Here is a 72,089-nt window from a genome sequence, read left to right on the forward strand (position 1 = left end):
TCCAGATGTGTACTTTCTAGACCTTGTATTTAAATCCCTTCACCGACCTCATCCCCACCCTACCTCTGTGACTTCCTGCACTCCTTCGACCCATCTGCTCATCCTGATTCATAGCCATGCTTCACCATTAGTGGGTGAGGTTTCAGCTATTCTGCCACTGCTCTCTGGAACTCTGTCTCAGAGTCCCTCCTCGGTGTCCCACACCCCTCAGCTTGTGCCACCAACAGGCTCTGTGAAACATGTCAGGGAAGTATTGATGCATTGTATCAAATGCGAGAATTATTATAATTTGAATTATTAGTCCTCTAGCATAGAGCTCTCGCCTCACAAGGGATTCCAGGAAAGTGGACAAACTTTAAGGCGAGTTTCCTTACTCGACACGCCTTTTACCTAGCAGTAAGTAGGAACCCGGTTGATAGTCGATTGATGGACCGCTTCAAAAAAATAATAATAATTTGGTGACTCAATTCACGACTGTTTGTGAGATACTGCTGTGGGCAACTGGCTGCCATGTTTTGCCCACAAAAATCTACAGTCAATTAACTTCACAGTATATTTGGGGAGCGCTTTGAGATGTCTCGATAACGTTATCACAATTATCAAATGCAAGGATTACTTTTATTATTATAAATCCTCAGAAGTCATGCTAAAGCACAACAGCAACATCAACTTGCATTTACATAGCCTCTGTAGGATAAGCCTCTCATACGGTAGCCTCTCATACCATTTATTAGCTCTTTGGACTAATTTGTGTTGATGGGCTGGTAAGATTACCGCTGAATACAGTGCATACAGACACCCTGTGACGGCCGGTGTTTTGACAGTTGGGAGTTGGCTGCTGTTAAAGGTCAGGGTGAATAGTCTGGAGCTGTGTCAGACACACTGGCTGGGACTGCTCTTCCTCCCAAGATGGAACAGTACATCTTGTGAAGAGGCCTGAGCAAGACAATATGTGCTTGTGTTACGCTGGTGACAAAAGGGCTCTCTGTTGTTGTAAAGATGAATTATGTCTGGCAGCGCTTTGCACAATGGGATCATTCTTCTCCCACTGTAATGAGGAGGGAAGGAGGGAGGGCACGTGTGCTGCACAGGGCTGAGTCGTGACAAACACCTTTTAAAATTATAGCCCTCACCTCGGGAGGATATGCTTCGCAGGATTTACTGTAAGGTGTGATGACTGAATTTTGTGGGTGAACACGGCAGCCCAATTTGCACACAGCGCTCCCCCATAAACAGCCATGAAGTGAATGACCGATTTCTTCTGGGTGATTGGGGGTCAGGCACCAGGGAGAAACTTTTTCGAATGGCGCCGTAGGATCTTCACCGTCCGCCTCAAAAGGGACAGATGGGACCTTGGATTAATGCCTTGCTTGTGTAAATTGGCTGCTGCGTTTGCCTACAAAAATATACACAGTCACTACACTTTATGGTAAATCCTGTGAAAACATCTCTATGTGTGATATCAAATGAAAACATCTCCATGTGCGATATCAAATGAAAACATCTCCATGTGTGATATCAAATGAAAACATCTCCATGTGTGATATCAAAAGCAAGGATTAGTATTTATACGAAGCATAGCATTTGCACTTTATTGGAGTGTCAGTCTAGTCTGTGAGCTCAAAGTCCCAACATGGGGTGGGTTTGAACCCACAACCATCTGACTGGGAGACGAGAGTACTACCAACTGAGCTAGGCTGACACCTAAGATAGGTGCAAGGACAGATGTCAGGGAAGCAGTTACCTGGACGTAGATATGATCACTAGCTCAGTAACCTCTGGTGTCACTGTGTAAAATGACTTACAATGTGTCTCAGGACTGACCCGCTACTGTTTGTTCCAAGAAAGCAGATAAAATGACGCTGTGATCCGGGTTTTATTTATATGAAAGAGTATAAATACGCTGAACTAAAAAAATTACATCTAACTTAACGATAAACCACGATTAAATAGCTTTTGTAATGCGGCCCCCAAAACTAGCGTGACGTGTTAAAACTGCAGACCCCTGGAGTTTTCTGTGTAACGGGTTAAATCCCAGGAATATGTTTTTAATTGTAAATATCTACAAAACAGGCAATTTGTTGCATGCATGATTGACCTCAGCGATAGGATCAGAGAGGAGGCTCAGTGGTCTGTCTGCCTGCTTGGCCCTCCTGAGGTTTCCCTTCACGAGACACTGTGTGACGTAACCTCTTGTGATTGACTAAGTCTTTACAGATGATTCCAGTTCATTGCCCTGATATTGGTCATCTTCCTGTTAAGGTGTAGCTTACACTCACTTTAGTGTCTATAACAATTTCCTTCCCTCTCCCCCCCACCCCAAGGCCATTTATTTTTCCTTCCCTGGTTCTCACTTTCCATTTCACCCACAAAATGCAGTCAATCCACTCTACAATATATTCTGTGAAGCGCTTTGAAGCATCTCAAGGACATGATGAGGCGCTATATCGAATGCAAGGATGATTATTTCTCATACATCCCTCTCTCTTTCTTACCCATCCTCATGCTCTCTCGCCACCTTCCCGAATTCCTCATCTCTGCTCACAAATCTTTCCACCTCTTTTGCCTCCTCCGCAAGGAATTTAGATATTTTCTCTTCTTTCCCTCTCTTATAAAGAAGCCCACTATCTTCTCTTCCCTCCTCCCAGACTGTGAGTGGCCAATGTATAATTTTTATGCAGAATGGCCTTCCTCCTAAATTGTTTTTTTGGAGGTCAGCTGGGTGTCTCACACACGTGGAAACCCATCACAGTGTTTAAAAGTATCCACTCCAGACTGAGACTTCCACATACATATGCCACCTACACATGGAAATTTCCCTGTGTCTTGAATGGAATGTGCATTCTTACCCCTGGAGGGATGTATCCTGCCAACCTAATTGCAGGTTGACAAGATCCCAGGCTTGGGGACTCCACAATGTAAGTTGGGTAACTATTGGAGTTAAGCAACTAAAACCACCTTGCATCGAGAGCACTGTCTGCTATTGCTCGTGCAGCTAGGACCACCCTACTGATTAAGGCCTTGGCTTGCTGGGTTAACAGAAGCCAAGTGGGAAGAATCCCTGTCCCCAGTCTGGGCTAATCTGTTATCAGCAGTGCCCTGCAGTACTGCGGACATGCCTGGCTAGGACCTGGACTGCTGAGATCACAGAGGGGTGACTTGATTCTGAAATTCTGTAGCCAAACACATCACCTTAGAGCCGATCAGCCCTGAGGAGATCCTGCTCAACCTCTCCCCGAGGAGAATAGTTACTGTTAACAAACTCAATCTGTTCCCAGTTGGAATTCTCAACCTCTCCATTCCTTTGTTGAATGCAAATACAGTACTACACTAGTTGGTGATTTCTCTTGTATATAATCAACCTTCACAGCGACTCTTGAAACTATTTCACCTCAGACTTTGACAGATTCCCTCCACTGAGCCCCTTTCGCCACCGATGCTCTCCCACTGAGCCCAGCAGAGGTGACGTTGATGTTAGATGTAAAGCCAATGTGGTGAGGAAGGTCTGAAGTTTGGCGTCCGTTACATGCGTGAAGAAGTCATTCAATAATATTAGACAAATCATTCAGCTGTTGTCACATTTAGCTCCAGGCTTTGACACTAAGGTCAGAGACCCGGAATTGGTCGAAACCAAACACTGATGGAAAATATCTCAATTCTGTACAAAATACTCAGTAAGACTATGTACAGTATTTTACAAACCGCAATCGGCTAAAGGCAAGCTTTAAAACAACTTCTGACTGAATTTTAATAATAATAATTCTTGCATTTGATACATACAAGGTCTCACAGCACTTCGCAAAGTTGTGGTAAAGTGCATTGACTGTGTATTTTGCAGGTGAACCTGGCAGCCAATTTGTACACAGCAATGTCCCACAAAAAGCCATGAAGTGGATGATCAAATCTATCTGGGGGATTGTCGGCCAGCCTGATGGGAGAAACGCCCTTCTATTTTTGAATAGTGCCACGAGATCTTTAAGAACCACCTGAACAGGTATCTCAGCGTGAAGTTGTACGATATACATAATCACTACACTTTACAGTAAATTCAGTGAAGCGCTTTGAGACGTTCTCCCGATGTGAAAGGAACTTTATCAAATGCAAGGATTCTTATTGTTTTACATTTCAGATATAGTGGTCGCGATAAACTCAGAAATAATTTTGAAGAAAAGCATCTTACTGCACAACCTCATCGTTTGAGTTCTCTGAATATAGGTTAGATAGTTTCAAATCAGAATAGTAGATAATTAACATGAATGCGTGTGTCTGATAGTTTTTATATACCGAGATGGAACAGGCTTACTAACCAAAGCTTGAACTATCAAAATAACAATCAAAACTTGCTATACAAAGCTTTGAACTATGCAAAGCTTCTTCTGATTTTGCCTTAGTTGAAACCATTTCTCAACTGCTCAGTAATTCAATGAACTGTTAAATAGATGTACAAATTGGCCTAGTTTGATGTTTTATTTGGACAAGGAATCTCAGTGATATGGTCTGTGTTGTATTCGGGATGGGCCGGTGGTGGGGATGCATCTGTAGACGTGAGGCGTGGTGTGGGAGGAATGTAACTTGTAAAGAATTCTTGGTAATTTGCAGGTACTTCACATTCTGGATTAATCCTCCCAAATACCCAGACCAAAACGTTTCTTGTGAAATGTCAGTGTTGAGTGTTCCTCTTCCTGACTCTGTTTGCAATGTTTGACCTGTACAAGGCTCAGGAGCTCAGTCCTTCAGTCCGGTGCAGTGTTGGGAGAGGAGAGGTTGAGCCAGCTCTATGTGTCAGTGACGTGTCTGGGTCGCCGGTGCCGGGGTTTGCTCTTGCCTTTCTTCACGCCGGACGACATGAACTTCCACTTGTTCAGCATCATTTTGCGGCGTTTGCGCTGCTTCTCGTTGCACCAAACCCTCTCGCAGTATTCCTCTACCCGGTGCAGGTTGGCGTAGCCGATCAGTTGCATAATGTCCTTGAACCACGGTTTCTGGCTGTGGAGCCTCTGGCTCTGGGCGGCGCATGGCCGGCTGCTATAGTCCTCGCCATCCCGGTTGAAGAGCTCCTCCAGCTGCTCGCTCTCGATGACCTCCAGCGAGATTCTGGTCACCGTCTGGGTGAAGCCATGCTCCAGGGTCTTGCAGTAATACGTGCCTTCATCCATTCGGTAAATCTTCCTGAACAAGAGGCCGTGCTCAGTCTTGACTATCCTCTCGTCCAATTTCACCTGCGGAGAGAAAAGACGTCACAAGATCTTCAGAGAGGTTTGGATGAAGAAGGATGTTTGGCCCCAATTGGGCGAGAAGACTTGGGTTCGATCCCCCGGCAGGACCAAACCTAAGGCAAGTTTCCTTACTCCACATGCCAGTATTATCCAGTATTAAGTATAAACCCGGTTCTCAGTCATTTGGCAGGTCACTCTTATGGGGGTAATAATCTCATCAAAAAATATATCATTTAAAAAAATGTAGTCAAACCACGACTGTTTGTGGGACACTGCTGTGCGCAATTGACTGCCGAGTTTCACCCACAAAATACTCAATCAATTCACTTTACCACATAGTCTGTGAAGCGCTTTGAGAAGTATCAAAAACGTGATAAGGCAAGGATTATTATTATTAATTTGTTCATGTAAATGCAAGGATTATTATTATTAATTTGATCATGGTTCCAGGTTGGGTGATGAAGATCTAACAGACCTCTGTTTAAAAAGTTCTCTGCTAATCGCTCCCTTTGCTCTTTTGGTGATCACCCTAAATCCGTTCCCTCCAGTTACTCACTCAGTGACCAGAAATCTTACATACGTCAACAACTGCCATTTACACAGTGAAAATGAAACATCTCAACGTGCTTTACCGAAGGAGATCTACAGGAAGTTAAGTAAATGCCGGTGAACGTGGCAGTCGGTCTGTGCCAGCAAACAGCAACAAGATTTTAATAAAATTTAACAACATTTAATAAACCTGAATTTCAAGTTCTGCGCAGACTGAAAAGGGCAAAGATCTGAGACTGGCTGACCTGAAGTGAAGCTGTTCTGTTTTATTAAGGCGAAACACGTAACACTAACCAGATGAGTTTCCATGTTAAATTCAGTGTGTCCAATTTATTTCCTAATTTTCTTCCCCACTGGCGTCCGTCTGTCCCAATCGGGCCTCCTCTTGTTGGGGTGCGGGTTCCTCTGGCCCGCAGTCATCTCCCCTCCCCCCGGCTCGGCGTCTGGTGCTCCGCCACTGTCAAGCACTCTGGGAAGCCATCCTGCCTGAGGGGTGCTATATAAATGTAAGTTGTCCTTGTTGTGGTTGACTGTAATAGTCACCTGGACTGAAACATCTGCCAGATCACAAGATCGGCTCAGATGAAGAAAACCCCCTCGTCCCATCTGATTTCATCCTTTCAGAACACCCAACCCATCCCAGCATTGACCTGCTTTGTAAATGAATCCCAGTGTCCTGGCCTCAACCACCCTTCCCGGCAATCCCATTCCAGTTGTTACTTACCCTCTGAATAAAGAAATACTTCCTGGTGTCTGTCCTGAAATTGCCCTTTGCAACTCTAAACCTGTGTCCTCTTGTTCTACTGTGGTGCATATAATGATAATAACCCTTGCATTTGGTATAGTGTCTTAACACGTCGTTGACATGTCTCAAAGCGCTTCACAGAATACACTGTAAAATGAATTGACTGTATATTTTGTGGGCGAAACGCGGCAACCAATTGCGTACAGCAGTGTCCCACACAGTCCTGCATTGAGTGACTAAATTGTTTGTCAGTTAGTTTGTTTATTTTTGAAGGGATTATTATCCTAACATGTTGTTCCGGGTTTACAATCCCATGTAAAATATTATACAGCTCTCTCAGACTGATGAACCACAGCCCGTCTAATTGCTTCTCACCTCATCTTTCATGCCGTCCACAGCTCTCTGTATGAACCACCTCACGGTGGCCTGTGGGGATTTCGGGACACATTCCAGGAAGGTGCTGTTGTCCTCAGTTCCATACACCACTCGCTCCTCCACGCTGTCAAAACTGTCTGCTGCACAGAAGTCAGACTGAGTTAGACGTCAACACATTCGAGGGATAGCAGACCATGAAACTCTGGCCAATCTCAGATACAGTCGCGGCTATGGGACTGCGGAATCAGCGTGCCAAAAACAAAATGGACGCCAGCCTTGCTCCCAGGTCATCGTTGACGTCATTGCCGGGGGCTGGCTTTCTGGAAGCCAGACAGGCATTGCACTCTGGTCACTGCGAGCCGGCAGGGCAACTGTGTTTTAATGGACCTTGTGCTAACTGGTGGTGTGGGGGGAGGGAGGAATGTATGTGAGCAGGAAGGTCCCAACTCATGCGCAAACATGTGGGGTTTAAACCAGGTTGCCCCATATTTAGCCCCATTCCTCACTGCTTACTGATACTCCATCCCAGAGACCCTCCGACTTACCCCCTCCCTCTTGTAACTGATAGTGCCAGCGCTCAGGGCTATCATTGCAGTTACCGGAGAAACCAGTGACAGGAGGTAATTGGGCTCAAGTGTGGATGAGTCCCAAAGGAAATGGTGCACTGGGAAAGTGTTTATTGGGGAGAGAGGCAGCAATCCCCAAAACTCTTCATGTTGATTATGATACTGAGATATTATCAATAGTGTGTGAGTCAGTATGTGTGCGCGAGTATGTGTGTTGCGATGTCCTCCCGACGTGAAAGGCGCTCTACAAAATGTAATCTTGTTGTTGTTGTTTGTGCCTGTTTGTGTGTGTGTGTGTGTGTCAGAGTGAGTGTGTACGTGAGCATGTATATTCACTTACCATTCAGACTCTGATCCAGACATTGATGGGCGGGGTTACCATTCCAAATGTCTTGTCTGCGGAAACGTCTAGAGAGAAAGAAACTGACGTCAGGAGCGTCCTAAATGTCTCACAGGGTTGGTTTTTAGTGTGTTACGGTGGGACCCCATTGTAACACAGCTGTTGGAATCCAGGCCATTTTAATTCAAGTTATAAGGAAGGATGCAAAACAGCCAAGTGATGTCAGGGACATTTCCTGTGCCCAGGTCACAGGAAGCGTCATCAGTGGCTTCTCCTCCATGCAACACACAGCAAGTGATATTAGTGGTGCCACCTGTATGCGGCACGCAGGAAGTGACATTTAGAGGCAGTTGGCCAATTTTTTAGACGGGAAGCCAGCTCAGTTAGTGCTCCATCTGGTTAGGATGAGTCCACGGGACTCCAGCGCTATAGACCAACCCCCATACTTATGAGCCAGAAGAAGAGATAAAGGCGCGACTTGAAATCCAAAGAACTGCTACCTTTTTCCTGTGGGTTGGTATCTGGTGCAGGAGGTTCCATCCCAGGCGCAGTATGGGTCTCTGGCCAGACAGCACTCTGCACATGCATTCCCATACGTCTCACACTGATGTAGCTTTACCTGGGCAACGCCCACCCTGGAGCCAACATACAGTTGTTGCTGCAACATAACACGTGACAGTGTTAAAGTGAGACACGTGAGGCCATGTGAAATCAATGTGTTATTGTTCATTGAGTACAACAGGGTCACTTACTCTCTTCACTGAAATCTCCAGAGATGTGATGGGGTTTGGTGCCTACCAGTAAGAAAACAGAAACCATTGGGTTATGTCTTATTATGATAATGATAATCATTACATTTGATGTCTCAAAGAGGCGTCTGTATAGTGTCTGTACTTTATAGATGAACAAGTGCGTAAGCCAATATTGCACACGGCAATGTCTCACAAACACCCATGAAGTGAAGTGCCACTAACACACACAACACACGCACATACACACAAATTGACGCAAACACAGAAACATGTACACACCAAACACACACATGCAATGAACAACCAATTTTATCTGGGGATTGAGAGAAAGAAACTCCCTTCACTTTTTAAATAATGCCATGGGATTTTTAATGTCCACCTGAACAGGCAGATGGGACCTTGGTCAAACGTCTCATCTGAAGAGGGTAGGTTGGGTGGTAATTGGTTTGGGTGGAGTTGGGTTGGGTAAGTGGTTATCGGGTGGGATGGGTGGCCTGGGCGGGAAAGAAGGAATTAGGCTCAACCAAGCTCCCACTATTGTAATTGTGGATGTTATTTAAGATGTCCTCCAGCCATCACATCACCTGATCCATTTCATACTGAGATGAGGAACATGAAGAGGCTCGTTCACATCCCACACATCAGAGTAATACAAGGAGAATAGTCAGAAAGAAACCCGTGAGGTTAGGTCCGAGGAAAGCATCGTGACTTTTGCACGATAAACTGGAAGGAACGTGAATGGGGATCTCAAATGGCCAAGGTTTGGTGTTACAGATAGGGTGCTTGTTGGACAACATTGTACCTTGAAGACCTGCAGCTCTTCCAGGATCACTTCCTCGCTCTTAATCGCGTTCCCTTTCCGCAGAGCAATCACCTTCAGCACAACTCCAGTATCTGGGCAAGAAGACACCAATTCTTTACACTCCCCCTCATGTGACAGTGTTTTGTGGTGGCAGCCAATTAGCGCACAGTGATGTCCTGTCCCTCAACCAGTTGTGGAATAGATTTTATCTGGGGGTTTGTTGGCCCAGAACTGGGAGAGATAAACACCGTTCTCTTTTCGAATAGCGCCACGGGATCTTTAACGTCCACCTGAACAAGCAGACGGGATCTCAGTTGAAGGATGGTGCTTCCAACTATGTAGCGCTCGCCAGCATTGCATTGGAATGTCAGTCTGGACTGGGAGGTCAAGGTCCTGACGGGGACTTGATTCCCCCAACCTTCTGACTTGGGAGGCCAAAGTGCCGCCCGCTGGGCCAGGCTGACATATCTCATCGGTGCTCTCCCACTAACGCTGACACTAAACTCGATCATGACACAGGAAGCAATGTCCTTCCCAGGCACGTGTGATCGGCTGCTATCTCCAAGGCGAAAGATCAATGAGGAAGTGCCCTGAGCTATTGTGCAATTGCCGCAGTCAATGCTGGTTATCTCGGCCTGACCAGGTGACAAGCTTGTACCTGTTCCAATGAACATGACGTCGTACTGTCCATCCTCGGCGTCCACGCGGTCCACCACGATGTGTGTCATCTTGTACTGGAGGTTGGTTTTGATGAGGACGGGGTGCTGATTTGCCGGGTACACTGACTGGAACATCAGGGGGTGGCTACGAGCAAAGTGTAGGACGTCGTCCGGGTAGTCCTTGGTACTGTTATATGGTCGGCTGGGCTGAGTGGTGATCTTACTCGGACACTGTGCACAAAAAGGAAGTCAAGCTTTATGGGAAGATTGGGAAATAGCTGATTTTTTTCACCAAATAGACGTTTCTAACCTAACTTGAGTTGAAAACGAGATTCACTTTCTTCTCTTGTAACCTTTGTGTTCAAGCCAAAGCCTTGATGTGTCGGGTGGTCTTTGCTGGACAAGTAATAATAATAATTATTGTTATTATTATTATTTGTGTTCAAGCCAAAGACTTGATGTGTTGGGTGGTCTTCGCTGGACAAGTAGCAGGAAAGCTTGCCAGACAACAACAACAATTTGCATTTATATGGCGTCCTCATGCAGGCTAGGGTCTCAGAAGGCTTGACAGTATTGGCGCACACAATGAAAACGGGGGCGGGATAAGGTAACCCTAGGCTTAGTCGAAGAGGAAAGTCTTTACGCGTGATCTGAAGATGGGGAAGGATATTCTTAAGCGTAGAGTGATGGATTTCCGCGTGTGTCAAACACCCGGCTGACCAAAACAAAAACGTGTTCATGTGCCAAACTGCCCCAATCCAGCCCTTCCCAATCTGACCACCTAATAGAGCTTCCCATTCCCACTCCAGTCCCACTTCCCAGTCAAGCCTCCCAATCCCGCTTCCCAATCCCACCCCTGAAACGTTTCAATGAGTTTTCACAAGTGGTTTTCAGCACTTACAAATCCAGGTCTCGGGTAAGGCACTTTGCCCTCGTATGTTGTCCACTGGTAATCTGGCCCCTCCTTGTGTGCATAAGCTCCATTAAAGGCTTCCCGTATGTCAGCCATACGATACATGCACACAGCGTAGCCTTGGAAAACATTGCTGAATAAAGTGTAAAGAAAACACACACAAACTGTCAAACATTTGTGCACTGACAAACTCTTGTTTCACAAAATGTTTCAATTTTTAAATGTTCGAAATTCCTTAAAGCTAAGGCGCTATAGGAAATGCAAGGATTATTAGAAATAATCAAATTAGCAGGACATCTTAAAGCGCTTCACAGGATTCACTGTAAAGTGTAGTGACAGTGTATTTGGTAGGTGAACACAGCAGTCAATCTGCACACAGCAATGTCCCACAAACAGGCATAGGGAATTGTTGGCCAGGACATCAGGAGAAATTCCCTTCTCTTTGGAAATACTTGTGGAATTTTTAGTGCCACCTGAATAGGCACGGACAGGACTTTGTTTATTGACGGCACCTCTGGCATTGCAATCGCACCCACCCCACACTGCCCCACCTGCTCTGCACTCTATCGGAACATCAGCCTAAACTGTGAGCTCAAAGTGTTGACCTGGGGCTTGAACCCATAACCTTCTGACTCCAAGGCGAGAGTGCTACTATTGGGCCAGGCTGACACTTGTTGAGTGGGGCCCACGGATACGTTCACCCATTTGTGGTTCCAATCCAGTCCTCTTTCGACACAAATCTCCCATCAGGAAATTATATGAATGTTCCTTTAGGCTTAGAGGGCAGAAATCTCACCCGGAATTAGACGACGTAACAATTTCAGAATTTGGCAGATTCGTAAATTTGAACCCGTTTTTCTGATTGTTTCTATTAATAACTATAGGAAATTGGCTTCAGAGTTAAGACCGAATTCTACAGTTAGTCAGATTCTGTCCATACTGAAATGCTAAAAAATTAGTCAATCTAGACACGCCCTCCGCTCATCTCTCAAGATGTACCTCTTTAACCATGTTTTTGGTTATCTTTCTCTGTCCCCAACCTCCTCAGCTCCCACCCCAGCTTGGTTGCCCATCCAGCACTGTGAATTGCTTTGAGACGTCCTCTTGATGTGAAAGACTCTGTATGAATGTCAAATGTACAGAATCGGAAAACATTGAAAAAATAGAATCAAATGGAATCCTAACCTTATCGTACTGAAAATGCCATAGATTTCTGGATTTTTCTCATCCTTGGTTCTCAGGAGAAAGACGTCCACTGCGATGAACAGTAAAAGAGAGAACAGTTATTCAACAAGCTTCTTTCTATCTTACCATTATCGTCTAACTGATTCAAAGTGAAATCGGAACATGCAAAAAAAACTGTGGAACACACTAACCCAGAAAGGAACACAGCAGGCCAGTAATGTCTCTCTTTGAGACATCAAATGTTCCACCAGCTAATTAGACATTGTCAGATCTTTTAATCCCAATACTCAGCACCTCTACAACCCATGTATTTCACTTTTAAACATCTTGATTGATTCCGCTTTTACAGCTTTCTGGGGCAGATTGTTCTACGTCCTCACAACCCTCTGTGAGAAAAAAAACCCTGACCTCAGTTCTAACTGTCTTGGCTGTGATTTTAAGCCCGTGTCCCACTTGTAAGGGATTTCTCTACCAGAGGGAAGAGTCAAGCACTGTCTAACCTGTCAAACAAGCGAGGATGGGGGTGATGGGCTCGCGGAGCCTAGTGCGGGAGAGAGCTGCAGAGATCTTGGTGGGCAGCTGGATGGAAGTGAAGCCTGGTGTGTGCTTGCTGTAAGATTCCTCAGTAGCGTAAAATCGGGAAGTATGTATGAAGCATACCACAAAAGTGCTCAGGATTCTCAGTTGATGAAATTGACAAGTGTGGTAAAGCAGCTGTTGAAATAATGTGACTGGGCAGTGCTGTCCCGCTGCCCGCATCTGTTGGGTTATTTATTTATTTTTGGTCAGCCGGGTGGCTGACACATACCGAGACCCATCACTGTGCTCACAAGGGTCCAAACCAAACTGAGAATTCCATGCAACTCACCTACGCATAGAAATTCCAGAGATAGATTGATTGTTGGAATGTAATGCGTACTCTCTCCCTGAAGGGATGCCTCTTGTTTACCTACTTCCGGAAAATATTAGGCGCAGGTTGGCAGGAGGAAAGGCTTCAGGAGCCCAGAGTGTGCTGGAGTGTGCTGGAGTCTAACCATCTAAAGCTGCTTAGCTTGTCTGGCAAGCTTTCCTGCTGCTTCTCCACCTTATCTATTAGGGCTTTGGCTTGCAGGGTTACAGGAGATGACTGGAAGGATTTCTTATAATAATAATCCTGCATTTGATATAACGCCTTATCGCATCTTCGAGACATCTCAAAGCGCTTCACAGAAGATACTGTAAAGTGAATTGACTGTATATTTTGTTGGCGAAACTCGGCAGCTAATTGCGCACATGAGTCCCTGCCACCAGTGTCTTATCTGCCCTTCCAAGTCCTGCCGATGAGCCAGGCTGGCTGGGCTGTCATCCGAAGTGCCCTGGAGTACTGCAGACCCGTCTGGTTCAGAAACCAGGCTATTGAGACCGCCACAGAGAGTTGGCTTGACTCTGATATTCCGTTGCCAAGTATGTCCCACCTTGGAGCCAGTTGAGTTCCGGGGGGAGACTCTGCTTACCTCCGCTACTTGGAGGATAACCACATGGGTTTAAAGTGCTTTAGGGGTTCCATTTCTCTGAGGACCTTTCAATCTGTGTTTCCAAAGTAGTTTTCTGTTCTAAACAACACTCGAGAGATTTGCAACACTTGCACAATGAAGGCATTGTTGGAACAGGGCTCGTTCCACATCTGGCTTGTGCTACAGCTGATGTGGGAGTGCTCCCTCTGCTCTGACACTGGCTGATAGAAGGGGAAGCATTCCTCCATTTCCCAACACTCGCATTCCTCATCTTTAAGGCCACAGAAAAGTGCAAAGAACCTGTTGCTTACCGAGGTCATCAAAGTCAGTGTCTATCCCCTCCGGGCCGGGCACAGAGCAGATCAGCCTGGTTTTGATGAAAGTGCTCCATTTATTTACCAGCACCCTTTGGCCACCAGCGTCATTCTGAAAACAGCAGCAATGTAAACAAGTTACCAATTATTAATCACAATAATAATCCTTGTATTTGATACATGTGGAGCCCTGTAGGATAGTGGTTAGAACACTCGCCTCACAAGCAAGAGGACCTGCATTGGATTCCCCTTGGCAGGACGAAACCTTAGGCAAATTTCCTTATTCCACACACCTCTGTTTACCCAGCAATAAGTAGGAACTCAGTTGTTCGTTGATTGACAGATTGCTTTACAGGGGTAATAATCCCTCCCAAAAAAATTTGGTCAATCAATCCACGACTCTTTGTGGGACACTGCTGTGCACAATTAGTCTGCCCCGTTTCGCCCACAAATTACACGGTCACTCCACTTTATTCAATATATTCTGTGAAGCACTTTGAGACATCTCAACAAAGTGACAAGGTGCTATATCAAATGCAAGTATTATTACTATCATTATCGGAAGAGCGAACTTCACAGGATTTACTGTAGAGTGTAGTGACCGCATTTTGTAGAAAAATTCGACAGCCAATTTCCATTCAGTAATGTCGCACGAACAACCCTGAAATGATTGACTGATTTTATCTGGAAGATTGTTGGCGAGGACACCAGGCGAGAGAAACTTCCTTCTCTTTTCAAATAGCACCGTGGGATCTTTAAGGTCCACCAGAACAGGCACAGATGGGACATCGCTCTATTCTCAGGCAGAGCGCTTAACACCATATCCTGTGTGATAGGAAAAGAATGCTTAATGATGGGAATTCATTTCCTGGGAATTTGTGGACAATGGAGAAAAAACACCGATCTTTCCTGATTCCACCAGTTTACAAGAGATTGAACACGGTCAATCTCTTCTAAACTGGCCAGCAGGTTAGGCAGAGGGTTACCAGGCCTGTGTTATCTGATCAATGTTGAGAGAACGGTTAATTGCACTCTGACTGACAGCCTTATTTGATAAGCTTTACAGGCTGTTGATGGCTCTTATCGGTCTCCGATAAACACACACAGACACACATCAGTGTGCGAGAATGAGAGAGCTGCAAGGCAAAGCCTCTACCTCATACCCCAGCTGTCTAACATCTGGAAGTGGAGCACATGTATCTAAGCAGGCGCATTGTTTGTCTGCATCGTAATTGCTCTCTAGCTCTCACAAGCTGCTCAACTCCTTGCAACAATTTGACTGCCTCCTCAGAATGGAAATGCAGAGAACGCCCTACGCTAATAAAAAAATGGGAGAAGGGGGTGGGGGCTCCCTCGTAAACAACTCCAGGTGTTAGCCTGGCTCTGTCAATAACACTCTCGTCCCTAAGTCAGGGTGAATGGGTTCAATCCCCAAGTCAGGACTATGAACTCACAGTCTAGGTTGACGTTCCAGTGCAGTGCTGGGGGAGCTCTGCGTTGTCGGAGGTGCCATCTTCAGACGAGATGTCAAACCGAGGTCCTGTCTGTTCCTGTTCAGGTGGACGTTAAAAATTCCATGGTGCAATTCAAAAAAGAGAAGAGAATTTCTCTCTCCTGGTGTCCTGGCCAACAATCCCCAGATAAAATTAGTCACTCAATTCATGAATATTTGTGGGACATTTTGCTGTGTGCAATCTGCCTGCCACATTTGCCATCAAACTACACAGTCAATCCACTTTAAATATATCCCGTGAAGCACTTTGAAACCTTCTCCTGACGTGAAAGGAGCTATATCCAATGTAATGATTATTAATAACAATTATTATTAAATTAGATATTCAGGGACTGTTTATTTTTTGACTTCCAATACAGTCCTGTCTCTTAGGGCTGGACTCTTGACAGAGTGAACTGAATATTTCTACCTAAGTTGGCTTAAAAAGAATGAAGCCTTTATTTCCCTGAATTCTCTTTCATTGAGGATTTTCTCTCGCCCTCACATCTCCACCCCCCCCACCCCTCTCTCTCGCAACTTCTCCTCCTCCGCTCCTCTGCTTGGCTAACTCAGGCCTGCTGCACACCCAGTACCCCCCGGTGACCATAGTCTCCCAATTCCGGGGACAATCCCCAGATGAGTCCTGGGGGGGAAGATGCCTTGCCTTGTCAGAGGCGCCATCCTTCAGATCAGATATTAAACCAAGACCTTGTTTACCTCTTGAGGGAGATGTTAAAGATCCTGTGACACAATTGGGAAAGAGAAGGGAGTTTGTCCTGCCTTAACAGGGACTGGGAGAGGCGGGGGGGGGGGGGGGGGGGAGAGGATGTGGGGGGGAGGGGTAGCGTATCATAATACAGTAGAGTAATATAATGTTGGTTAATCATCCGTGCAAAATATTAGCCAATCAACAAAAACCTCAACAGCTGCACTCACAGAGCCATAAAATGCTGTGTGATGCTGTGTAATGGTCTGGTTTATGTTTAACAGCAGTTGTGGCTGATATAAAATAAGCCAAATGTGTTTGTACATCTCCCAGCACAGGCATCTTTTTGGCCTGAGCGATGCAGATTGCTGGCTGGTTGCCAGGTTTTGCTCGGTCGATGGGGATTTTTGAACTGTGGCCTTCGCATTCACTGGGAATAATGTGGAGCTGCTCAGATTTTGTTCAGAATTGGAGGAAGGAGGCTTTCCTCCCATCTGCTTTGGCTGCATTGGAGCTCATGTCTCAAAGGAGAAAGGGCTCTGCTATGGCTATTTTATGGTCAGCCTGGCTCAGTGGGTAGCGCTCGTACTTGGGAACTTTTGAGCTCTCACTGCGGTTCTAGGAGGAGCGCTGCATTGTTGGAAGCGCCATCCTTCAGGTGACACTTGAAACCAAGATCCCATTTATCTCTTCAGATAGATGTTAAAGATCCTGTGACATTATCGGAAAAGAGAAGGGAGTTTCTCCCGATGTCCTGGTCAACAATCCCCAATGTAAAACTTGGTCATCGACTTCATGGCTGTTTGTGGGATGTTGCTGAGGCAAAATGACTGCTGCGTTCACCTAATACTTTCAGGTAAGCAGAATCCATCCCTCCAGGGAGAGAGTACACATTCCATTCCAACAATCTATCTCTGGTGGTTTGCATGGAATTCTCATTTTGGTTTGGAGACTCTTAAGCGTGGCGATGGGTTTCTAAATGTGTCAGATAACTGGCTGCCACACACCCCCCCACCCGAAAAACACACAAAACGACATTCACCTACAACATAACCTCAATATCCACAGGCACTGCACTTCACAGCAATTCCCTGAGAAGCGCTTTGAGGTGTGGTGACGCAGGTTTGGATGTTATAGAAACATTTTTGACACACAGACCCGGCAGCGAGACGATTGCTGTCAGTCTGCAGGAATCTAATAAATCTTAGTCCAAATGGAGCACATACACAGAAAAAGAAGTTATGACTGGGCCCCGGGGGGGGCAAGTCAGAATTGTGTGGAACTTTTCTTAATGTCATTGAGAGAATATCAACAGCTTCCTGCAAAAGCCTTGTCAAAAGCATAAAATAATTCCTCCACAAAAAGGCACGAAAATTAATTTATCCAAAATGTAAAGGATTTCCTGATGTCTAGTGTTTTCTGGCATTGGAAAGTCTTAACACGTGTGTTCATTGTTACTGAATGTCAAATATAATAATAATACTTGCATTTTTCGTTCACTTCGAGAGGATGTCTTAAAGTGCTTCACTTGATTTACTGTAAAGTATAGCCACTGATGTATTTTGTGAGCAAACGCAGCTGCCAATTTGCACGCAGCAATGTCCCACTAAATAACCATGAAGTACACAACCAATTTTATCCAGGCATTGTTAGCCAGGACACTGGAAGAAACTTCTTTCTCTTTTCAAAGGTGTCATGGTATCTTTACCGTCCACCTCAACAAGCAGCGGGACCTCGGTTCACAACAACAACAAATTACACTTGCAATATGTCCTTCACGTCGGAAAGCTGTCCCAGAGCGCTGGACAGTCAGGGGTTTTTAATGTGTCATCTGAAGGTTAGGGTCTCTGACAATGCAGGTTTCCCCAGCACTGCACTGGAGGGTCAGCCTAGATGGTGAGCTAAAGGGTTCTAGATATGGGGCTTGAACTCACAACCTTCTGACTCAGTCCCTGGCAGACATCCCTTTGTAGCTAAAGGAGAGAGGATTTTAACTGAACAAAGGCAGGGTTTACCATGTTCTGATGTACTCTATTCCTGATTTTTACTAAAAGAACAACATCCTGCATTTACATAGCGGCCTTCAACGTGCGGCAGTGTCGAGAAGTGCTGTAAAATGGCGCAGTGTCCATAGGCACACTCGAAGAGGAGAGTCTTTAGCTGTGATCTGAAGACGGGCAAAGGGGGGGGGAGGGGGTCAAGGCAGAGTGATCGAGGCAGGGATTTGCAGTGGGTCGGGGTGTGGTGGCTGAATGCACGGCTGCTGATAGTGGAGAGGAGGGGCCGAGGGCTGTGCAGAAAAATACCCGCATGGCTGCAGAGAACCTTGGACAATGACTTTAAGCCCTTAAGATTAAAGCCGATACACAAGGAGAGAAGTGGACATTTGGGGAAGCCAGGACTCGGGCTGTAAGGACAGGCTGGCAGAGACACGTTAGAGAATTGGGTGACTTATGAGCTGAGACTGTAACAACGATGAGTGGCACACACAAATGGAGATAAAGCAGACGATTTGAATTAAACGGTGACCAAGAATTAAAGACCTGTAGAGCGAGCAACGCTTTCTTCGCACAGCCAAGTGTGCGGAGGATATCGAAGTGCGAATGTTTGGCTAGTGTTTGCACACATCGTCAAAGCTGCTACACTTAACAGCACAAGGAATTTATCACCTATTTGCTTGAAATTGATGAGCTCCGGGCAGGACTGGAGATTACAGGCATGTTTTTCCCAGCAAGTCATACTTTATGTGAAACAGATTCCAGCCAGCACAGCTTTTTGCTCGTGATTAACTCCTAAACCAACACAACGTCTAAATACAACTCTCTGGTCCGGATAACAATGTTATTAATAATCTATATATGACTGGTAGCAATCATGTTTATAGTATTTGCGACATTCATATGAATAGTAATATCAGTAATAATGCTCGCATTCGATACAATGCCTTATCATGTCGTCGAGATGTTTCAAAGTGCCTCACAGGATAATAATAAGATGAATCCTTGCATTTGATATAGCATCTTATCACATCTTCTAGATGTCACAAAGTGCTTCACAGTAATATACTGTAAAGTGCAGTGACTGTGTATTTTGGAGGCAAACTCATCAGCCAATTTGTGCACAGCAATGTCACACCAACAGCCATGAAGTGGATGAGCAATTTTGCTTTGGGGGATTGTTACGCAGGACACTAGTAGAAACTGCTTTCTCTTTTCATATAGCACCGTGCTTTTTTTAACGTCCATCTGAAGAGGCACTGACGGGATCTCGGTTTAACGTCTCACCGAAGGAAGGGGCTAATACATTTCTGGGCTTTATGTATGATCTTAAAACAGTTTCGATTGAGACATTCACCTTCATCCCGCTCACTCTCTAACGTATCATTGGCAAGTCACAGCCTTCAGCATATATTAAAACACCTTTAGTGCTATGTCTGTGCTCTGCATCTGTCATCGTTTGGCCTTGCTAAAGAGAGCTATCAAATACCTACTGTGTGAACATTGAAATCAGTTTGTTCAGTTAGACGCAGTCCAAATAATTGGCAAATTCTTTGATTCATTTATTTTGGTCAGCCCGTTTTGGGTGTCTGAAACCCATCACCGCATTTAAGAGTCTCTGAACCAGACTGAGAACGCCACATATGTAATGCCACCTACAGGTGGAAATTTCCCCGTGTCTGGAATGGAATACGCACTCTCCGCTCCCTTTAATTTCCCCACCACCCATCTGCAAAGCGAATCTTGAATATAAAATTAGGCTTTTATTAATAAGAAACATGTGCTCTCTCCCTACTGGGCAATGGGATGTTGCCTTGGTTCAATGGTTAAAATGAATGCTTCAAGGGAAATGTAGTCATATGAGGGGAGATGTCAACTTACAGCACAGACCCTACCGATCCTGCTGTACACCGCGCGACTCTTGCCCTCGGACTCCAGGGCTTTCTCCGTGAAGAAGAAGTAGACTTTGTTGTTATCTTTGTCGTCCGTGTCCGGGATCAGGTGGGCAGCCACGAACTTAGGGTCTGTGAAGATACCAAGATAACAGTAAAGAGAGAGGTCTGATAGTACTCTCCACCTTTGACACAGCGGGAGGACGTTTCAAAGTGCCTCACAGGGTTTACGATAAAGTGTAGTGATAGAGTATCCTATAGGCGAGCACAATAGGCAATTTCTGCACCCATAAACTGCGATGGAGTGAATGACCGATTTTATTTGGGGAATTGTTGACCAGGACACTCCCTTTTTATTTCCCCGATAGGGCCATGGGATCTTTAACATCCACCTGAACAAGCAGATGGGACCTCAGTTTAACGTCTCATCCGAAGGACGGCACCTCCGACAATGCAACACACCCCCAGAACTGCATTGGAGTGTTGGCTTAGACTATGTGATTCAAAATCCCGACATGGGGCTTGAACCCACAACCTTGTGACTCAAGAGGAGAGAGTGTTACCACTGAGCCAGTCTGATGGGCGAGGAAAGTATCTTCTGACAAGATGCTCTTCCTCTTTCACACACACTGTGAATGACCCCAGTGTTCAGCGCTCTCTTACCCTGCAGCAAACGTTGGTCGAGTTCAGTTCTCATGGCTGAGCGAGGCCCCAGGCTACGGAAGATGACGGGATCTCTTCCCAGGAAGTCAGCGGTCAGTCCGGAATATAACTCACCACCTGTAAGTGGAAGGCAATAAGAATTTTAATAATCCTTGCATTTGATATAGCGCTTTATCACGTTGTTGATGTATCCCAAAGCGCTTCACAGAATGTATGTAAAATGGATTGACTATATTTTGTGGGCGAAACACAGCAGCCAATTGAGCACAGCAGTGTCCCACAAACACTCATGGATTGAGTGACCACATTATTTTTTGGAGGGATTACTACCGTCGGAAAGAGATGCGTCAATCAACTAACAAACGGATTCCTACTTAATGCTAGGTAAACTGAGGCATGTGGAATAAGGAAACTTGCCTAAGGTTTCGCCCTGACCGGGAATCGAACCCGGGTCCTCTTGCTTGTGAGGCGAGTGCTCTAACCGATACGCTACAGGACTCCACAGACATTACTATACCTGACAGACGCTATATAAATACAAGCTGTTGTTGCTAAATAAATAGTCAATGTTAATTTCTGGCCACCAATTATCTACACAGGTTTCATTCCTTATTCAGCTTTTCCGAATGAACTCCTTACCGACCAGGGTGCTGGCAAACGGACGGTTGGGGTCATGCGGACACTTGCCACGTCCGTTCCTCACGCCGGCGGGCTCCATCGCAAACATGTGCTTGAGGGAGAAATGCAGAGAGAGGGAGAGAGAAAGAGAGGGGGTCAATGTCGAGAGCGCGCCCTGTTCTGACAGCCATGCCAGAGACTGGATGCTGCAATCCACAGCAAACAATCCCCCCAACACAGGAGAGTAACTCACATGATCACAAGATTGGTTCGGATAAAGAAGACCCTTCGGAACTCTTTGATTCGATCCCTCCTGAATCCCTACCAGACCGTACCCCTCATCATGGCTTTTGGAGTCTTTTCTAAATGAATTCTGCACAATGGTGAACTCCACCAACGTACACCCAGTAAGCCCCAACCATTCCTGTCTGGCACTGTGTAGCATGTGGCCTCATTCCATCCTTCAATTGCCTCCAAACCCTCCCTCTCCTTAGTCTGTGATCTTAAAAGCTTAATATTTAATCTTAATAAAATCTGGAACTCTCTCCCCCAAATGGCTGTAGATGCTGGATCAATTCAAACGTTCAAGACTGCGATCGATAGATTTTTGTTAGGTCAGGGTATCAAGGGATATCGAGCCAAGATCTGATAGAATGGTTTATCAGGCTAGAGGGGAAAGGCCTCCTCCATTTCCAATGCCCCCCACCCTCCACACACACACACAGACACACACACACTGCTGCCCACTTCTTCTGCTCTGCTAACTCAGGCCTGATTCATGTCAATCATCCCCTCTGCCTCTCTGCTCTGACCCTCAACACCATTACACACTCCCGGTCTCTTTACACTGACCCCAACGCAGCCAAGTCCTAGTCTCTCTACGCTGACCCCAATAGCATCAACCCTCCCAGACTCTCTACACTGAGCCCAGGAACATCAGCAGAGATTGAGAATCCTCATCACTATGGGAACCAGTAATATTTAACAGAGTGACATTCTTCACAGAAATCAAGGCAAACTGCAATGTACAGTTCAAATAACCTATAAAAATAGTTTCCGACTGTCTTGTTCCTCCTGGTAACTGGAACAGACAGAAGGATGTGAGCTTGCCCCGGAATTTCCCAGCTGTAAACTATTCCTAGAGTCGGCTTGGAGCAATAAGTTCCCATTTGTGGAGAGCTGAGTGGCTCAGTCTCTCTACAGTGCTTTGTATAACATAAATGGCTATTCAGCCCCAGGCTCCAGCTTCTCAGCAGCAGCTTATATAGCATGACATCATCTGGTGTCTCCCACCCCCCACCTCCCCCGGAACACTAGAAACTCTCAAGCGTCAATTATTGTCCATTTCAAAAATCCCGCTCCAAGCAACTTAGAGCTCTGGGGAGTCAATGAATCCAAATCATTGTGTCAAATACTAGCTAAAAGCTTGTACTCTTTTTCCTCTCTCCTCAGGCATAATCAGCCAGTACGAACATCTATCTCAGTGAGTCATCCTGGCTCAGTCTGTAGCACTCTTGCCTCTGAGTCAGAAGATTGTGGGTTCAAGCCCCACTTTGGGATTTGGGGTTCATTGTCCAAACTGACCCTCTGTTGCGGTCTCTAGTCCGGTTCCTGAGCCGGATGGGTCTGCAGGACTCCAAGGCACTGCTGATAACAACACAGCCAGCCTGCCTCATCGCCAGCATCTGGAAGAGCAGTCCAGTCACTGGGGGCAGGGAATCCTCCCACTCAGCTCTTGTTAACACTGCAAGCCAAAGCCCGAACTGGTAGGGTGGTCCTTACTCGACAAGCAGCTGAAAAGATTGTCGGACAGCAATACCAATAGCAAGCTACGTGATTTTAGCTGGTTGGACTCCAACAGTACCCCAACACATACTCTGGAGTCCCCAAGCCTTAGCTCTTGCCAATCTGCGTCTCATACCTGCCAGAATTAGGTAAGCAGGAAACATCCCACCAGGGAGAAAGTGCACATTCCATTCCAACAATCTAACTCTGAAATTTCCATGTGTAGGTGGGATGCATGGAATTCTCAGTTTGGTTTGGATACACTTAAGCACGGGGATTGGCCCCCGCATGTGTCAAGACACCCGGCTGACCAGAAAAGAATCAGCACTGGGGGAGCGCTGGGTTGTGAGAAATGCTGTTCTTCAAATGAGACATTAAATTTCTCTCCTCTGATGACTTCCCCGTTACCGATTGGAGCTTGCAGGAAACACTCCTTGATGAATGGAAAATCAGCATCTCATTTATACCACAAACAGCCCTTTGTTGGAAGTGAAGGCATGTGAAGTGAGCGTGGTGGGGCAGGGACCTCTGTGTGGATCTCCTGCAGTGTGGAGCCTTACAGCGAAGGTCAGTTCAAAGACTGACTGGGGATGTGACGCCGGTTAGGACAGCATGTAGTCAACAAAGGTCATAGTGTGATCCTGTGGGAGTGAAGGGGGCAGGAAACTTACCGATTAACTTCTGGTTGATTTATGGCCCAGGCAGTGAGCCATTGACATCTGATGCAATCCAGCAGATCAACATCTCTACAGATAAGCTACAGCATCTGGTCAGGCCACACCTAGAGTACTGCATACAGTTCTGATCACCATGACATAAGGAAGCTACCCAGGCCTTGGGGGCAGTGCAGAGAAAAGCAACGAGGATGATTCCTACTGTTAGAGGATTGAGCTATGATTGAGCAACAATCAGACAAGCTTGGGCTCTTCAGTCTTGAGAGAAAATGACTCAAAGAGGAACTTATGGAGATGTACAACATTTGAAAAATCCAGATCAATACTTTAGGATACATCGGGACAGCAGAACAAGAGGATCCAGGTTTAGAGTTCTAAAGGGCAATTTCAGGACAGATATCAGGAAGTCTTTCTTCACCCAGAGGGAAATTAATGACTGGAACAGGTTGCTAGGAAGTTTGGTTGAGGCCAGGACACTGGGACTCATTTGAAAAAAAACAACTCAATGCTGTGAGGGGAGGATGTAGGCAGATGTTCTGGAGAAATGAGATCAGATGGGCTGAAGAGACTTCTTCATTCAAACCGATTTGTGATCGTGTGAGTCCCTCAAATATATCCCTTGGTTAGGATCAAGAGGCCTCGGTTTATTGAATTGTTCCTCGAAGCTCATTTGACACTGAACCTTGTTAATCTCCTCTAAACGAATGGCCTCTTAAGTGACTGTGAACAGAACTGACTTGGCCAGAGCACTGCAGCGACTGTAATGTGTGGATCATCGCATGTCAAAGTGTCACAAGCGAGTCTCCTCTTACCTCTCCCCGGTGTCCCACATTCACAAAGCCACACACAGGCTCAAAGGCTCCTGTTCCACACGCCAGTAAGTGTGTCCTGTTGTATGGATGCAGCACACGGACGTAGTTCGCACATTCAGTCTGTAACAGAGAGGAGCAAAGAGATAAGTGACACGGTAACATTCAGAGGATTTTTATAATAATAATTCTTCTTGCATTTAATATAGCACCTTAACATGTCATTGAGACGTTTCAAAGCACTTCCCAGAATATACTGTAAAGTGTATACTTTGTGGGCAAAACACGGCAGCCAATTCCACCAAAGTCGTGGATTGAGTGACCAATTTTTTTTAAAAGGGATTATTACCCTCTGAAAGCGATCCGCCAAATGACTAACAACCAGGTTCCTACTTACTACTAGGTAAAACAGAGACTTGTGGAGTAAGGAAACTTGCCTAAGGTTTCGCTCTGCCAAACCCGGCTCCGCTCGCACGCGAGCCGAGTACTCTAACCAATACGCTGCAGGAATTTTTTTCCCCCCCGGTCAGCCGTTATTCGACACAAGCAGACACCCATCAATGCAGTACGTCTGCAAGTACACAGTCACCTCACTTGACAGATAACTGTGAAATGCCTTGTGATATTATGACGTAATGAGGTGTTGTATTTCAGGTGTAAGTTAAAAATTCTGCAAAGCGGAAAAGAGAAGGGAGTTTCTCCTCAATGTCCTGGCCGAAAAACCTTTAGATAAAATTAGTCATTCACCGCATGGCTGTTTGCAGAACTTTGCTGTGCACAAATTGGCTGCTGCTTTCACTTACAAAATACAGTTACTAGACTTCGCAGTAAATCCCGTGAAGCGCTTTAAGACATCCTGACATGAAAGGCTCAATACCAAATCAAGTATTATTTTTTATTATTATTATTGCCTCTATGTGGCATAAAACTTAATTTTCCTTTTCACATAAATAGTTATCTGAAAGCCAAGATGCTGAGATGTTTATCTTGTACAGTACGGTATATATCCCATGAATCTCTTTGGGATGTTCTCCTGACGTTAAAGGTGCCATTTAAAATGTAATATAATATTGCCACTGAAGGTTTGATCTGGACACCTCTGTGCTATTCTAACCATGTGTGGTTTTCCGTGAGAATCAGGGGCACTTTTCTGTACATAGTGCTCTCCAGTTGAGACCTGTGGCCCAAGGATAACTGAGGTGTTAAAGATTTGCCCAGTTATTGGGCAAAGACCATTGAGTATCACTGTATTCCGAGGTCAAAGAATCACAGAGCTTCACTCCATCTCTGACTTGCAACACTCTGTGAATTGATTTGCTCTTACAGGTCTAATGGCAATCCACGGGCTGCTAATGAGTTAATTTCCTGCTTTGACACATCAAAGCCTGACCTGGTTATCATTCCCCACCCTTTGATCTTTTGCTCACCCCCTGCATTTGGCTAACTGTGGCTCGCTGGGCATCCCCCTGCCCCCTCCCTTCGCCTGAAATCAATGACTGAGCCTTCAGCAACTAAAGCCCTAACCTCCCACCCCTCTATCTGCCTCTAAATCACGGGTCTCCAACTGGTTGATCACCGCTAAGTGACATCTCGCTCACGCTCAATAAAAACAAGAGGAAAGAGCGATATTTACTGCAGTTTATATTTTTATTCAGTATTAATAAAAGTTTATATTTTTATTTTGAGATGTGTGAAATACTTTTTGCATCGGGGATTTGTTTCGAATTGGTCTCAATAAATATGCAGTTCTATCTTGTCTTTTTGAACATGCACCAATGGTGGGTCAGGCAGGGTGGAGGGTGTAGGCCAGTGCCCACTGGGCAGAGGGGGTGGACGGGTTGGTACAGGGTTAGTGGGTTGCAGAGGTAGGGTGGAGCGAGACCGTGGAAGCCTTTATAAGCAAGGACTAAGATTTTAAACTAGATCCTCTGAAGGACGGGAGCCAGTTGAGCCGGTGGGGGCGAAGATGGGGGTGATAGGTTCACGGAGCACCTTCAGAAGCAGGTTTAAAGGCCAATGTTTGGAAAGTTGTTCCAGTTTCCAAACAGGAGCAGGAGATTAGCAACAAAGAACGAGCCAAATTGTTTGAAAACCAAGCGTATTTTTACAGAATAAGTGAAACTCGAGCTAAAATTATACTTGCTTTTGCTTCACAATAATACAACAACAACTTGGATTTATACAGCGCCCTCCACGCCGGACAGTGTCTCAGAGCACTTCACAATAACGGATCCCGGGGCCGAGTCAGGGGGAGGGGGAGGAAGGTGACCAAAGGCGCGGTCAAAGAGAAAGGTCTTCAGCAGAGACCTGAAAATAGGATGAGAGGGAGCGAGGCGAAGGGAGTGAGGAAGGGAGTACCAGATGTTAAGTGCAATGATTTGACATTTACACACAGCAATATCCCATAGGCAGGTGAGTGACCCATTTTATTTGGGGGATTGTTGGTCATGACTCTAGGAGACATTCCCTTCTCTTTTCCAATAGCGCAACAAGATATTTCACCTACAAAATATACAGTCAATTCGCTTTACAGTATATTCTGTGAAGTGCTTTAAGACATCTCAATTCACTTTACAGTGTGTTCTGTGAAGCGCTTTGGGACGTCCTCCCAACGTGAAAAGCGCTATGTCAAATGCAAGGATTATTATCTCGAAGACATGAAAAGCACTATATCGAATGAAAGGATTATTATTATTATTTAACGTCCACCCGAAGAGGTGCAGATGGGACCTTGGTTTAACATCTCAACCGAAGGACAGCAGTTCTGGCAGTACAGTACTCCTGCGCTGTGAGTTCAAAGTCCCTGACAGATAACAAGCATTGTTCTCTGTTGTTTTAATGTCGTCAATGGTAAAAGCATTCTTTCACACTCCCCCCACCAAGACACAGGCCAGATTTCCAGCCCATAACTCTGAGCTGTGCTGTGCGTAAATAAATCCTCCACACTGTGTGACTGACTCCCTGACTCAATCCCTGATCCAGCTGGGCTTTTTTTTTGCTGGCCTTCTTATCTCTTGCCAGTCTCCCATGCCCTGTAAACAATGAAGGGAAGCAATAATAGGAGCTCACAAAGTAAAAACTCTCAACTGTTAACCACAATGTGAGCGGGAGCAGCAGAGTTCTGCGATTAGGCGCTAGTTTACCCTTTAAAGTATGTTTCAGGTCAGTGGGTCGCTTTCCTATTACAAAAGCGTTCGTTCCCCAGGAAATACCTGCCCCATTGTTCTTGAGGGACACTGAAATGTGTGTCTCCCTTTCGACGCTACGTTTCCCAGTGCGACACAGACTCTGCAGTCCCACAGATAGGCGTCTCCCTGGTGGTATCAATGTTTCTACAGTAACCCTCCCTTGTTGATAAAAGAGCTTCTCCAGAGGTTAGGAAGCGGCCATCAAAATGTTCGATAGCAAAGCAAAATAAATGATTACTGCTAAGAAGCATGAGAGAAACAGAGCAGAGCTCCTCCACTGAATATGGGTCAGAGGAGCAGGTCACAGGCAGCTCCCACACTACAGACAGGCGTTCTCGGTTATCGGTTGAAGAAGTCCCATAGTGGAGTCGTTAGAACATTCGCCTCGCAAGTTTCCTTACTCCACACGCCTCTGTTTACCTAGCAGTAAGTAGGAACCCAGTTGTTAGTCGATTAGCAGATCACTTTCTGGGGGTAATAAACCCTCCCCAAAAGCTAATAATAATTTGGTCACTCAATCCACGACTGTATGTTGGACATTGCTAAGCGCAATTGGCTGCTGTGCTTCATCCACATAATATATAGTCAATCCACTTTACAATATATTCTGTGAAGGGCTTTGAAACGTCTCAACAATGTGATAAGGCTCTTTATCACATAGAGTCCTGTAGCTCAGTGGTAAGAGCACTTGCCTATCAAGCGAGGGACCTGGGTTCGGCAGGGCGAAACCTTGGGCAAGTTTCCTTACTCCACACACCTGATAATAATCCCTCAAGAAAAAAACAATAATAAATTGGTCACTTCAATCCACGACTGTTTGTGGGACACTGCTGTGTGCAATTTGGCTGCCGCATTTCGCCCACAAATATACAGTCTATTCTGTGAAGCGCTAAGAGACATCTAGAAGATGTGAAAAGTGCTATATCAAATGCAAGGATTATTATTATATTATTATTACATAAAATGAAAGGATTATTATCGGTCGTGGTTTCACACATTCTCCAAGATGAGGAGAAGTGTGGGAAGCAGGCTGCCTTGCCACAAGTGCATCAATTTCCTTATACGTCATTATATGGCTCTGGTTTCCACTTATTCTTCGATTCCCTCACCCTCTCATAAAATATCAATAATATAAAATCTCTGCAACGCTCCCAGAACTCCACCCTGCTTCCTTCAAGACTTTTATCTCCATAAAAACTATGGGACTGTTTACTGAAATACCAGGTTGGCAATGAGATTGCTGTGATGTGTGGGGACCGGAAGAAATTATGGCTGTTTGTAGGATATTGCTATGAGCAAATTGGCTGCTATGTTTGCATTGTTCTAGCTGGACAAGCAACAGGAAGCTTGTCAGATAGAGCTCTCACTATCAAGCTATATGGTTGAACTCCCGCAGTACCCCAACCACACTTTGGGGTCTCCAAGCCTTGGCTCTTGCCAACCACGTCTGATTCTCTCCAGAATCAGGTAAACAGGATGCATCCCTCCAGGGTGAGAGTGCACATTCCATTCCAGACACAGGAAAATTTCCCTGTATAGGAGGTGTAGATATGTAGAACTCTCATCAGTCTGGTTTGCATACTGTTAAACATGGTAATGCATTTCTGCATGTGTCAGACATCCAGCTAACCTCAAAAACACACACAGTCACTACACTTTATACACTTTACAGTAAATCCTGTGAAGTACTTTGAGACGTCCTCCTAAGGTAAAGGCACTATATCAAAATCAAGGTTTATTATTGTTATTATTATTAATAATAAAGAACTGAGTTAACAAAGCAAACAAAACAGACCTGACTATACGTTATAACAATAAAACAGAAACATTCTGATAACATAGAGATTTTACTCTAAAATGGTTGACCTGGGATAATGGGAACTCTTTTAAACTGGAGCTAAAAAACAAAGCCTTTTGAAGTTCTAAATGATATTTTTATGACTCATCAATACGGTTTACTATGGATGATAAATCGTGTTATACTTACGAAGGGGTCCTTTCCCTTGAGAGCACATTCCTCCCTCTGACCAGACAGGGGCGGCCAGTAAATCTGTGAAGAACAAGAAATGGAGAGGTTGTTAAAACGGGATTAAATAATAATATATTGGAGACGTGATTAATGTGCACATGTCCAGCGAGTGCTTGTGCCTGTCCCCAGCGTGCTAATCGACAATTAACACGGACACTAGGCTTTGCGGTTGCAATGTGATATATACAAAGCATGTTATTTCCCCGAAACATTTTGTCCCATAAAAATTCACAGCACGGCACTCAAAGCCACATGGATGCCATATGAATGCGGTCTAAGACATGCTGCCTAGTGTTGGAATTGGAAGCCACATAGTGTTTTGTCACACTCCAGTGCGGTGCTGGGGATGTGGTAATTGTCGGAGGAGCCATCCTTCGGATGAGATGTCAGACAGAGATCCTGACTGACACTATTTGGAAAAAGAAAGGAGTTTCTCCTCGTGTCCTGGCAACAATCCCCTCAAATAAAATTGGTCCTTCACTCCTTTAATGCTGTTTGTGGGACACTGCTGTGCGCAAATTGGCTGCCATGTTCACCCGTAAAATACACCCAGTCACACCAGGTTACAGTCTACCCTGTGAAGAGATCTGAGATGTTTCGACAACATGATATGGTGCTGAATTCAAATGCAAGGATTATTATAAGTTGTTGTTGATGGGGTCAAGCCACATGTCAGTAAATTTGAGCAAAGGGAATTAGCTGCAGAGTGATGTTATGGAGTTTGCATGTCGAACTGACAGAACGACACATTTGCTTCAGATCACAAAGAGACATGAAAAGGCATGAAACAAGTATTGTTAGGAATGTGTGACTCCAGAGCAGATTCCAACAGGAATCAATGTCCCTAGGCGGAACAGATGTCTCCACAGGAACGTGTGTTGTGGCATCCATGTGATGGACAACACCACATGGAATGCTGTTCCAGGAATTTGGTTCTCTTTAGATTTCTTGTCATCCTTCTTAGATGATCCACGCTTGTCACTCGTCACTGAAACCCCAACATCTCTCTTGTTTCCCCACTCGAGATGTCTCAAAGCCCTTTTTGAATTTTCTGTAAAGTGTAGGGACTGCTATTTTGTAGTGGGCAGGTGGGCGTGTCAGATCCAATGAAACTCTGATAACTCATCACCCTGAGGAAAATAGCCCAAATGAGTACTTATCAGAGTTGACCAGTTATCTAAAGTACAGTGTCTCAAAAGTACAAAGTACTCAAATAGCTGGGATATTGAGTGAATGATTAGTTATGTGGGGTTGACTACCTATCCGAGGGGCTAGGTATCAGAGTTTCACTGTATGTACGATTTGACTATTGGTTATATAAGCACTTGGAGCCAATCTCCAGATGTGGAAGGCATTAACTTGTCAGCCTGGCTCAGTTGGTAACACTCTCGCCTACTGAATCAGAAGGTTGTGGATTCCAGCCCCATGTCAGGACGTTGCATTCACAGTCTAGGCTGATGCTCCAGTGCAGTGTTGGGGGCATTATTGCGTTATCAGAGGTGTTGTCCAATGGATGAAATGTGAAACTGATGCCCTGTCTGTGCTTACTCAAGGTGGACATTACACACCCCATGGGATTATCAGAAAAGAGAATGGAGTTTCTCTGGGTATCCTGACTGACAATCCTCCAGGAAAAAATGAATAGGGTCACTTCACATCATGACTGCTTGTGGAACAAACAGTTGTCATGTGCAAATTGGCGGCAGTGTCTGCCTACAAAATACATAGTCACTACACTTTACAGTGAAATCCTGTGAAGCGCTTTGAGACATCTGTCCTCACACACATATACACACCATTGTTGTGACTCTAGCCTTTGCCTCTAACCTTGGTATCTGGAAATCCAACACAAGGGGCTATTACCACCGGAAAGCGATCCGCCAATTGACTAACAGTCAGGTTTCTCCTTATTGCTAGGTAAACAGAGGCGTGTGGAGTAAGGAAACTTGACTAAGGTTTTCCCCCACCCGGGAATTGAACCTGGGTCCTCTCACTTGTGAGGCAAGTGCTCTAACCGCTATGCTACAGGACTCCAGCTAGTCCAGCAAGTAGGCTAAGTCAGTCACTGTTTTCATTCCCCCACCCCACCGCTCTCTCACCCCTGTATCCCCTCTCCCTCACTCACACACATCACAGCTTTTTAATCAGATTTAACTTGAGTCATGTTGGACCTGTTTCAAAAAGCAATCTCCCTTCCAGCTTTCCACCTGCCTGAGTGCAGTCATTTTTTGGCAGTTAACAAGTCCAATGCATACACAATGTATTCATGCCCTGAAGGAAACAATTTATTACTGTCCAATAGCTGTGATAACAACCCTCCACCCACACTCCTTCCGCTCCCCCTCCCCACCCTCCCCTCAATTCTGAGATAGCTTGGCTCTGTTAAGATATGACCATACTCCTGAGGCCAACATAAGCACCTTACCTGACTGCCAATGATCAACAAGCTAGGTTGTACGGTTTTGCGAAAAAGAAAAAGCAAAGAATTTATGTCCAGAAAAAACGTAACCTTAACTCGCCTGCTCCATGTATGTCTGCTATCGTTGGCCGTCAAAGTCCCAATCATTCTGTCCGTCAAACGTCAAGTGTATAACAACAATAATCCTTGCATTTGATATCGCGCTTTAACACGTCATTGAGACATCTCAAAGCGCTTTACAGAATATACTGGAAATTGGATTGACTGTATATTTTGCGGGTGAAACACTGTAGGCAATTACGCACAGTAGTGTCCCACATGGATTGAGTGACAAATTTTCGCCAGTTGACTGAGAACCAGGTTACTAGATAAACAGAAGCATGGGTAAACTAAACTTGCCTAAGGTTTTGCCCTGCCCAGGAATCCAACTCGGGTCCCCTCACTTGTGAGGCAAATGCTCTAACCAATACGTTACAGGATGTATTGTATCAGACAGACAACATCTGCTTCGCTGTATCGTCTTCCTCCCTACAAACCCAAAGCACTCAACCCATGTCTTCTACCTCCCTCACATTTTCCGTCATTGCTCCTACTACAACTCCCACCCTTTGCCCCCAATTCACCCTGCTCCTGCTCAACCATCAAATGAAGCCCATAGGAACGCTACATTGTCAGAGGTGCTGTCTTTGGATGAGATGTTAAACTGAGCGCAAATTGACCTCTAAAATTGCCTGCAAAACTCAGTCACTACACTAAACAGGAAATCCTGTGAAGCTCACTGAGATGTCCACCTGACACAAAAGGCTTTGATGTATCAAATGCAAGGATTATTCTTATTAAAATTCTTCTAAAGGCTGATAAGCAGCTATATGCAAGTCACAGTCAAGTCTCTCCCCACCTGGCAACCAGACACATACAACCAGTAGAAGGTGCTGTAGAGAGAGCAGAAGCCCTGGCTGGTTTTCCCCTCCCTGACCCAAGGAAGTTCAAGGGCCAATTTAGCCTCCCCACACAGCAAACTCAGCACTGACCGGGATCCCAACCCATAAACTCCTGATGCGTAAGATGCAGGTTTATCCATTACACCATCAGGGTTGCCCTGACTTCACTTTCCAGCTTGGCTTCTGGACGGGGCAATAATTGGCTCCAAAATTGCCTCTCCATTTGTTGACTCTGGCAGACAGAGAACGCTTTAATTAAAATTCAGCGGTGACCTGTACTGTTTGCGTGGCTCACTACAATAACATCTCGTGGTGAAATTGGAGCTCAGAGAGTGTTAGCAAAGCATCTAGAGCAGCAATTTACATCATCCAGTACTTAATTGTTCATTGTTCTTCACTTGCAATTGAGTTAATTTTCCTGAAATGGGTCAGTCAAAGATTTAAGAAAATAATGATTGAATTCAGCTGTATTTTCCCCTCAACTCGATTTCAATTCAAAATTAATTCTATGAGTTAATTTCAGAGGTTTCTTGAGGTCTTTGACATTTCATTAAGTTCCCTTGTGGGCCAGTTATTATGATTGATGTTCGCTGGGCAATGAACTAAACAACATCCTTTCATTCTGGACCGCAATTTTAGTAATAATCTTGGTGCTTGATGTAGCACCTTTAATACTGAAACACCTCAAAGCGCTTCATAATTTTTCCTGAAAGTTGAATTAATGTGTATTTTGTGGGTTAACACGGCAGCCAATTTGCGCAAAGCAATGAACAAACAGTCATGAAGTGAATGACCGATTTTATCTGGGAGATTGTTGACATGTGGGTAAACTCCCTTCTCTTTTCTGATAGTGGTGGGGGATCAGAATTAAAGCCAGATAGCAGGGAGGGGTTGGGGGGTGTAAGGTGGAGAAGAGGTAGAGGGAGGTAATTTCAGGAGCTGAAGGTTCGGACACTAATGGTGGTGCGGAGAGGGCAGGGGATGGGTAATAGGCCACAGTACGTTTATTTCACGAAGGAAAGTGTAACAGTAAGTTACCTCTTTGGTATCCCGATCCATGTGGCCCGGTCCAGCTGGATGGAGTAGATGGTGTCTTTGGCTCCAATGAAGAGACGGTCGTGATATTCATCGAGGAACATTGAACGAAAGTCCAGGAATCCACGGAAGCCAAAGAAAATGACGGATCTGTTGGTCATCAGGAGATCTGGAGGAAAGAATGTAACGTCTTTAGTCACCTGGCATTTGTCACATCCAGTCTGGCTCCACACCTGTGGGTCTCAATGTCACTGCCATCAACAACAACAATTGTGGAGTCCTGTAGATTATTGGTTAGAGCACTCACCTCACAAGTGAGAGGAGCCAGGCTCGATTCCTAGTCGGGGCGAAACCATAGACAAGTTTCCTTTATCCAGCCTCTGTTTACCTAGCAGTAAATGGAACCTGGTTGCTGGTTGATTGGTGGATCGCTTTCTGGGGTAATAATCCCTCCAAAAAAAATGTGGTCACTCAATCGCCTTACCACGTTGTTGCGACATCTCAAAGCGCTTCACAGAATATACTGTAAAGTGAATTGATTGTATATTTTGTGGGCGAAACACGCTAGTCAATTTTTGTGCACAGCAGTGTCCCACCAACAGTCGTGGATTGAGTGACCAATTTATTATTTATTTATTATTATTTTTGTGGAAGGGAATATCACCCACGGAAATGAGAAACGGCCATCGACTAACAACTGGGGATAAATTTCTGGGTGTCATAAAAATTGAAAAATTAAAAAAAATTTGGTCACTCAATCCATGACTGTTTGTGGGACACTGATGTGCACAATTGGCTGCTGCATATAGTGAATTTCTTAAAGTATAGTCTGTGAAGCGCTTTGAGACGTCTCGAAGAGGTGATAAGGGGCTATATCAAATGCAAGGATTATTATTATTAACAACAACAACAATTTGCATTTACATAGCACCCCTTGAAAGAGCAAACCGTTCAGTCCTACTTACCTGCCCTCCTATTACAGACAATTACAGTCTGGAAGTAGGCTGTTTGGGAGAGCAGAAGAAGGTAGGCTGGGTGGGGGGCGGATGATTGAAAGCACAATCATAGAGATATGTCTTAGGATGAGCTTCGCTATACAAATGTAATCTTGTTGTTGTTGTTAAAAGCTGGACAGGAGGGTGGGAGTCAGTGGGAATGTGGGATGGGGTTCCAGCGACTGGGGAAGGATGGCTGAAAGCTTACCCTCTGATAGTGGGGTGACAGGGGATATAAAGCAGGCTGGTGTTCACTGAGCAGAGGGAGAGGTTGGTAGGGACACAGGAGTAGGGCAGGGCGAAGCTGTAGAAAGGTTTGAAAGGAGGACGTGGATCTTGAATTCAATCCGCTGGGGGATGGGGAGGCAGCTGAGCTGAGCGAGGACGGGGGTGATGGGCTCACGGAGCCTGGTAGGGGGGAGGACACAACACTATCTCCTGTATCTTGCAAGGAATCTCAGTAAAAAGCCATCAGTCAGTTAACGTATCTTATTTCTTTGAACTCAGTCACCTCATTTTTCTCTGAGCCCTATAATAATTGAAAAGGTTTTGGTGTAACACACACGAGCTTCCCATCCCCTATACACCAGCTGTCTACAGTTTTCTCAGTAAATCGATGTGGACAGGTGCTAATTGGACAATCTTGGCTCACTTTGTAATAAAAATAATAATAATCTTCACATTTGACGCAGTGCCTTATCACGTCATCGAGATATCTCAAAGCGCTTCACAGGATTTTACTGTGAAGTGCAGCCACTGTATTTCGTAGGTGAACTCAACTACCAATTTGGACACAGCAATTACAATAAATTGACACTTATATAGCACCTTTCACGTTGGGAGCATGTCCCAAAGTGCTTAATAATTCTGCAATGTCCCACAAACAGCCAATGAAGTGAGGGACCAATTTTTTTTCTGGGGAATTATCGACCAGGACACGAGGAGAATCTCCCTTCTCCTTTTAAGTAGAGTCATAGAATTTTTAATGTTCACCTCAACAGGTAGACAGGATCTTACTTCAATGTCTCATCTGAAGGATGGCACCACTAGCAATGCAGTGCTCCCTCTAGCACTACACTGGAGTGTCAGCCCAGACTGTGAGCTCGATGTCCCTGACGTGGGGCTTAAACCCAGAACCTTGAACCCACAACTTTGACAACAGAATCAAAGGGGAGACAAGGAGAATTTTTTTATTACCCAGCGAGTTGTCACGATCTGGAAAAGGGCGGTGGAAGCAGATTCAATAATAACTTTCAAAAGGGAATTGGATATATACTTGAAAAGGAAAAATTTGCAGGGCTGTGAAAAAATAGCGGGACAGTGGTGGGTAGCTCTTTCAAAGAGCCAGCACAGGCACGATGAGCTGAAATGGCCTCTTATTCTACTCTGGCTCAGAGGTGAGAGCGCTATTGACTGAGCCAGACTGACGCCAGCATGCCTGCCTTGGAGTGAAAACCCGAAAGCCTTTGCCTCCATTTGTAAATGGGCAAAGAACCATAAAAGCACAGTATTGCATGGTCAGCAGAAAGAAAAGACTGGATTTCAAGTCAGAAAGTTTAAAGAAAACAAAAGTGTCTATTTAATCCAGTGTTAATACTTGTTTGCAGTGCTTTGCAGTGTGGGAGCAGGCTGTGAGCCAAACGGCTATTATAGTAAAGGATGACCAGATGTTCCGGTCTGATCGTGGCTTGTCCAAATTGTATTTCCCTGGTCTCATTAGCCTGCACGCTGCTTTGGGAATAGATTAGCATCTCAGCCTTAATCCATCTCTGATTCACACAGTAAGCTCTTGTACAATTCAGCATCTGGTTTTGAATACAACAAGCAGCCTGACCTCCCCATCCCTCTCCCCATCCCTCTCCCTCCCCATCACGCCCCCTCATCCCTCTCCCCCTCCCTGCTCTCTCTCCAACTCTCTCCCACTCGCCGTCCCTCTCCGCATCCTTTTCCCTCTCCTCGTCTCTCCTCATCCCTCTGCCCCTCCCCATCCTTCTCCCCCATTTTCTTCAACATCTCTACCTACCACTACTCCCAACCCATTCACCTCACCTTGTCTCCCATTACGTGTCAGCCTGACTCAGTAGATACACACTGCAGCCTTTGAGTCAGAAGGTTGTGGGCACAAGCCCCATATCAGGACTTTAAGCTCGCAGTCTAAGATGAAACTCCAATACAGTGCTGGGAAGTGGTGCATTCAGAGGCACTACTTTTAAAGCCTGGCTTAAGACCTGTCTTTTCTTAAATGGCCTGATTCTAATTTTAAGACTATGCCCCCTTGTTTTGGATTCTGCTGCCAGAGGAAATAGCTTCGCTGTATCTACCCTTTATCATCTTAAATATCCCAATCAAATTACCCCTCAACCTTTTAAACTCAAGGGAATACAATCCAAGTTTATGCAGCCTTTCCTTGTAACTCAACTCTTTAAGGCCTGGTAACATTCTAGTGAACCTGCGCTGCACCCCCTCCAGGGCCAATATTTCTTTCCTGAAGTGTGGTGCCCTCCTGTTGTAATGACGGGAGAAAATATCAAAACGCTTCACATGATTTACTGTAAAGTGTACTGACTGTGTATTTTGCAGACGGACGCGGCTGACAATATGCGCACAGCAGTGTCCCACAAACAGCCATGAAGTAACAACCAACTTTAACTGGGAGATTGTTGGTTAATGAAGTGATATTGGTTGATCTCAGCAATATTCACACCTCATCTTTTGGTAGGTTCGATAATGTGTACAAGGCCTCCCCTGAGCACAGCAGAGGGCTGGTTGTACGGAAAAGACTTAAATGCACTAATATATTATCTTAGTGGTAAAACTGTTCCTCGCTCTCTAGGCTTCCCTTCTGTCTCCAATGTGGGGCACACTTATGTTTAGTTTGGTTGATTCAATTTGAATTCGATTTTGTTCCAAAGAGGAAAGAGAAAGGGAGAAACAGAAAATGAGAGAGAGGGAGGGAGAGAGAAAATGAGTGACAAAGGGAGAGAGGAAGAGAGAATAAGAGGGCGGTAGAGAGGGGGAGAAAGGAAAAAAAGTGTGAAAAAATGAAAGAGAGAGAGGGGAAGGACTAAAGAGAAAGGGGAAAGAGAGGAAGAGAGAAAAAAGCAGAAAGAAACAGAACAAGTGAGAACAAGGGAGAGAGAAAGAGAGGAGGGAGACGAAAAGAGAAAGACAGAAAAATAATGAAAGAGAGCAACAACTTGCACTTATATAGTGCCCTCCACCCAGGGTAGCGTCTCAGAGCGCTTAACAGTGGCGGAGCCTGACTCTGAGCCGGGGGGTGTGTGTGACCATAAGCACGGTCGAAAAAGAAGGCTTTCAAGAGGGACTTGGAATAGGTGAGAGAAGGGGCAAGGCAGAGGGATTGAGGGAGAGTGCTCCAGAGTAGAAAGAGGGAGAGAGAGATCTTATATTTTTGTAGCACTTTATCGTATCAAATGTTTCAACATACGTAATAGATGATCAGAGACAAATTGTGGTCAGTGTTTTTATAGGCAAACCCAGCAGTTATTTTGTGCCAGTAATGTCCCACACGCAGTGGTAAAGTGAAGGAAAATGTCAGAATTGTCAGCCAGGACACCAGGGAAAAACTCCCTTCTCTATTCGAAAAGTGCCAATGGGATCTTTATCCCTTTGTGGAGTCCCATAGCATACCACAGCATAGTGATTGGTGCGCTTTCAAGAGAGAGGATGTGGGTTGAATTCCCTGGCGGGGTGAAACCTTAGGCAAGTTTCCTTACTCCATACACCTCTGTTTACCTAGCAGTAAGTAGGAACCTGGTTGTTAGTCGATTGGCGGATCGTTTTCCGTGGGAAATAATCCCTCATTCAATCCACGACCGTTTGTGGGATACTGCTGTGCACGATTGGCTGCCGAGTTTCGCCCACAAAATACACAGTCAATATTTTCTGAGATGTCTCAATGTGATTAGGCGTTTTATCGAAGGCGAGTATTATTATTATTAATGACCGACCTGACCAGTTAATTTGTTCCACACGGATAGTGTGTATTTTACAGATGTCACAAAATAACAGCAAAATACATTTAGTGATCACTCGCTGAGTAGGACTTTTTTCCAGTCTGCCTGTCTCAAAATTAGTACGGCTGCGTTGTGGACGAAGAAATTCAAAAGCGGAAAATTTATTTTTTTTGTACTGATCTATTGATGGTGACGTGAAGTTCAACATATCTGAACTTCACCTCCAGAGCGGAGTCCAGAAAGCTGTTGCCAGCTTCCATCCCTTCAGGCTCTCTCTCTCTCTCTCTCTCTCTGTCTGGATTCGTGATCTCTCCGACTGCACAGTCATTGCTTTCAAGTCAAGCAAGGACCACCAGAGCGAGGCTTGGAGAAACACACAGAGCTTTTCAAAGCTGGTGAAAGGTTAGAGGCCGAGCCTTGCGTCAAAGAAACAGAACGTACGCTGCAATTTACACTTCTACGTGAAACTCCCTTCACGTTGGGAGGACACTCTACAAAGCGCTTGACAGTTCTGGCTGGACACCGGAGATGAGGGTGAGACCTGAAGGGTGAGCAAGGGATAGATGAGTCAAAGGGCAGTCAATAATTGTGGTCAAAGAGAAAGACCAGCTAAGATATTAATAGTGATACTAATGTGCTGGTCTTCTAAACTTATTAAGTCTCGACTGCAAAATTTGGGTAAACGCCAGCACATTAATATCACTAGGCAGGAGGGTACAAGGGGTACTTTGAAAGAAAGGGGAGGGAAGGAGCAAGTAGGAGGGACCTGGGAATGAATTACTGGAGAGTGATTGTCAAGGGGAATCAATGAATTTCACCTCTCCGCGCCCCCCCCCCCCTCCCCCCAATTTATTCTTAGCCTTTCTTTGTGACGGGTCAAATCCGATTACAGAAGTGGTGTCTGCATGGTCACCCCGTTTCCCCCATGCTGCCCCCACCTTCGACCCTGCCCCCTGCATTTGACAGAGACCCTTATCATATCATTGGTTTATTTCAAAGCGCTTCACAGAATTTTACTATAAAGCGTAGTGACAGTATTTTGGAGGAAGGGCTTTGAGTTCCAGTCAACGCTGACATTGCAGCCTACAAAATGTACTTTACTGTATATCCTGTGAAGCACTTTGAGATATCCTCCTGACATGAAAGGCGCTGTATCAAATGCAAGGCTAATTATTGTTATACTGCATCGCCATTCATCAGATCCACATGCTATACTTAATGGAGAAGGATGATCCCAGAACTAAGAGGTTAAACCTATCAGGAAAGGCTGAACATATTTGGACTCCTTACTCTTGAAAAGAGGAGGGTAAAGGGTGACCTGATAGAGGTCTTTAAAATGATGAAAGGTTTTGATAGGGTCAACACAGGGAAGATGTTTCCACTTGTGGGGGAGACCAAAACCAGGAGCCATCAATATAAAATAGTCACAAATAGATCAAATAGGGAAGGTAGAAGAAATTTCTTCACACAGAGAGTGGTGGGAATGTGGAAAATGCTACCACAAGGAGTTGTTGAGGCAAATAACAACAACAACAACAAGATTCCATTTATAAAGCGCCTTTCACGTCAGGAGGACGTCCCAAATAACATAGATGTATTTAAGGGAAGCTAGATAGGTACATGAGGGGGACAGGAATAGAGGGTTATGCTTAAAGGCTTAGTTGAGGAAGGACAGGAGGAGGCTCATGTGGAGCATAAACACCGGCATGGACCAGTTGGGCCGAATGGCCTGTTTCTGTGCTGTATATTCTAATGGATTCTAATGAGAAAACACAGTTGGAAGGGAAGGCTATTTGGCAATTTATACACGATAATAACTGCTGAGGTGGTGCTACACAAAAGGCTTGGTGTTCTGGAATCCAGATTAGAGAGACTCTGCCTGACCCTCTACCTCTGACATTCTGTTCGTAGTTTCCAATGTTGACTTCCTGCAGACCAGGCTCTCAGCCAACACTAGTTACACAAGAAACAAAACACAAGCTCTTTCTCCCTCCACAGTTCAGGGAAAAAGGCACTGGCAATGAGCCACACATGGTGGGTATTACTGAGACACACATAGCACTAAGCCACGCATAATCATAATTCTCGCATTTGATATAACGCCTTATCATGGCGTTGAAACGTCTCAAAATGATTCACAGGATTTGAATGCCAGACTGGAACAGTTGCCAGGAAGGGTGGTTGAGATCCCAATGTTTCACAGAATACTCTGTAAAGTGGAGTGACGGTGTATTTTGTAGGCAAACACAGCAGCCAATTAGCACACAGCCATGTCCCACAAACGGCCATGAAGTGAATGATTAATTTTATCTGGGGACTATTCTCTGATGATACAGCTCTTCCCCCAACACTGCACTGGATCATCAGCCTAGACTGTGAGCCCCTGATGTGGACTTGAACCCACAACCATCCAATTCACCAGTGTTTAAACCCTTGAAAAGTGTAAACTATACTATTAACAGGGTACAGAATAATAGTCCTTGCATTTGATGTAACGCCTTGTCATGTCATTGAGACGTCTCAAAGCGCTTCACAGAATATATTGTAAAGTGTAGTGACTGTGTACTTTGTGGACGAAACACCTCAAAATTGTGCCAGCAGATCTGCAGAGCAGAGCGGAGCCATCAATGCCAGGAATGGGAATGGTTCCTGAGCATTTGTCTATTTCCTCTTTAATCCTCAGCAAACTGATGGAGGGACTGAGCAACAGAGGCAGAAATTGATGGCCCATTAAAGAGCTTTCTCCGGACATATAAATCTGAGAGCTGCAAACTGATTTTCAATGAGCAATAAGGAAGTGAGAGAATTTTAAGTAACAGACTCATGACTTCAGTCCCTGAATGGAAAAACTTAATGGTTTATGACGTAACTGGAAACTGGACTATTGCTTTATGGGCACCTCTCTCAGCCGGCCAGTAACTAAGTCACTAATGGGGCAGGTTTGGGTAAGTACAGAGAAAGGGTTTCATTGCGATGTCAAGCAGTGTAACCCCTGAAGTCATATAATGTAGCTTCCTCTTAATGTCTTGTTAATGTTGTACACTATTCACCGTTTGAATGAGATGGATGGTGGACTGGAGCCTGGCCTCTGGTTACTGATGTGCAGTGGCTGAGACGGGCTGGGGCTAACAGGCTTATGATCCCCGGCCGCTCATGAGACTCGCTACTGTTCTCCATAGTGTCTGTCTCAGAGGAACAATCACACAAACGGAAAACTTTGCCCGTTCCCAAGCTGTTCCCAATTAAACTTATAGTGTACGAGTCCTGCTGAGTGTTGAGGGGAGTGGAACAGTGTCACAGACTCAATGCAAGGCTTCCTCAATGATCTCTTTACATCCCATTATTGGGGATTATTACCCCCCCATGATAAGGGATTACCTCTCCATTACTATAGGGATTACCTATAGTGCCATGAAAGGCAATATAGAACTGTAATAATATTGAATAATCCAACCCTCAATTCAGGTTCCCAGTGAGACAGCCTCCGCCCAAGACACACACATTCACACTCCACCTTAACACACATACATTCCCTCAACACACACACCCCTCAACACACACACATACCCCCATTCCCGCCATTCCCACCCCACCACACATGCACGCACTTGCCCACAAACGGATATATTTTTCAAACACAGGAAAACGCATGATCTGGTAGACATTATACATAGTTAAACAATATGTCTCTAAAGTGGGCTGCATGGCACATTTCCTCCCACAATCACTCCCTAATTTCTGAGCTAATTTCTCCTCTCAGTTAATCGCCAAACAAAGCTCTGATCTCATCCGCGTAATGACAACAGCACAATAAAGACTTGTCGTTCTCTTACACACCACTTCCTGCTGCCAGAAGCTGAGTGCCTATTTATAAATCCATCTTAAAATGTTAATACACAATAATTGTGGTACTTGGGTGTGCACTTCCTAGGTCATTATTTGTATAGGTTGGCTGGGAGCTGGTTAAAGATCACAGCATTGCAACCAGGCCGCAAATACCAGGACAGTTATTCAACTGTGTTGGGTGTTTTCCTATTACCCATCTGTCTGAAAGATATAGACATACCGCAAAGCTTAGGCCCTGCCTATCTATAAGTGGCTGTTTTTTTGTGAAGCGTAGAAACTGTGTATTTTGTATGCAAGCACAACAGCCAATTCGCGTACAGCAAACCCTTACAAACAATGGGATTGTTGGCCAGGACACTGGGAGAAACTCCCTTCTCTTATCGAACAGTGCCATGGGATCATGAATGTTCACACAAACCGGCAGATGGTTTAAAGTCTCATCCGATAGACGGCACCTCTTACAATGTAACTCTACCCCATCGTTAAATCCTAACACGAGGCTCCATCTCACAATCTTCTGTGGAAATGAGCCTATTGGGGGCTGTGGTGTTGGATATCTGCCTGAGCATAGAGCAGGCATTTCTTATTGTGTGCTGGTGCCGAGGAGAGGAGTTCTGAAAAGGGAGCAAAATTTGAGTGGGGGGGCGGGTAATAAGAGGTTATTTTAAACAGGTCTCTCACGCTCCCAGAATAATTGCCAAAGAAAACAATATTCCTCTCCCCCTCCCCGAGTGCCCGATACAGCACTAAGCCACCCAGACGAAAGGGTTACAGATTTGAGTTAGCTGACCTCAGCTGAAGCAACAGTAGAGGTGCTACAATTGGCCCCAGCGCTTTGTAGGTAGGACTGTGTGGGGGGTGGATGTGCAAGGCTGTTGGAAAATAACTTGGATCTCCTGCTTCTGATTACAGCTCGGTGTAATGTGTGCTGTATCAGCAAAATGTGTGCTTGCATAGAGGACGGGTCAGCTGAGCACAGGATATAAGAATAATAAATATAATAATAATAATAATCCTTGCATTTGATATATCGCCTGTCACATCAGGAGGATGTCTCAAAGCGCTAGAGCATTAAGTACAGTGATTGTGTACTTTGCAGGCAAACAAGGCAGGCAATTTGCACACAGCAATGTCCCCACAAACAGCCAAGGAGTGAGTGACCAATTTATCTTGGCGATTATTGGCCAGGAAACGGGGAGAAATTCTGTTTTCTTTTTCAATAGCACCATGGGATTTTTAATGTCCACCTGAACAGGCAGACGGGACCTTGGTTTAACGTCTCATCGGAAGGACGGCGCCTCCGACAATGTAAGGCTCCCCCAGCACTGCATTAGAGTGTCAACTCAGACGATGAGTTCAAAGTCCTCATGTGGAGGCTTGAACTCACAACCTTCTGACTCAGAGGCGAGGCTGCTACCGACTAGGCCAGGTTCAATCCTTGGCAAGGACACTTGTGATACTGGCTTACAACCAGCGCCTGTTGAACTACATGCTAGTAAGAGGAGGCCAAACCAGGGGCAGAGAGGGGTATGCCACAGGGTGAAGAGAGTGAGAAAATGGAATGGACGCACTAAAGTTTTTGTTTAAAATAAAGTTTTTCGCGAGGAGAGCGGCTGAGACTGAGACGTGCAGTGTTGTAGACACACCCTGTTTTGTGCCTGACTTTTCCACTATTTGTTCCTGTGGCGGCAGCATGAAATATGACTTAATGTTTTTAAAAAGCTTTGGTTTTTTCCCCCGCTGCCTGTTAGATAAATTGTTGCAACATGCAGTACATTAAAAATAAATTGTTCCCCCTCTCTCTCCCCCCAAACTAATCTTAACGGGAGGTCCCGGGAACGAGCTGCTCATTGTGTTGGACTCCAGCATAGAAAAAAGGAGACAGGCGATCAACTTTGAAATAAATCACTGCTCGCTCACTCTCTGACCTCAGGAAGTGTTCAAACTTCACTTATAAAACAAATCGTCAAATCGTAATGTAAGGTCAACTCCTGACCACACAGGAAACCATCTAGTCTGTAATTAAGAGCAATCCAACAGTCTTGAGTTAATTCCTGCCGTGTGCTCTGTGAGATTCCACTCTGCATTAAACAATAGAGCCAACCTCAGCATTTCTCCTCCAATACTCATTCTCAGTGCTGTCTGCAAGGGCTGATTGAGACTGCGAACTGGAGAAGTTGAGAGTGACGGAGAGAAGTGAAGGGGTAATGAGTGGGGAACAAGCAAATGATTGAGTCCTATATGGAGGGAGAAAGAGAGAAGATGTGTGTGTGTGTGTGTGAGAGAGAGAGAGAGAGAGAGTGACAGTGAAAGACAAGAAGACAAAGAGAGAGAACGAATGAGAGAGAGAATGAAAGACTGAGTGAAAGGACAGAGATAAAGAATGACAGTGAAAGAGAGAGAGAATCCAATAAATTTGTGGTTCTGATAAATACCCCCGGCATCATTCACCACAAAGTCCCCAGTCAGAATAGACAGCATTGCCCAGCAATCTCTGTGGTGAGGACACTGCTCATGACCCCCTCCTTGGTTTCCCTCTCATTCCAGCTATTAATTGTGACCAGAACGGTTTGGTTTCTAATGTTGATACGCTGTAGAGAATAGTGACGTTCACTTACACTAAAGGTCTTAAAGAGGCGCCGTCTCCCATATCAATCATTAAAAATGTATTTCCCCATTGGTCAGAACTCTGGGGTCATGATCGAGAGGGAGGTTAGGAGGAGTTGTCAGAGAGTTGACTTTCAGCCTCCGCAAGGTAGAAGTCCTTTTGCTTTACAACAACAATCCCTTCTGACGAAAAGTCATCGACCTGAAACTTTAGCTCACTTTCCTCTCTCCATAGATGCTGTCTGATGTGCTGAGTGTTTTCAGCGACTTCTGTTTTTATGTAAAGTAGATGTAATTGGGGGTCGGGGAGTGAGTAAGATGATGTGTTCCATTTACTAATAGGATTATACACCTGACAGTGTATATTACCTCTGCCCTGAGGCACGCACTGCCCTGCGTGAAGGGCGCTACATGAATGCAACATGGTATTAAGTGGGAGCATGATCCCCTTGCCTTTGGCCATCGCTGCTCTCTGCCCTGCTGACCCCCTAGATCTTTACTCTCTAGCCAATTTCCCCCTTAAATACACTCCATTCCCTTCCCCCACTTACCCGTCAATCATCCTCACTGTGCCTGCTCTCCCACAGTTCTGCCTTCCCAAGGGCCAGTCATTAAACTTTAGTTTAAAGAGCTCAGTCAGCCCCAAATTAAAACACACAACTCTATAGATAATAGCCTAATCCCACATGGTTTAGGACTTGTCTGGACCTCTTGATTAGATGAACGCCTCGATATCTTGGTTACAAAGATGGGAATCTTGTAAAAGTCTGGAATGAATGTCAAACCAAGCTCCAGACCGAGGCAGTACTGATCGCCAGGAAACAGTGAAATTCAAAATATATTAATTTTAAACTTGTGGAGATTTGAGCTTTGCAGTAACAACAAACTTGCCACACAAGAGACAAGAGTCTATGAACAGCCGGAGGCGTTAACTAATACGGGAGCGGTGGATTGCAGAGATAATGATAATAAATATCAGAGATATCAGACGTTAATGTGAAAAATAATCCTTGCATTTGATACAGCGCCTTTCACATCAGGAGGACGTGTCAAAGCACTTCACAGGATTTGTTTAATCAAACAGAGCCCAAAATAAAATGTAGTCACTGTATTTTGTAGGCAAATGTGGCAGTCAATTTGCACGCAGCAATGTACCGCAAAAGAGTGAGTGGCCAATTTTATCTGGAGATTGTAGGCCAGGACAACGGGAGAGGGAAACTCTCTTCTCTTTTCCAATGGTGCTCCCCCAGAACTGTATTGGAGCACCAGATTGGACTGTAAGCTCAAAGTCTCTGGCGTGGGTTTTGAACCAACAAACCTTCTGACTCAGAAGCGAGAATGCTTCTGACTGAGCCAGGCTGACCCAGTTTTTACTCAGAGCAAACAAGGAGTGGAAACCTTGGGTGATTTCAAACCCCTCCTACACACCCCACATCGAGGATAAGTTGTCATTTGTGAGATAATAATCTTTGCATTTGATATAGCGCCTTATCACATCTTTGCAACATCTCAAATGCTTCAGAATATACTGTAGAGAATTGACTGTATATTTTGTGGGTGAAACGCAGCAGCCCATTGCGCACAGCATATGTCCCACAAACAGTCGTGGATTGAGTGACGTATTAATTATTATTTTCGGAAGGAATTATTATTGCAAATCGACTAACAACCGGGTTCTCCTACTTACTACGAGGTAAACAGATGAGAGCGGAGTAAGGAAACTTGCCCAACATTTCACCCTGCCAGGAATCGAACCCAGGTCTCTCGCTCGCTTTGTATAAATAAAAATAGTGTAGTGACTGTGTATTTTGTATGCGAACGTGACAAACAAAAGTGCTCTGATCAGGTCAGGCCTAGAATATTTAATGGTTTTCATCGTCCCTATATAATAATAATAATAATAATCCTTGCATTTGATATAGCGCTTTTCACGTCGGGAGGACGTCCCAAAGCGCTTCACAGAACACACTGTAAAGTGAATTGACTGTATATTTGTGGGCGAACGCGGCAGCCAATTGCGCACAGCAATGTCCCACAAACAGTCGTAGATTGAAAATGACCAATTTATTATTGTTTTTGGTTTTGGAGGGATTATTATTAGGCTCTGTGTGGAGTAAGGAAACTTGCCCAAGGTTTCGCCCTCTGCCTGGAATTGAACTCAGGTCTCTCACTTGCAAAGCGAGTGCTCTAACCACTGAGCTACAGGACTCCATATATAAAAGGGATAGAGGCAGTGCAGAAGAGAGCAACGAGGATGATCTGTAGTATTAGAGGAATGAACTGTGGGCAATAATTAGACAAGCTAGGGCTGGTCAGTCTTGAGAAAAGATGTTTCAAAAGGGACCTTACAGTGGGTTATAACGTTTTTAAATGGGATTGAAAAAGTAAACCCAGAGCAATACCTTCGGATGCACAAAGACAGGAGAGTAAGAGGACATGGGTTTAAAGTTTAAGGGGCAACACACCAAGTTTTTCTTTACCCAGAGGATAGTCAACAACTAGAACAGGTTGGGGAGTTGAGGCCAAGACAATGAGACTCATTTTTTAAAAAAAAAGCTTGATGTTTTGATGTGAGAACGGTAGGATATTCTGAAGGTTGCGATCAAATGGGCCAAAGGACATTTGTCATCTAAAACGATCTTGTTTGATGTTGTGTTAGGCACAAGATCCAAGGTTCATCAACAAAAGAAACCGGGGAACATCTGGAAATATTGCCAATAAGCATGTGATGACTAATGCTATGTGTAAGGGAACCTGCCAAGTGACAGCTTTAATCACCGGCTCCTATTGAAGTTGAGGTTAAAAACGGATAGATTTATTGTAGGCGTCACTGATCTTCCCCCTGATCTCTGTCACCAATGTTCAGTGGCACCTGTTGGACCAGTCGTCCAACTGAAAGCCTGATTTCTCCGACGCCCAAAGATTTAAGGCATAAACAATCCATTGGGAATGGTGTCATTGACACTCCATAACCAAGCGATTAGATGCGGGGATAAAGGCGGCGATTGTTTACGGAGTAACGCTAGCCGGCGAGAAATAAGCAGCACTTGGCGGGTAGACGGTTCTTGTTGAAGGGTGCTGTTCAATTGACAATTAACAACCATTTGCTTGCGGTCGTTTCACTTCCCTTTTGCCTAAACTTGCCAGGATCGTGATTCCGACACCTGGCATTTGGGGACCAGGTGGAATTGTCGTTTGATTCATGACACTGAAGTGCTCAGCCCACAGCAAAGTCTCTGGTTCCCTCAGAGGAAATACTTCCCCCAAATTTCACCATGACGCCTCCCATCATCAAACCCTAATCCGGGTGGCATTCCACTTAGTCAAGTCTGGCTTTTCATCACTCGTCACCGCCTGCTCTCACTGTTCAGGACATGTGGTAAATGAGATCAAATATTCGGAGCATTCCGTTTCTTCCTTCCTTCCTCGTGTTATATTATTTTCCCCAAACCCAAATTTATTGCTCTGATGAAGGTTGTCAAGGCTTGCTCAACTAGCTTTCATCCTACCCACTGCTTTTGCCCTTCACTTTGTTTTAGTGTGGGAGGCGCTGCTCTCAAGACTGGGAACTGTGCGAGGCTAGGCTGCAGGAAGCCCTGCAAAGCTTAATCCTACATCAAAAGGGTTACAGGACACTTCAAACCACCCACACAGTTGTTGGTATGGAGAGTAAACTGTGTGACACATGTGGAAACCCATCACTGTGCTTAAGTAGAGTATCCAAACCAAACTGAGAGTTTTGTACATGTCACTGCACATGGAAATTTCCTTGTGTCCTGAATGGAATGCCCATTCTCTCCCTGGAGGAACACACCCTTGGTTACCTAAGTCTGGAGTTTACCTACTTACACGCAGGTTGGTAGGAGTTAAAGCTTGGGGATCACATTGAGAGTATCCTCTGGCAAACTAGGACCACCCTCCTCATTTGGCTTGCTGGTTTAACCGGAGCTGAGTGGGAAGAATCTCTGCCTCAGTGACTGGTCTGTCCCTCCAAGTTCTGCCGACAAACCAGCCTGAGCTGTGCTGTCATCAGCAGTGCCCTGAGGTACTGACCCGCCTGGCTCAGGATCTGGACTGGAGCCAGTTCAGCTCCCCTGCTATCTCTCCCGAGTTGATTATTAGAGGAGGTTGGTATTAAGGTTGCTCACTGGACCCAGCATTACTGATTTCCCTGGGGAGTTGGGGCAGGAAATACGGTCGGTAATACCCCCGAAAAGACGGAAATAACCCCCAATAAAAATGGAATCGCTGCAACAACCAAATGCGAAATGTAAGAATAATAATAATAATCCTTGCATTTGACATAGTATCTCATTATGTCGTTGGGACATCTCAAAGCACTTCACAAAATATACCATGAAGTGAATTGACTGTATATTTTGTGGACGAAGTGCAGCAGTCAATTGTGCACAGCAGTGTCCCACAAACAGTCTTTGATTGAATGACCAAATTATTATTATTTTTTTTGAAAGAGATTATTACCCCCGGAAAGCGATCTGCCAATCAACAAGCGAGAGGACCGGGGTTCGATTCCCATGCTGTGCAAAACCATAAGCAAGTTTCCTTACTCCCCTCGCCTCTGTTTACCTAGCAGTAGGGTTCCTACCTAGGAAGGAACGTGAATGGAATAAGGAAACATGCTTAGGGTTTTGCACTGCGCAGGAATCGAGCCCCGGTCCTCTCACATGTGAGGTGAATGCTCTAACCACTGCGCTGCAGGACTCCACATTATTCATTTCCCAGTGGGATTTGGCCACCAGAAAGACAGAGAAAAGGTTCATCACTAGCTCCACTGTGAGTGAGCGCTGTAATTCATTCTTGCCCCTGGTTTATTTAGAATGCCTCGGTTTGTTTTTACAAAGCAATCCATTTGTTTCACTTGGACGTGGGCTTATTTTTCCTGCTGCCGTAATTATTTAACAGAAACCTCTCTTTATTTTGTTAGTCTGCCTTCAGACGTGGCAGTGATTTATTAGGGAAATCAGGCAATTAAAGGGAATTGACCTCAATGCCCAAGTCCAAATGTACTTTTCTCCCTCTGCTAAGACCACAAAAGGTCCATCCAACCTGAGAGAAATGTTTCTATGTTTCAGCCCCCCTACCTCAGTCTGCCTGATGAGAATCACTGCAGGGACAACGGGTGTTAGCCTCGGGTGAGAGAGATGCTTCCCACTCAGCTCTTGTTAACCCTACAAGCCAAACTTCCAGGATTGGATGCTCCTAGCTGGAGAAGCAGCGAGAAGTTTCCTGGACACTTTAGTCAATGGCAACCTATTTAATACAAAACAAATTGAAATTTATATAGTGCCTTTCACGCCTAGAATGTCTAACAGCACAGGCTGAGCTCCCGAGCTGGGGGTGGGAGCTGAGGAAGATGCATAGGGGAAAGATAACCAAAAGTGCAGTCAAAGACGTAGGTCTTGAGATGGACCTTAAGGCTGTACAGTTTTAGCTGACTAAACACCAGTAGTTACCCTAACGCACACTGTAGGGTCCCTAAGTCTCAGCTCTCACCAAGAATCCTCTCTGGAAACCTGTGTTCAATGCTCCGCAGAGCATTCTCCAGTGCAAGTTATCAAAATATTTGAAAAGGCAGAACTTCATACGTAACTACGGAAGTAATACAGTTACAATGGGTTTAACATTGTTTGGGGAAAAAGGGACAAGGAACAGGACATCCTGCCGGATGTGTGGCTAAAGAGTCACTCCGTCACTTTGTTCCTGTCAGGCTTTCCACCCTCCTTTCCCCCTAAAGCTGATCCAAGGTGCTGGGGAGAACCGTAAAGGATTTGCTCGTTTTTATTTTTACCTTCATGTCTTCAATAAGAATGTTTTTCAAGCAAGGAAATTTCCCCATCACAGCTCATTTTAAGTTAGAAGGTTCAAGTCCCACGTCAGGACTTTGAGCTTACATTCTAGGTTGACACTCCAGCGGAGTACTGGGGGAGCGCTGCAATGTCAGAAGTGCTGTCCTTCAAGGAGACGTTAGACCATCTACCTGTTGATGGTTGAATGTTAAAGATCCCATGGCACCACTTGAAAATAAGGAGTTGCTCCCTGAGTCCTAACCAACCATCCCCCAGATAAAATTGAGCACATTTCCTTCATAGCTGTTTGTCAGTCATTGCTGATGCAAATTATCTGTTGTGCTTCCCTTCAAAATATGAGGTAATTGTGCTCGAACCCACAAACTTCTGACTCAGAGGCAAGAGTGTTACCGACTGAGCCAGACTGAGACAAGTGACGTACAAAACACAGAGGGTGGAAAGCCTGACAGTGCTCAGTCCATCCTCTATCACTATAGCAATTGAGTCGTGTTAGTTAAAACTTCCTTGCACTTTCACACAGATGGTCCTATTTGCTTTATTATAGTGTCTCTTTCCTGTTTGTGAAGACAGTAGGGGGTCTGACAGTGAAGGTACACTTGTTTACTGTGATAACACAAAAGGCTGGGGAGGGCGAATGGAGGTGGGGCTGTCCTGCCTCATTTGGCCACTGCAAGATGGTTATAATAATAATCCTTGCATTTGGTATAGTGCCTTATCATGGAGTTTAGATGTCTCAAAGTGCTTCACAGACTATATTGTAAAGTGAATTGACTGTATATTTTGTGGACGAAATGCAGCAGCCAATTGCGCATAATCAATTTTTTTTAAAAGGGATTATTACCCCTGAAGAGCGATCCGCCAATCGACTAACAATTGGGTTCCTCCTTGCTGCTGGGTAAACTAGGTAAGTGACTGGTTAGGTAAAACAAAAACAAAGATTAGTGCTCTGGTGGGGTACTCTGGAATACTGCGTACAGCTCTGGTCACCACGACAATAAGGGGATTGCACAACCAAGTTCCTACTTACCGCTGAGTAAACAGAGGCATGTGGAGTAAGGTTTTGCCCTGAGGTTTCGCCCCACCCGGGAATCAAACCTGAGTATTCTCGCTTGCGAGGCGACTGCTCTAACCACTATGCTACAGGATTCCAAATGTAAATGGCCTGGGTTGGAAAATGAAATGAGTTTATTCCAAGGAACAACGTGCTCTAGATCATTTTGGGCGTTGCTTGCATCAATGTCAACTGAAGGATTAATAGTCACACGAGATGCTCAATCCATTTACTATCAACCCAGATCAGAGAGGTCCAGTGTTTTGACATATTACTCTTGACTGAATGAATGAAAGGAGGGGGTAGGGAAAAGGGTGAAGAGTTCTGTTTTAAACGTTCACAACTACTTTGTTTCCTTAACAGTTTCAAGATGTAGATAGCGTCTTTCGAACAGTTGCAGAGTTTATTAAATTGTAGCACAATCTGTTGTACATTCTGGCCTGGATCATTGCATATTGCTTCAATCATAGCCACTGGGACATGATTATGTGTAACTTTCATACAATGCCTTTTTGTCCGGAACCCCAACGTACTAATTTACAAAATGTAAATTTGTGTTGTATTGCATTATTTCAGTGCTGGTTGTATTCGGGAGATGTAATTTTCTTGAAAAACACTTTGCCTTTCTGACTAGAGGAGGCCAGATCTGGTGATTTGCAATGAAGTGTGCGCCAGCATTAATTTATTATCCTTATAAACAAATCTAGACTGATGAATGGAAACAACACTGAACACCAGGGCAGCCCCCTTATGAGTTGGGTGGCTCTTTCAACCAGTGGTTGGCTTCCGATGCGTATTGGCTGACTCCCTGCACGCTAAAAAATGGCCAACGTCTTTATCATGTGGTTGACACGGACACCACTTCCTGTGCATGCGTGATATGTGTAGAAAGTGCCGTCGCCTTTGATGTCAGTGGCACTTCCTCCACATAGCGCACAGGAAGAGTTGTCTACCTGACGACCTGGCCATCAGCCATTTTTGAGCAGAGGAAGTGTCACGTGTGCACTCTGATTTCCTTCTTTATTTACACACACACACACCCAATCAACAGGAAAAGTGGCTTCCAAATCACGAGTGAACGAAAGAACTAGCACGCAGGAAGTGGTAGTGATACCACTTCCTTCACCTGAAAGGCGCTGAAAACCAGTTCCAAACACGTACGTGAGAAGCAAATCCGTACTAGACCAGGAAGGCTTACAACAGAGTATATTTCTCTTTATAATCTCACTTCAAAGAATCAGAGAGCAGCAAAATCTGTCACAGGTTATACATGTTCCCGAGTGATAATTTACTCAGTCAGAGGTGTGGAAATCAAATACTCTCAATGAGCTACCGAGGGATTTTCACCTTGTACCAATAATGTTGGTCTTAATAGGGCAGAATGTTAACCCTTCCTCCCTGACATCCCCTCCGCCTGAATTGGGAGCTGAGTGGGGTTGAGGGAGGTAAACAGTTAGGGTCCCAAGACTGAGATAGATATGTTTCTTATTGCAAAAGGGATTAAGGGATATGGGGATAAGGCAGGGTCAGGTTATTAGCTGGAGTTAGATTATAAGATCAGCCATGATTGAATGGCGGGGCAGGCTCGAAGGGCCGAATGGCCTACTCCTGCTCCTACATGTTATGTTATGGTCTCTCTACAGCACTCATTACCATGGCTCACACATTACATTTAAGATGGGGGGAAGCGGTGGGGTGGGGGGGAATTAGAGGGCAACCAGAGTGGAGTTCCGGAGCGTTTAGTGCGGTTGTCCCTCAAGCAAGAGGACCCAGGTTGAATTCCCGGGTGGGGCAAACCTTAGGCAAGTTTCCTTACTCTACATGCCTCTGTTTATCTATCGGTATATAGGAACCTGCTATCCTGGGGTAATAATCCCTCATGAACAAATTTTGGTCACTCAATCCACTACTGTTTGTGGGAAACTGTTGTGCACAATTAGCTACCGCGTTTTGCCCACAAAATACGCTTTACAGTACTCTGTGAAATGCTTTGAGATGTCTCAATGACGTGATAAGGTGCTATATCAAATTCAAGGATCATTATGATTATTATACTCCAACGAGAGTAGGTCAGACAGGGGCAGAGAGGCGTACGTGCACCAGTGGGGAGAAAATTAATAACAAAAAATTGGAGACATTAAATTTAAAACAAATTCCTTCCCATTATTTCTCTGACACTGATTATATTCAGAGGAGAGCAGGCAAGAACAAACATCCATTTCGACAAAGATCTCTGAAAGATCTCAGCACTGCCAAAAGTTGCCTCATGTGAAACCACCCCAGATGTCCAGTGCCAAATGTTGGTATTCTGGTAAACATCCTAGACTCAGGAGAAATGTGGCCGTAAAGTTTAACTCTTTATTGGGGATGGAACTGACATTCCCTGTTTGCCAAAAAGGTGTCAGTCTGGCTCAGTCAGTGGAGCTCTCAGACATTGACAGGAGTCCTGTAGCTCAGTGGTTGAGCATTCGCTTTGCAAGTGAGAGACCTGAGTTCATTTCCAGGCAGAGGGCGAAACCTCGGGCAAGTTTCCTTACTCCACACAGAGCCTAATAATAATCCCTCCAAAACCAAAAACAATAATAAATTGGTCATTTTCAATCCACGACTGTTTGTGGGACATTGCTGTGCGCAATTGGCTGCCGCGTTCGCCCACAAATATACAGTCAATTCACTTTACAGTGTGTTCTGTGAAGCGCTTTGGGACGTCCTCCCGACGTGAAAAGCGCTATATCAAATGCAAGGATTATTATTATTATTATTATTATCCGTGTCAGAGAGTTGTGGGTTCAAGACCCACTTTGGATAGTCTAGTGCAGTGCTGGGGAGAGACTGCAATTGTCAGAGGTGCCGTCCTTCAGATGAGAGATTAAACTGAGATCCAGCCAGGTGCTCGCTCCTGATCACTATCCATAACAATGACAACAAATTACATTTGTATTGCGCTCGTCACGTCTGCTGGGCAGACTCCTGCTGCACATTCTCTCTGAAGTGACTTGTTTGGCATCGGAATAAAGCATCCACATCATTGTGGCTATCTCGGTAATCTGCTTCCTGAGCCAGGTGGGTCTGCAGTACTCCAAGGCACTGCTGATAACAGACAAGTCAGCCAATCGACACACAACCGGGTTCCTACTTATTGCAAGGTAAACAGAGGCATGTGTAGGAAATGTTTTGCCCTGCCCGGGAATCGAACCCAGGTCCTCTCGCTTGCGAGGCGAGTGCTCTAACCACTGAGCTACATGACGTGGGATATATGGAGCTCTCAGTTTGGTTTGGTTTCTGCACGTGTCAGTCCTACCAAAATGAAACAGCGGGTATGGAACCTATCGGAAATGTAGCCTAATAAAAGGAAAAAGAAGTCTAACAACTCGGGGGGGGGGGGGGTGTGGGGACAGACGGAAAGGAGGGGAGGAGGTGTAAGAAAGGTGGGAGAGGAAAAATGTCAACCTGTAACAATAATTTCTTTGTCACGATAACTACAGAGTAAAAAGAATACATCTCAAACAGTTAAATTTAGCAGAAACTTTGGCAACAGACTGTGCTTCTGAGCAACAAATGGATAGGTTTTCCACGATGCATAGTGTTATTGCTGAAGGAGTCTGGGACCGAGGAAGATTAATTGCCAGTCAACACAGGATTTCTCTGCTGTAACATTTCCGCTTGAACAGGGAATAAAGCCGGAACGCAAGAATTAGCTTCTGAGGGTTCGATCTTGGGGAGGATATCGCCGGCGCAGGTTTTGCTGGTAAAATAACAGCACAAACTAATACCTTTATCAAGGACCAACAACAACTTGCATTTATACAGTGCCCTTCATGCCAGACGGCGTCTCAGAGCGCTTAGGACAACAGTAAAGACATATTGTTGAAACACTTGCACTGGGCTCGGTTTGGGGGGATTTGTTTACATTGCCAAGGACTGTTGAGCAATAACTCCATTTCCGGAATGAAATCTTGGTTGGGATTTCTCTACTGTTCTTCAGTGGGCTCTCCCAGGCTTGAGCTGGCTCCGGGGTAACGTGTTTGGCAACAGAATGTCAGTATCGAGTCAATGGTCTGGTTCCTGAGCCAGGCGGGTCCACAGCACTCCAGAGCACTGCTCATGACACACCAGCCAGCCTCGCTCATTGGCGAGATTTAGAGGGGCAGCCCAGTCACTGGGAGCGGGGATTCTTCCCACTCAGTTTCTGTTAACCCTGCAAGCCAAAGCCCTAATGGGTAGAGCGGTCCCAGCTGGACAAGCAGCGGGAAAGCTGGCCAAGTAGCACGTGCAATGGCTATCAAGTACAATTGTGACAATATTGTGGCAGTGGGGAGATGCTGCACCAATAGATCAACTGGTTTCTTAATTGATCTAGAAGAAGGAGCCACATAACCATAGACATATACAACATGGTATTCATCCATTTCATAGTGTTTTACTCCTCAATCCTTGCCCCATTTCCTGCTCTTGCCCTGTGTGCTTCTAATCCCCGTGCACTGCATTGTCAGAGGTGCCGTCCATCAGATGGTCCCGTCTGTACCTGGTCAGGTGGACGTTAAAGATCCCTTGGCACTATTCAAAAGCGAAGTGAGTTTCTACCAGATTCCTGACAAACAATCCCCCAAATAAAAAAAATGGTCATTCGCTTCATTGCTGTTTGTGGGACATTGCTGTGCGATGTTCATTCACAGAATACGTCTCTACAACTGATAGTAAAATCCTGTGAAGGGTTTTTGGACATTTTGATGATGTTAAGGTGCTGTACCAAATCCAAGGATTAATTTAATTACACACAAACAACAAACATTTATATAGCGCCCCTCATGTAGGGTAGAGTTTCAAGTTGCTCGACAGTGGTGGAGTCTGATGCCAAGTCACGGGGTGAGGGGTGATCGTAAGCACAGTCGAAGGTGAAGGTCTTCAGGCATGACCTGAGGATAGGGAAGGAGGGGGCAAAACGGAGGGATAGAGCAAGAATGTTCCAGAGTTTCGGGGCGTAATGGCTTAATCATGTGTATCAAACACACCATTTGATGCAGGTCATGATCCTACTTGTAGTGTACTCTGTGGATTCATTGTTATATGTGTGGAGTGCTGTAGCTTAGTGGTTAGAGCACTCGCCTCGCAAGTGGGAGGACCTGGGTTCAATTCCCGGCAGGGCGAAATGTTGGGCAAGTTTTCTTACTGCACACGCCTCTGTTCACCTAGCTGTAAGTAAGAACCCGGTTGTTAGTCGATTGGCGGATCGCTTTTCCGGAGGTAATAATTGCTTCAAAAAAAAAATAATAATCATTTGGTCTCTCAATCCATGACTGTTGTGTGAACTGCTGAGTGCAATTGGCTGCCGCGTTTCCCCTACAAAATATACAATCAGTTCATTTTACAGTATCAAAAACTGAAGTTGCTGCGAACACTCAGCGGGTCAGGCAGCTCTAGAGAAAGGAGAGTGATTCAACGTTTCGGGTCCATGGCCCTTCATCACTTTACAGTATTTTCTGTGAAGCACTTTGAGACGTCTTGAAGACGTGATAAGGCGCTATAGCAAATGCAAGAATTAATCATCATTATTAATGTTATACATGGACTAGTCTGCAGACAGACTGGATTACAAGGTATGGACTGAATTGTGCACTACATAGTAGATCTCTGTGAAATCCATATTTGGGGTATTATTAGCTGAACAATTAGAAATATTCCTGGCTAAACACAAGGGACATCTCAGGCTGGTTTACTGCACTCACCAACCAGAGTGAAGTGAAGCCAAATGGACTCAGGTTGTTTGTAACACTATATCAGAGTGTGTAACTAGATCTGTCTCTCATTCTTCACTGATACTCGTCTCTCTACCTTTCAAGGCACGCGACACATCTTCTGAACTGCACTGGTTAGCTCACTCCAACGTATGCCAAGATACGTTGCTTCTGATCACACGATAGGTTCGGATGAAGAACATCCTTTGGCCCATTGGATCTCATCCCTCCAGAATCCCTACCACTCTCTTGTCAACAGTAAACAAATTACATTTATGTAGCACATTTCACGTTGGAAGGCACTGGAACAATTGGAACAATTGAGGGTTTGCACCCAAACTGGGGGTTGGAATCAATAGGTTTCAAGGTTAGAAGGGATGGGGGTGGAACTGTAGCCGAAGGCAAGGTCATGGGGAGGGTGGGGGAATCAGGTGGAGGGATTCGGGGATGGAGTTTAGAGGTTGGAAGCAGAAAAGCTAAAGGCCTGACCACCGATGGTGGAATGGGTAGGGCGGGGGACAAAGGAGCAGGGCAGTGCCCCCGAACAGAGGGAGCTGGAAGGTTGGTGTGGTATTAAGAGGTCCCATAGGTAGGGAGGAGCAAGATTGTGGAGGGTTTTAAATGTGAGGATGAGGATTTTAAAGCTGCTTTTTAAATGAGTCCAGTGTCCTGACCTCAAGCACCCTTCCTGACAACCTATTCCAGTCATAATTGCTCTTGGGAGTCTCAAAAACCTTCCCGATGTCTGTCTTACAATTGGCCTTTGCAACTCTAAACCTCCTCTTGTCTGCTGTCTCAATCCATCCTAAAATCCTCCTGTTTTTACTTTCTCAACCCTGTTTAAAAATTTAGATACACCGTTAAACCTGATTTATTTTGTTTTTTGGCAAATCCTTAATGTCTGAGCCCCCCGTAGGTAACTTTTTAAACATAATTGTAACATTGCGCATGGCAGAATTTTGGGGCATGGTGGGTGGGGGGGAGGGATTGTAGATTTAAAGCAACTGACATTTATTGGGGAGTTAGGATCTTTTAACTGGGAGCTGGTCCAATTTAAAAATAGACGTCTGTCTGTGGAAAAATGCAGGAATGCTGGCATCTGATTGCCTTCCCCTTCGGAGATCAATAAGGACCGCACGCTTTCAAGGCTGGCACTCAAAGGCTTTCTGCTTTCAGAGCATCATTCTGGCCAAATCCAAACCTTCTTTTGTTCCACTGATGTCAATGAATCCGTTATTCATTATCTCCTGGCTGCAACGTAAAGGCAGCAAAAGCAGCAGGTTCGCTGACCGATCCCAGCTGCCAAATCTTATTCCGTGCCTGTCTTCTCATCACAAAGTTCATAGCGTGTCCACATAATCAAAATTCGTTCACCTGTGAAGTACACTGTTACTACACTTCCCATTGAATCCTTTATAATAAACTCCCTTCTTTTTTTGAGTAGTGCCATGGGATCTTTACCAACCACTTTAGCTCCTGTTAACACTGAAGCCAAAGCCCTAACAGTTAGGGTGGTCCTGGCTGGACAAGCAGCGGGAACACTTGCCAGACAGTACTCTCAATAGTAAGCTATGCGGTTTTAGCTGGTTAGACTCCAGAAATTACTCCAATGCACGTTCTGGGGTCCCCACGTTCTTGCCAACCTGCGTCTAATACTTTCTGGAATTAGGATGCGTCCCTCCAGGGAGAGGGTGCACATTCCGTTCCAACAATCTATCTCTGGAATTTCCCGTGTGGGACGGTTGAAATTCTCAGCTTGGTTTGATGAAACCCATGGTGACACCCGCCTGACCAAAAAAACAACAAATCCACCTGATCAGGGACAGCCAATTTAATGCCTCATCTTAAGGCCGGCATCTCTGATAATGCATCTCTCCCCTAGCAGTATATTGGAGGTTCAGCCCAGACTGTGAGCTCAAAGTCCCGACCTGCAACTTGAACCCACAACCTTCTGATTCAGAGGCCAAAGTGCTACCGGCTGAACCAGGCTGTTTTTGTGCTACTGGGATGAAGCTGTTCTGAGGAAGGAAGCAGGCCAAGGTTGAATAGTTGATGAATATTCTGGAGTTTTTTGCTCAATTTATTCTTGGCTATTTTTGCTTCTTTACTTTTTCCTGTTCAGCTCCAATTCAGAGTAAATTCCCTCCGTGTGTGGATCTATAATTTATTGGAACCGAATTCCTGAACAAACCTCCTCGTTTTCCTTTTAAGAGCACTTTAATCAGTTACAGTTCATATTAACTAGGAGAGACTAGACGGTCTCTGTCTTGGGATTTATAGACATCACCACAATGAATGAGTCCGCTATCCAGGACCAGTTATTAATGCTCAGTTGGTAGCGCTCTCTGATAAGTTTGTGATTTCAAGCCCCATGTCATAACTTTGGGCTCACTCTCTAAGCTGTGCTAGGGTAGGGATGTGTTGCATTGTAAGAGGTGCCGTCCTTCGGATGAAACTTTAAACTGAGGTCCCTACTGTGCCTGTTCGGGTGGACGTTAACAATCCCAAGGCGCTATTTGAAAAGAGAAGATAGTTTCTCCCCTGTCCAGACCAACAACGCCCCCAGATAAAATATTGGTCACTCACTTTATGGTCGTTTGCGGGAACAATACTGTGCGCAAATTGGCTGCCGCGTTCGCTTTCAAAATACAAAAAAAGTCACTTTAAAGTAAATCCCGCAAAGCAGTAAATCCTGTAAATTCGTGTGAAAGAGATTCCAGCATCGCAGGCTCAATGACAAGTGGTGCAAGAGCCCTGGTTTTTTACACCAGCTACAGTAAATCCTCCTTCAGACATGATCAAACAAAAGTTTTTTTATCATCTCAGTTTCTGCAAAACATAAAGCCCGTGCTAATCATCCACGGGAATTTGGCCTGTAGATGTACCCACCCCGCCCTAATACACTCTCTCAAATTACGTGACCAAATCTAAATTGGGGTTTGTTTGTGTAGTGCACAGAATTTCGATCCATCCCTTCCGCCCACAGCACACACGCACTCTCTCTCACAAACACACACACATACACATTCCTTGTGGGTCGAAAAGAACAATCCTGGTGTCTTAGCTAAAAATAACCACAGCCCAAATAAACAAATGAAACCATAGTACGTGCAAGTCACTTCTGAAGGGTTTGCAAAGCAACGTGGGTGACCGCAGAGAACTCAGACACTCAACAGAGGCTGGAGAGCTTGAAGCCTCTGTTTCTGACACGCATGGCTCACTCTCCAGAGCCGGTTCCGCAGTACATTTTATGTTTGCTGAACATTGTTGGTTTGGGCAGGGCATGTGAAAGAGATTCCAGCATCGCAGGTTCAATAACAAGTGGTGCACGATCCTTGGTTTTTTTACGCCAGCTACTGTGTAATAAGCATTTGTGACCCAGCAGCGTTGAATTCTCAGCAAATCTGCCTGGGGATTATCTGAGAGAGTACATGTGAGAGAGATACAGTGCAATTGGCTGCTGTGTTTCGCCCACAAAATACACAGTGAATGCACTTTACAACACATTCTGTGAAGTGTTTTGTGACATGTCAATGGCATGATAAGGCACTACATCAAATTGAAAGATTATTATTATTATTGTGATCATAAACAGCATTTAATCCTAAATCCCAATGGTGAAAATTCATTGTCCTTCCTTATACATGCTCCTAGTTATTGCAAAATAATCCCTGTTGTTGGATATTTCCACCGCAACCCGACTGAGCATTGGTGGAGAGATCACTCTCTTATAACGATACAATACTAACAATTGCATTTTGCATTTGATATCGCAGTTGATCACATTCTTGAAACTTCTCAAATCCTTCACAGGATTTTACTGTAAATGTAGTGGCTGTGTGATCACATGTTTTTGCTATAAACGGTATTAAAAGTAGTTAAAAGGATTCCTTTCTCCATTAGCTGGAAGTGTTTCATGTCAAATAAGGCAGACTTGTGCCAGCTCCCAGCTGAAAAGTGGACTTAAATTGGAACAAAATTGACAATCTTGCTGAGAAGAGACCACAGGAGACCTGCTAGAATAATAATACATTTGATGCAGCTCCATGTCACTTGTTCAGACTTCTCAAAGAGCTTCACAGGATTTACTGTAAAGTACTGCAGTGTACCATGAAGTATAGCGACTACATATTTTGTAGGCAAACACGGCAGACAATTTGCACACAACAATGTACCACGAACAGCCATGAAGTGAATGATTCATTTTACTCGGAGGAATTGTAGGTCAGGACACCGGGAGAAACTCCCTACTCTTTTCAAACAGTGCCGGGATCTTTAACATCCACCTGAACAGGTACGGACGGGATCTCGGTTTTAACGTCTAACCTGAAGGACACAGAGCTGATAATGGATTGTACATTATTGTGTGTAATTACAAGGGAACTGTGAGCAAATGGTGTTAGGCTGATAGATGGGAGTTTTAGCTGTTGCCAGGGTGTGCCATTGCTCCAGAGACTAACAGCAAATTGTCCTGCAAGTAAGCTTTCCCTTGGGGACCAATGTACAGATGGAGCAGTGTTAGCAGCACATGGAGAACTTTGTGATCCAGAAAATTCAGGGTAATGGGTCACTCTGTTCTTCAATCCACATAATTGCAAAACCACAGTAAATCGGGAGGGCTGTGACTGATTTTCACAAACTGAGACACTAAAAGCCTTTTTTTTTTGGTCAACCGGGTGTCAGACACACGGGGAAACCGAACATCTTTCTTAATACTATCCAAACCAAACTGAGAATTCCGTGTATCTAATCTACACAAAGAAATTCCAGAGATACATTGTTGGAATGGAATGCGCACTCTCTCTGGAGGGATGCATCCTCCTTACCTAATTCCGGAAAGCTTTGGCTTGCAGGGTTAACAGGAGCTAAGTGGAATGATTCCTGCTGCCGTTGACTGGTTTGCCCTTCCAAGTCCTGCCGATGAGCCAGATTGGCTGTGCTGTCACCAGCAGTGCCCTGGCTCAGGAACTGCACTACCGAGACCACCTCAAACAGCTGGATCGATTCCGACATTGCACGGCCAAGCATGTCACCTTGGAGCCAGCTCAGCTCCAGGAAGTTTTCTTTACCCAGAGGGTAACTAGCAAATGGAACAGAGGTTACCAGGAAGGATGGTTGAGGCCAGGACACTGGGACTCATTGAAAAAGATTCTGGAAGGATGAGATCAGGTTGGCCAAAGGGCATTCTTCAGCCTAAACTGATTTAGTCATCTTATGATTGGGATGAGAAGCCATTTCCCTCAATAAACGGTTTCCCCTAAGCAGTCCTTGAGTACAGTAACAAATCAATGTACGTCTCTGCCAGACTCCATTAAATGGTCAACAGGGTTTGTGCAGAGAGGGTGTTTATGTGGGTCTTGTGCTATTGGGATCCTCAAACTAAGTGCATTGTACCACAGATGATGGAATTTCAGGGTATGACTCTAATCCGGAGATCCCCAGAGAGGACTCTTTATATTGTTACTGTTACCAAGAGAGCTATAGAAACTCACTACAGATCATAATACCATAGAGTCACTGTAACGATATCATCTCAGAGATGATGTTTATAGGCTTTCCACTATTAATGTGCGAGTTTTATTAGTTAAACAAAAGAGCAACTTGTATCACAGGCTGTGTGAAGTGCTTTGAGACGTCCTCTCTGCATGAAAGGTGTTGTATAAAAGAAAATTATCGTGGAATCGGGAGTTTTCATGTACGCAGCTTGTCAAAAGACATTTTGTTTCCACATCTCACCAGTTCTGGCCCAGGCTCCATTGGCTCCTCATCACTGAACGGATTAACTTCAAGATCCTCACTCTCATGTTCAAATCCATTCACTCCCTGGCACCTCCCTACCTCTCCGACCTCCTCATTCCCCAATCCACCACCCGGTGCCTCCACTCGACTGGCACCCGCCTCCTGCTCGTCCCTCGAACCCTCCGCCCCACCATCGGAGTTTGCGCTTTCAGCCACTACGCCTCAAAAACTCTGGAACACTCTTCCTCGATCCCTCCACCTTGCCCCCTCTCTCCCCTCTTTCAAGTCCCGCTTAAAAACATTCCTCTTCGACCGTGCTTACGGCCGCCTGCAGCTTAGTCATTAGAGCACTCGTCTCGCAAATGAGAGACCTGTCAGGGCAAAATGTTGGGCAAGTTTCTTTACTCCACACGCCTCTGTTTATCTATTAGGAAATAGGAACCTGGTTGTTAGTCGATTAGCAGATCTCTTTCCTGGGATAAAATCCTTAAAAAAAATTATAATTTGATTACGACTGTTTGTGGGACGCTGCTGTGCGCAATTGGCTGTCGTGTTTCATCCGCAAATATACAGTCAATTCACTTTACAGTATATTCTCTGAAGTGCTTTGAGCCATCAAGAAGACGTGAAAAGCGCTACATCAAATGTAAGGATTATTATTGTTGTGCATTTGATACAGTAGCCTTATCACGTCATCAACACACCTCAAAACGCTTCATAGGGTTTTAAAGTGAAGTGTAGTGACCTGTGACACACATTATGTGTGGCTGTGGTAGTTTGCCGGCAAAATACACAATCGCTAACTCCAGAGAATGCTGTGAAGCGCTTTCATATGTTTCTGATGATGTGATAAGGCACTGGATCAAATGCACCACTTATTATTACCAGAGAGCATTACAGCGAGGATTAACAGGCTTTGGTAAAACATTTTAATAAGCACTTGGCACTGGCAGCTGGAATGTGTGCCAGCTGTTTGCAACATCAGTTCCCTCGATCTTGCAACACAAATTATTCCTTCGAGTTAAGAATCTACCCGATCCTCTTGCCCACCTCCAGGATTTTTCTCCCCGCTCTTTCCTTATTCTTCTTCCAATATTAACATTTGGTTATGTCAAGCGACTGGCAGGATGGTGGAAGATGAACTAGATGGACCTTGGTCTTCTTTCGCGAGCAAATTCTTATGTCCTTAAGATAAAAGGGTGGAAATTCCACCCGTGTCTAGATTCACTTGATTTTCTTAGCAAGTTAGAGCGTCCAAAATTTGGTAATTTTTACATTGCATTTTGAAGCTACTTTCCTGCACATTTATTTCCAGAACTACAGAAAAGGGGACAGCCCTGATGGACAGAGAGCTGGTGGTTCGAATCCTAGTGCGTGCTAAGTTTGCTTTCAGCTAGGATTGTATGGAGAGGCTAAATTGCCCCAAGCCTTGCCAGGGTTAGGGAGGGAGAAACGAGCCGGGATTCCTGCTCCTGGTACCTCTACAGTGCCCTCCACTGGTTGCGTGGGTGCGCCAGCGGATGGGGATAGGGCAGGTTTATCTCTGCCACCCTTTACAGTCAAGTGACCTGCCGACACTCTTTGACAAGGCTCTGTACATGGATAATGGTGACTTGGTGCAGGGGAGGGGGCAATAGAGGGCAACCAGGGCCTGTGGAACGACAGCCCAGTAAGAACAGGCCAGAGTAGGGCAGCGAGATGGGGGAGAAAATTAAATATCTAGGACAATAAATGTAAAACAAAATTGAAGTTGAGACTGAAATCAATCAGCAATCTGTTAAATTCTGCACACTTTCGAAATGCTGTGTAAATCTCGATCCCAGTGGAATTTCTCCTCCAATATCTGCCAGTTTATTTTTTTCTTAACCCCTATTTATTTCCTATTTTATTCCCAGTTCGCTGAATGCTTTGACTCCTGTGTGCATTTCACAACAAGTGAAGGAAAGAAAGTTTCACCCATTCCATCTGCAAAACCTATTGCTGCCAGTTCATCTGTGAAAGTCATTATACCATCTACAGGGAGCCAGAACCCTTGCCTTTTTGACTATAGATTGTTATAGGACAAGTTTACAGGCTTGTTTTCAGATAATGTTTCACCACAAGCACACGGGAATGAAGCCACAGAACCAGTCGATGAGATAATACAGAGAGCCTGAGAGGCTTTTGCAGTGAACCAGATTATCTACAGATTGATACACTAATGCAGAGGAAACTCCCACCTGGGTCGAGGCATCGCATTCAGTGCATCTAGAATTTGGCAAGTTCTTAAACACAAGCCTTAGGTTTGCTGCTGTCTTTTCTATAAGTTTCTTTTAAGGACTAGAAGCAAACCAGCTTCAAAGACTGAATTCAACACTTAGCCATATCAAGTTTTCTCTGAAATGCGATGTAAATAAGAGTCAGTCTAGATCCAGGTTGTATTTCTCCCCATACATACTTTATGGCGAAATCTTAGGCAAGTTTCCTTGCTCCACACGTCTCTGTTTACCTCGCAGTCAGTAGAAACTTTCTGGGCGTAATAATCCCTTCCAAAAAAAAGTTGGTCACTCAATCCACGACTGTTTGTGGCACACTGCTGTGCACAATTGTCTGCCGAGTTTCAGCAACAAAATATACAGTCAATCCACTTTACAGTGTATCCTGTGAAGCGATTTGAGACATCCCAATGATGTGATGAGGTGCTATATCAAATACAAGGATTATTATAGTACACTGGGGTTGAAGGCACTTACTCTGATTAATAAAAGCACAGGGAACAATTTTGTTTTTAATGAACTAACAATCTGCTTTTGCCGAGATTAGTTACACTGACTCCTGGTGGCTACTTCCATGTCTCATCAGAAACTGGCTTTACTGATAGCCAGGAGATGAACTGCTAGGATTAACTAAATCACGCCTCCGGGCAACTGATTTCATGTTATCTGGAAGACTGTCGGCCAGGACACTGGGAGAAACTCCCTGCCCTTTTCCAATAGTCTGTGGGACCTTTAACATCCACCTGAACACGACCGCGATTAAAGGTCTGATCTGCAGTTCGTCACCCCTGACAATGCAGTGTTTCTCCAGCATCAGCCTCGACTAATATCAGAGAGAGAGAGAGAGCAGATCAAAGCTCACAAAAGTCTTTGTACTGTGGGTAAGGGGAGAGAGCCAGTGGAACAAGGTTGAAATTTTATTCGGTTCATCCGAAGGACAGTATCTCTGACATCGTGCGCTCAGCCCCCCCCCCAGCACTGCATTGGAGCGTCAGCCATGAGCGTGAGGTTAAAGTCCCAATGTGGGAGCCACAATCTTCTGATTCAGAAACAAAACCGCTACCAACTGAGCTGAGCTAACATGACCCCCCGCAATTGTCCACCGCAAATATGTTAGCCAAGTCTCACACACTGCTCAGTGTCTTTCTAGACTAGAGACTTTAAGGTAGAAATTCCACCCGGCTTTAGAGGGACTCTATTCACAGAGCGTTTGAGGCCATCAGGAATTTAGCAAGTTCTTAAATACAGCCTGTAATATCAAAGCCAATTTTCTGTATGAAAGTTTTGTTTAAGAAGCAAAAAAAAAAAGTTTCCCAGCGTCCTGGCCAACAAACCTCCAGATAAAATCGTTCATTCATTTCACAGCTATTTGTGGGACGTTACTGAGTTGCAAATTAGCTGCTGCGTTCACCTACAGAATACGCAGTCACGACACTTTACAGTAAATTCGATGAAGCTTTCACTAAAGATATGATATAAAATGCACGGATTATCCTATTTACAGGAAAGCCAGTTTCAGAGTTAAGTCTGAATTCAACAATTTGCCGAACGACGGGCACTCAGAAAGGTTAAGATAAATAGATTCCATCTAATAATGAGAAGAATCCTTGCATTTAAATAGCGCCTTATCGCGTCTTCAAGACGTCTCAAAGAATATACTGTCAAGTGAATCGACTGTAGATTTGGTGAGCGAAACGTGGCAGGCAATTGCGCACAGTGGTGACCCACAAATACTTGTGGATTGAGTGACCAAATTATTTTTTTATTAACGAGATCATTTATTATTATTTTTTTATCTGGAAGCCAGGTGGGACATTTCAAGTTAAGACAACTGGAGGAGGGTGGGGTAGCAACCGGGCACCAAAAGACGCGTAGAGTATTTGTATTTTAAATCACCATTGACACAAGTGAATTAGATACTGACAACAAAGTGCTTTGAAGAGGAAACTCAGTGAGATGGATCGTGGATATCCTTCTCCAGAGTGTGGAGGAGCACAGTATTCAGCTGTGTGTGTGTTTGTATATATATATATAACATATCTATCTATATATATATAAAACAAATTCACATCCAAGCAGATTACTTTAAAACCATTTGCTTTTAAAGCAAGTGGGAATAAAACATTGGAGGAAAGATGAAAGCAGTGGAAATAGAAAGTACAACTAAAATTCCAAGTTGGGAGAGAAACACATTTAGTCAATTTCATGTCCATTTCATTCATTGAGCGGATGGTTTGACTCAGTGAGTGAGTGAGTGAGTGAGTGAGTGAGTGAGTGAGTGAGTGCGAGAGAGTTACTGAAGAGTTCAGAGGGACAGTCGATATATTCCCAATCGTACGTCAAACGATCAAAGAAATCCATGAACAATCACAGTGTTTTCCCAACAAACGACCCTCACCCGTTGCCCAGGAGGGAAGCAAAGTCTCCAAAGGCCAGGGTCGCATTACAAACCCTTTCTTTTCTTGGCGATCGATTCAAAATTATACATTTTTTTAAAAAAAATAAAAGAGAGAGGTGGGAGAGAAAATTAAACGCCTTAAGAAATCGACTCTCCCAATAATGGGGAGGAAGACATCCCTGGATCTGAAGAGCTGAATGAATGAATGAATGAATGAATGAATGAATGAATGAATGAATGAATGAATGAAGAGATAAATAAACATCATGACTTACCTTTGTAGGAAAGGCGAAGTCTGGGAACATTGATTTTCGCCCTCACAATCTGCAGATCAGTGGCACCAACAAAAAACAGCCAAAGACACACAGTCTGTGTCAGGACTGAGAACCCCATCATTCTCTGAGTAATAATACCGATATATATTTATATTAAAAAAAAGGTGGAAATTAAGCAAATCCCTCACTCCCAAAAAAAACTTTGGGGAAGTGTGGATCTATTTTTGCCTCTATTTCAGATGTTTAAGGGGATGATCCTCAGGTCTGGTTCCCAGCGGATGGGCTCTCAGCCCTCAGCCCTCACCCTCTGATCCCGGGGAAGGCGCACCGCAGCCCGGGCTGCAGGCGGGGCAGGGCTGGCAGGGCAGGGCAGGGCTGGCAGGGAGGGCAGGGCTGGCAGGGAGGGCAGGGCTGGCAGGGAGGGCAGGGCTGGCAGGGAGGGCAAGGCAGGGCTGGCAGGGCAGGGCAGGGAGGGCAGGGCAGGGCTGGCAGGGCAGGGAGGGCAGGGCTGGCAGGGCTGGAGGGCAGGGCTGGCAGGGCAGGGCTGGCAGGGAGGGCAGGGCAGGGCTGGCAGGGCAGGGAGGGCAGGGCTGGCAGGGCAGGGCTGGCAGGGAGGGCAGGGCTGGCAGGGCTGGGAGGGCAGGGCTGGGCAGGGCAGGGCTGGCAGGGAGGGCAGGGCTGGCAGGGCAGGGCTGGCAGGGAGGGCAGGGCTGGCAGGGCAGGGAGGGCAGGGCAGGGCAGGGCTGGGCAGGGCAGGGCTGGGCAGGGCAGGGCTGGCAGGGAGGGCAGAGCTGGCAGGGCAGGGCAGGCAGGGAGGGCAGGGCAGGGAGGGCAGGGCAGGGCTGGCAGTGTGTGGTGCAGGGCTGGCAGGGCTGGCAGGGCAGGGCAGGCAGGGAGGGCAGGGCTGGCAGGGCAGGGAGGGCAGGGCAGGGCAGGGCTGGGCAGGGCTGGGCAGGGCAGGGCTGGCAGGGAGGGCAGAGCTGGCAGGGCAGGGCAGGCAGGGAGGGCAGGGCAGGGAGGGCAGGGAGGGCAGGGCTGGCAGGGTTGGCAGGGCTGGCAGGGCTGGCAGGGCAGGGCAGGCAGGGAGGGCAGGGCTGGCAGGGTTGGCAGGGCTGGCAGGGCAGGGCAGGGCAGGGCTGGCAGGGCAGGGCTGGCAGGGAGGGAGGGAGGGAGGGTTGACAGGACAGGACAGGGATCCTCTCTCGCTCGCGTTCTCTCTCTCTCTGAGCCGCTCAGTGGCAGCTGTTGGGTTTTATAGCGCTCGTCCCCCAACACCAAACCCTGAGAGTTATTCACTGAAGCCACAGATCCGCCTTCTTCTCTCTCTCCCCCTCTCCCCCTCTCCCTCTCCCCCCTCCCTCTCCCCCTCTCTCTCCCTCTCCCCTCCCTCTCCCCCTCCCTCCCTCTCCCCCCTCCCTCTCCCCCTCTCTCTCCCTCTCCCCTCCCTCTCCCCCTCTCTCTCTCTCTCCCTCCCCCCCTCTCTCTCTCTCTCTCTCCGTCTCCGTCTCCTTCCCTCTCTCTCTCTCTCTCCCCTCCCTCCTTCCCTCTCTCTCTCTCTCTCACCCTCCCTCTCCCTCTCACTCTCTCTCCCCTCCCTCCTTCCCCCTCTCTCTCTCTCTGTCTCTCCCTCCTTCCCTCTCTCTCTCTGTCTCTCCCTCCTTCCCTCTCTCTCTCTCTCCCCTCCCTCCTTCCCTCTCTCTCTCTCTCTCTCTCTCTCTCCCTCCCTCCTTCCCCCCCTCTCTCTCTCTGTCTCTCCCTCCTTCCCCCTCTCTCTCTCTCCCCTCCCTCCTTCCCTCTCTCTCTCTCTCTCCCCTCCCTCCTTCCCTCTCTCTCTCCCCTCCCTCCTTCCCCCTCTCTCTCTCTGTCTCTCCCTTCTTCCCTCTCTCTCTCTCTCCCCTCCTTCCCTCTCTCTCTCTCTCCCCACCCAACAGATGGAAAATGAGCAGAATCTTGTACAGGAGGAGTTGAGTGCCACATCCTTTAGATTTCCTGTTGTTTTGCGCATTTCCACATATGCTTTAACCCACTAATTGCTTTTTTAATATAATGTGAAAAAAACAGAAGAAATATACAGTCAATTCACTTGACAGTACGTTCCGTGAAGCGCTTTGAGACGTCCCGGAGACGGGATAAGGCGCTATTTCAAATGCAAGGATTATTATTATTATTATTATTATTATCACTCGGTTGCTTCGTTAGTCAGAAGAAGTCATAACTTCTGTATCCTGTATGAAACGTATCGGTTAGAGCGCTCATCTCACAAGCGAGAGGACCCGGGTTCAATTCCCGGGCGGGTCGATACCTTAGGCAAGTTTCCTTACTCCACGCACCTCTGTTTACCTCACAGTAAGTAGGTTGTTAGTCAATTGGTGGATCGCTTTTCCGGGGTTAATAATCCCTTTTTAAAAAAATGTGGTCACTCAAACCACAACGGCTTGTGCGACACTGCTGTGAGCAATTGTCTGCTGTGATTCGTCCACAAGATATACAGTCAATTTAATTTACAGTTTACAGTGTATATTATATAATAATAATAATAATCCTCGCATTTGATATAGCGCTTTTCACGTCGGGAGGACGTCCCAAAGCGCTGCACAGAACACACTGTAAAGTGAATTGACTGTATGTTTGTGGGCGAACGCGGCAGCCAATTGCGCACAGCAATGTCCCACAAACAGTCGTAGATTGAAAATGACCAATTTATTATTGTTTTTGGTTTTGGAGGGATTATTATTAGGCTCTGTGTGGAGTAAGGAAACTTGCCCAAGGTTTCGCCCTCTGCCTGGAATTGAACTCAGGTCTCTCACTTGCAAAGCGAGTGCTCTAACCACTGAGCTACAGGACTCCACATATTCTGTGAGGCACTTTGAGACGTCCCAATGAGGTGAAAAGACACTTGATTAAAAAATGCAACAATTATAACCTTCCCACTCGCTGTGCGCAATTGGCTGCCGCGTTTCGTCCACAAAATATACAGTCAATTCACTTTACAGTATGTCATCGTGAAGACTTCTCAAAGTGCTTCACAGAGCTGTGTGGGTGTTGAGCTGGAGGGGGAGGTGGGGGGCAGGGAATGGGAGGCTGGCGAAGGGGGTCGATAATACGGTCAAAGAGAAAAACATTGAGATAATAATAATCCTTGCATGGGGTCAGACAGAAAGACTGAGGTTATATTTGTGATTGCAGACATGAGAAATGTGATTGTTAAAAGCTTTTCTGATGTGAA

The 72,089-nt window shown here is 45.4% G+C and overlaps 1 protein-coding gene across 1 annotated transcript; it reads right to left on the reverse strand.

Annotated features, from left to right (window-relative positions):
- Positions 1-4,453: 4,453 nt before the first annotated feature.
- LOC103176643 (semaphorin-3G-like) lies at positions 4,454-34,318 on the reverse strand. Its single transcript, XM_007890309.2, is given in 17 exon segments — positions 4,454-5,219; positions 6,886-7,025; positions 7,792-7,859; positions 8,292-8,449; positions 8,544-8,585; positions 9,346-9,437; positions 10,004-10,235; positions 10,906-11,050; positions 12,103-12,172; positions 13,907-14,021; positions 19,986-20,128; positions 20,660-20,776; positions 21,299-21,389; positions 24,549-24,668; positions 29,721-29,783; positions 34,161-34,184; positions 34,187-34,318. Coding segments are annotated over 17 exon segments (2,196 nt in total). The 3' UTR covers positions 4,454-4,775.
- Positions 34,319-72,089: the final 37,771 nt, after the last annotated feature.

Source organism: Callorhinchus milii, unplaced genomic scaffold, assembly GCF_018977255.1.
Source record: "Callorhinchus milii isolate IMCB2004 unplaced genomic scaffold, IMCB_Cmil_1.0 Scaffold12, whole genome shotgun sequence".
NCBI classification, from domain to species: Eukaryota; Metazoa; Chordata; class Chondrichthyes; order Chimaeriformes; family Callorhinchidae; genus Callorhinchus; species Callorhinchus milii.